This window comes from Cheilinus undulatus, linkage group 2, assembly GCF_018320785.1.
Source record: "Cheilinus undulatus linkage group 2, ASM1832078v1, whole genome shotgun sequence".
NCBI lineage: Eukaryota > Metazoa > Chordata > Actinopteri > Labriformes > Labridae > Cheilinus > Cheilinus undulatus.
This window is the reverse complement of record NC_054866.1, coordinates 38327047-38399135: the sequence shown is the minus strand read 5'-3', so window position 1 is coordinate 38399135 and position 72089 is coordinate 38327047. Positions and strand designations below refer to the sequence as shown.

General features: G+C 39.7%; 2 protein-coding genes across 3 annotated transcripts; both read right to left on the bottom strand.

The window, feature by feature from the left end:
- Positions 1–5579: 5579 nt before the first annotated feature.
- On the bottom strand, positions 5580–17481 carry si:ch211-261a10.5 (potassium channel subfamily K member 13). The gene is made up of 3 exons (XM_041798306.1): positions 17145–17481; positions 5710–6353; positions 5580–5624 (listed from the first exon to the last, which is right to left on the bottom strand). Exons 1-3 carry the CDS (start codon positions 17479–17481, stop codon positions 5580–5582), a joined length of 1026 nt encoding a protein of 341 aa, XP_041654240.1.
- A 4310-nt stretch (positions 17482–21791) lies between these two features.
- si:ch211-195m9.3 lies at positions 21792–63957 on the bottom strand. Of its 2 annotated transcripts, XM_041800281.1 has the most exons (17): positions 63848–63955; positions 63732–63755; positions 54838–54880; positions 54090–54244; positions 48314–48448; positions 47640–47828; positions 46385–46498; positions 46094–46276; positions 43085–43098; positions 39354–39376; positions 35554–35654; positions 32194–32270; positions 31442–31662; positions 28279–28435; positions 25265–25424; positions 23038–23091; positions 21792–22950 (listed from the first exon to the last, which is right to left on the bottom strand). In XM_041800281.1, exons 1-17 carry the CDS (start codon positions 63870–63872, stop codon positions 22694–22696), a joined length of 1932 nt encoding a protein of 643 aa, XP_041656215.1. In that variant the 5' UTR covers positions 63873–63955; the 3' UTR covers positions 21792–22693. The 2 variants fall into 2 exon arrangements, with proteins under 2 accessions (XP_041656215.1, XP_041656223.1); XM_041800289.1 differs by lacking the exon at positions 48314–48448 and having other exon boundaries at positions 63848–63957.
- Positions 63958–72089: the final 8132 nt, after the last annotated feature.

The window sequence follows — 72089 nt, the reverse complement described above, 5'->3', positions numbered from 1 at the left end:
AATTTAAAGGTACAATGTGTAGAATTTGGCTGCATTTTGCCGAACAGAAACGGTGTACATGGGATATAATGTTTATATATCTATGTGAAGTATGTTAAAATAAGTGCACAATCATCCTGTTTAAACTTTCGTTTTCTTTTTACAAAATTAGAAAAAAGCTTTTTAAATTTACATTACTGCGGGTCGCCCTCACGGAGGCTGACATAACGAACCGCCATGTTGTCTACGGCAATGTTTTGGGGACAGAAAGAGCGAAACACGATTTTTAAATACGAACCTGCCTGCCGGTCCTGAAAGCTACCTGGAAAGCAAGTGGAGAAGAAGACTGACCTATAATCTATAAAAATAATGGTTACAAAAATGAATGAATAAACCCTCACCTGGTCACTGCTGTAAATGATGTCCAGCTCACGATCCTTTTTGGTTTTCACAGGCTCTCATCGCTTAGTGATGTGACGTTTTGGTAACAGATCGGCTCATTCTAAAATCTGAACACTAGATGTCGCTAAAATGCCAAATTCTACACATTGTACCTTTAATGTGTATCTGTAATGTCAATACAATGCAATAACTTTATTTATCCTTTTTTTCCTCTATGTTACCATGGAAACATAAAAATCCAAGATGGCGGCATCCATGGAGGAGACCCTCCCTATGTATGAATTAAAGGTTTATTCCGAGTTGTTTTTTCAAAATAGCTATTTTTGAATGTAGATGACTAAACACTTATTTAGATAGACCGTCTTAGAAATGTTTTGCTTTATTTTACCAAGTTTGTTCAGCTAAATGCTACGAGGCTAAATATTACACACTGCACCTTTAAGATCATGTTTAGGTACTTCATGAGTATGGTTTATGAAAGTGTGTTTGTTTTCATCATTACATTGTGGAAAGAGCAATAGTTATAGGAAAGCTGTTAGATTTGATTTCATAACTCATGCACCTGGTCCTCAGTTTGTGTTTGAAAGGTCTAGGCCTAATTGATTTTAATTTCAGCCCTCATATTAGAACATTATAGCAGCCAGTCACCACCTGCTTATTTTTTCAACATGCCATGAGTTGTTGGAATGATGGACAATCATTTAAACATAGCACCACCAATATAAAATATTTGAACTGCAACAGTCTGATATTAGGTAAGTAACTGAACAGCTGGTCCAAGAGCTTTGTTTGATCACTTGAATTGAAAACGCATGTGATAAGGACAATGACGTGACTATAAAAAACATCTTTCTTCTTCCCTGTTTACTCCAGGCTACATCTTTGCAGGTGTCTTTTGAAAGTTAAGTAGAACAAATAGCTATGACTAGATAATAGCATTCCACTAAACTGTTTCCACTTAAAATGTAACCAGTTTTGATCTGCTTCTATGCAGTGTAATATTCCTGTAATGCATTTTCACAGTGTCTGACTTAAGTCTAGTTTTTTCATCGCAGTCATTCAAAGTATTAACATGAATTAGCATGCAACAGAAGGTATAAATGTTACCTTCTAGGAGATCTTTGTTTCATTCAAATTCTTAATTTGCCATTTTTTAAAAAATAAATTTAACAGCCCCAGGTCACCCACTATGTACCAACAATTTTAATTCTCTCTGTATCTTTAGGACACTTCTTTATGCAAAAATTCAACACCAAATCGATGCTGTAGAGACACTTTGATTAGCAGAAAACTTGACTAAGGACCCTTTTTCCATGCCAAAACTTACATTGTCTGTATACATTAGGGACTCTTTAATTCACCTAAATTATTTTGCATGCGTTTTTTTCAGGGACCCTTCATCTGCCAATAATTTACTACAGGATATTAGTGAAGATTTTCACATATGTTTACTTCCAATTACGTTTTTTTAATTACTGCACTACTGCTTTTACTTAAAGCAACTACTGATAACTCCTCTTCTGGGGTTCCTGCAGTCCTAGGGCAAGACACCTAACCCCTATTTGTTCCCACTGCATTGTCTATATGGGTGTGTTTGAATGTTATCAGCTAATACTTAAATAGCAACCTTTGCCATCACACTGTGTGAATTTGTGTGTGACCTGCAGTGTAAAAGCGCTTACTCAAACAGCCAGACAGAGACTATACAAGCTGTAGTCCATTTACTCTTTACCACCTGCTCTCCAGATTGACTGTGCCCCCATTTTGAGTGAAAACAAGCCCCGAAACTGAGTGGTGGTAGATTAGAAAACAGTGGTAGCAATGTCAGAAAATTTACTGCGTTAAATTTTGGGCTTCAGATAATTGAAGAGCCCAAATTTAAGACATATTTTTCTAATGATTAAGTGTAAAAGAAGAGCTCTGTGACTTTGGGCTGAAACTAGCATTGAGTAAAGCTGTCAAATGTGGGATGGGATTGTATTTTTAATAGGTCTGTAGTCAGCCAAAGAAAAACTTTGGCAGACTGAAATTGCAGCCATGTAGCGAACAACTGGTTGGACTTTAAGGTATATATATATAAAAAAACATATAACCATCACTTTATCTCTATATCAGTTTGATCCCCAGGTTCTTCATTGAACCCTTTCTGGTAGCCTAAATGAACAAAACAAGCTTCATTATTCAGCACTAAAATAACAGTTTATTCAGAGATAATCATCACCTGACTATAATCATGGGTTTGATTTCTGGGATCCTGGTGCAGCAGCTATTTAGAATCATAAAGCCAACAAAACTCGGATAAGCGGAAGAAGATGGATGGATGGAAGCCTACAAAACAACCTCAGATAATTGTTTTTTTTTTTTAAATTTATTTAAACGGTAACCATGAACAGGACCACTCGTGTCAGCCTGACTTTGTCATTTATGGGCATAAATCAGACAGCATGCTGCATTTTTTACTGGGATGAAGTGAAAAAGTCAGCAGGTCAAGCCTGAAATGAATGAATAGATCATCTTCACAAAATATTTAAGAAACATTGTCAGGGTCTTGATAAAATAAGGCCAAGCTATTATTCTAATTTTTCTTAACTATTCCAGTTGTTCTCAGCAGGAGTAATAAGCTTAGAAAGCTTGGTGACATGCTCAGCCCTACTAGAACTTTCCATAACATCACACAAATATTAAAACTGAAAAGGAGTTAATGTCTTGAAAATAGATAAAAATTCCTTGGACAGCTTGATGAATGGACAGGCACTGGTTTGTACACCCTGGACTGGGTAGTGCAGTTTTAAGTTTCACTTCAGGTGATACTATGGAAACTCCAGCAGAGGGCAGCATTGCTAAGGTATTGAGTTTGGCAACAGAACTGACGGGAAATGTCGGTGTGTGGGTTTGTTGAGGGCGGTTAAAGGAATGCAACATTCTGGCCATCAACCAAAGATTTTTTTCTCAGCTTTGCGAATTTGTTGGCAGAAACACTCAGCTTTTTGCTTGTCTAAGGTTCCAGATAAAACCACAGACTCATTAACACAACAGTGACATTTAACATCAGTGACACAAAACATTTCTAAGAGCTTGTTTTTAAGCAGCCTGTGAAGATCATTAACTCTAAGCTAGGGCTGCTCAGTTATAGCAAAAGATCATTATCAAGCACAAATATTAAACATAATTCCTCATTTATTTTTTAACATCTGTATTGCCAGCAGTTATTTAGCATAAACACTTTTAACATTTAAAAAAAAAAAAACAGCAGAAAATGAATGTGTGTAAAAAACTGTAGATATGTTAAATAATGGCACACAGTAACAATGAATCAAAATAATTAAGATTAAGGATGAAAGTCACAACATTAAAACATTTACCAAATGACAAAACCTAAAATGAGTGTAGCGTGGCACAGTAACCGTTTAATCGTGATTAACTTGTTTCCATGATCATGGGAAGCCAAAATTGTAATTGGATTGGAATCATGAAATAAATGTTTCATTATTTGGAAATATTAAATGCCTAGCACTATCCTGAAGTGAACACAGAGATGAGAATTCAGTGTTGGAACCTTTATGAGATGGAGCAATGAAATATCTTAATCCAATGATGTGCATTTTTAAAGACAATCTTTACATAGCTGTAGCTGTCACTGCTGTAAATTGTAATTTTCCGATTGGCACAAAAAGGTTGTAGAATAATTTATTCCATAAATTCTAATCTGAACCCTGGAATTTTAAGAAATATCAAATCTTTCAGGGCAAACTTCTGAAAAAGAAAAGAGTAGCTTGTCCTTTTTCTTTTTCTTTCTTTCTTTTTTTTACCATTTTAATTATTTGGAACATCTTCAGATTTTCTTTAGGGATGCACAGCTTATTAACAGTTGTCTAAATATGAATCTGAATCGATATTTCCAATCAGTAATGTGACTGGAACCTTCAGCCTATTTCGGCTATAAATATCGGCCTATATTGTCTGTAAATACTGACTGATATGATATCAATTGAAAATATAGGCCTAAATCTGCTTTAAATATTGGTCTATATTGGCTGTAAATATCAGCCTGTACTGTCGGCAGTTATCAGCCTGTGTTGGCTGTGACTATTGGACTATATCATCCTTTATTGTCAGTAACTATCAGTGTACACTGGCAGAAAATGTTGGCTTATTCCTTCTGTAATAGTTGGCCTATGATGGCTGTGAATATTGACCTTTACCAGCCATATTGGCCATAAATATGAATCTAAATTGGCTGTAATTATCATCCTATAAAGGCTGTAAATATCAGCCAATATTGGCTGTAAATACTGGCCTATGTAGGCTGTGACTATTGGCCTTAATCAGTCTATATTGTCTGTAACTTTTAGTCTATATTGGCAATAAATGTTTGCTTATACCTTCCGTAATTATCGGCCAATGTTGAATGTTAATATTGGCCCATATAAGCCATAAACATGGGTCTATATCGGCTATAGGCCTATACTGTTGGCAGTTATCAGCCTATGTTGGCTGTGACTATTGGCCTTTATCGGCCTATATTGTGAGTAACTATCAGTCTGTATTGTCAGTAAATATTGGCTTATTCCCTCTGTAGTTGTCATCCTCTATTGGCTGTTAATTTTGGCATATGTTGGCTGTGAATATTGGCCTACATCAGCCTATATTGGCCATAAATATGGACCTATATCGGCTGTAATTACCTGTCTATACCTTCTGTAATTATCGGCCTGTGTTGGCTGTAAATATCAGCCTATACGGGCTCTAGTCATCGACTTATGTTAGTTATTAATATCGGCCTATATCAGCACATATTGGCTGTAAATAATGATCTTTATAGTCTGAAAATGCTGGCCTTTATTGGCTTTAAATATCAACCTAGAGTTTTAGGACCAACCGACACACATTAGCTCAAGACTTTACCTTGTTTATTCTCATTCTCTAAACTCTAAAATGTATTTCAAAGACCAGAGTTTGTTTCTTTGTTCATCATCAAACTTTTAAAGTGTGTTAATTGACTTAAATTTTAGGTGAACTCCATTTATATAATAGTATCGAGATTGATATTGGCAAAAATGAATTTGTAGTTATCAGCCTGTAAGACTTTGGCAAAAATTCAAAATCTCTATTTTCAGAAATCTTAACATTCTACCAAGAGGGCAGTGCTCTGGTATAGGTTTGATTGTTTTCATACGAGCTGTTATTCTGGTCTTGTTTCACTGAGGTTCCTCTTTCTCTGTTGCATGCTGTTTCCACTTGTGCTTCACCACAAAGATATTTACCAATAGAAGTAGGCACACAGGAGCGCCACAGCATGCTATGTCCTGAGCTACAGACTGCTGCTACCTGCTGCCTATGCTGAGTATCATTCTCATAATAATATAGTGGTGTGTCTGAAGCAGAAAAGCACATTTTGAACAGAGGTCTGAGCTGCAGCCTATAGCGACAGATACCGCTGTACATCCAGGCCAATGTCCTCAGCATCCAGTTTAGTCCCTGCTTGATTATCACAGAGACGGCGTTAAAGAGAGAGTAAGTGCAGCACACTCCCAAGAGCATCAGGAGACAGTTTGCGACCTGGTAAGTCCGAGACTCCTCATGTTGCTTTCTTTGTCCACTTACAAAGTCACCAAAACCTACTGTGCTAAACGCCACAAAGCAGAAGTAGAGAGACTCGAAGTAAGTCCAGCCCTCCATGGCTGAATAAAGGGAAGCAGCTCCACATGCAACCAGCAAGACGGCAACAAAAAGAATAGATGTGACATGATAAATAGATGGCTTCCATTCCTGATTATTGTCACTGGCTCTGCTGTTAAGTTCGCCATGTCCATTTCTCCTTCTTTGGCACCAGAGTATCAGGAAGCTCAGTAACGTTATGACTCGCTCCAGGAAGAGATTGAAAAAGAGGATGGTGGCAGAGCATCCTAGCAATCCATAGAAAAGAAGCAAGATCTTCCCAGTTACAGTGGATGGTGCCGTCACTCCAAACCCTGTGAAAAAACACCAGAAATTAAAAGTCGCATTAGTCAGAACGATCACAAGTCTAATGGTTTAGGACTCATCCCCACTGTATGGCTCAACTCGACCAACCATACTACCATACATGGACTTTTACGTGCCAACCATCCTAATAAAAATCTGCAAAAAGTAAGGTTTGGGATTTTGTTGAAGTTGCATGTAATAAGCTTTCATTGTGAGTGAGTGGGTGAGGTGATAACAGCATTGAGAGAAGAACTCCAGTAATGTTAGGATTCAACCTCTTGTTAAATTCGATCATGTCTAGTTGATACAACAAAGACAACATAGGAAAGAGGTAAAGATATAACATTAGCAGTCATAATGTCTTAGACTACTGGTTCACCCACATTGTTGACATTACCAAAAAAGGCTCATTCTATTAAATAAGGGGTCAACATTTTAAAACAGTCTACAGTTTACTTAAGCAAAAATAAATAAAGCCTGTATTTTTGTTGCTTGTGAAGGATTTCTGTTGTTAAGGGTTACTGACATTCACAAGCCCCATATGTGGCTATAAATCAGAAAGCTTTCCTCCCTAATGGCTGGTCTTCTTAGTAGAAGCCAATGACTTTTATACTGGGTTGTTTAATTTGGAGCATGACCTAGCATCGCAACACGTTTTCACTTTCTATGGTCTTTTCAGTCCCTCATGGATAAGGATGGACCAAGATATCAATACAGCACTATTTATTGCAGTTCTTTCAATGCTGTTACTGAATCGCTGGAGAAAATATCTATATTTAAATTAATAAAAAAACAGTGCTCTTAACAGATTTCCCTGCAAATTTGACTCATCAGGTCTTTACTTAACAGCGTCAATGTGTCCAACAGAAGGGAGAGGAGGAGTTGCAGAAACTTGGAGGTAAAGGGGGGATGGAGCAAAAAAAAAAAAAAAATGACACCATTGTTTTTTAAGATAACATTTGCCCTTTTAGGCTTTAATTACTCCACATAGAAATCTATGTGCCCATTATCCATACCAGTCTTTAAAAAAAAAACCCTCTTCAAAAGTCATATTAAATGTAATGAACAAATAAATAGAATCACAAAACTTACAGAAATTAAGGAAGCATATTAAGTTGTATGCATTCATTTTTGATATAAATTATTGCAATATACAAGTCATTTATTGGATAAGCACAATGCTATATAAACATCCTTGGCATAGCAACGTTTTAGAAACCCTGCCTTAGGTATCTAGTAGATGGACTATTTAATTGAAGGCCCTGGGGAAGCCCTTTGAGTAGACTGCTAATCCTTGAAAAAGATCCACGCAAGTTTAAAAATAAAATGATGTATGTTTATCATGTCTTCATGCCCCCCCCCCCCAATGATGTTGTAACTACAAGGCTGTCTGAGGCGGCAGACCCACGGCTAAGCAGCGCCGCCGAGGAACTCGTGCCCATTGATTACTGTGGTGTTCAAAATTCAAAGTCCGAGAAAAACAGAACGGATGCGCGGATCATCACCAAAATCTATTCCATTCTTCCCTGTCACTATCCCAATATTCCCTGAAAGTTTGGTGAAGATCCGACTTTCTGTTCTCGAGTTATCTTGTACACATACAAACAAAGAAACAAAGAAAGATACGGAACTCTTTACATAACCCCCTGCAGATTTCATTAGCGTGGGTAGTTATCCGTGTACATGTTCTCTCCGGCACATAAAAAAAAAACAAAAAATATTTATGGCCATATCTGTGCTAGCCTGTAATTCAGTTAGCCAGACAAAACGTCTCCTTTGACTTAAAAAAAAACGACAAAAATGATATGCAGAGAACTGACAGTTCACTGGTGATAGGACAGAGAAGTGTGTGTTTTTGTCTTTTTGTGCAAGCCCTGCATGCTGACTCAGCAGTGCCTGCGTATTGGTTTTTAAGGAATAGAACTTGAGAAGGTATTTCAAAACAACTTTTGCTAACTTTGAGAACAGTTCCCCGCTTGGCTGCAATGTTTGCCACAAGAAGATTTTGTAGCGGATCCATGAGCAAAGACGGCGTACATTTTTCAGACTCCTACAGAACAAGAGCGCTAAATCGGCATTAATACCAGCATGGATTTTAGGAAACTAAAAGGCCATTAACAAATGCAGAGACTGTCAATGTATGTATGTCAGCTGAGAAGGTTGATACAGACGAGAAAATCCAAAACAGTTTGATTGACTAAAGCTATAAAAATTATTACACATATGTCATCTTAGTCAGACCGTTCATTTAGGATCCTTTTTTCAGGAACTGGCCTCCCATTCTCATAGATAACTGTCTTGCAATATACCAATTATTGCAGAACTACTCTATAGTGATATCATCATTATTATTGGCCAGTTAATGTATAGGAAGTTGTGATTCCTTACTAGGGTAGGTTGCAATTTGTCAGATCCCCTATGTTTGTATGACTTAAGACCCCAAACACAGTAGTGCAACACTAAAGTAGAGCCTAAGCTTCCCACCCATGACTTTGGTAGAGAATGCCTTTGGTTTGTTTACTACTTGTTACCTGCCACCCTTCTGATGTACTGAAGGAAAAACACTGAATGGCTGTGTTATCCAGAAAGGAAGAAACAAACAAATGATAAAGGACTCTAGAAGAAAAACTGAGGGATTTAAATGTAGAAATGTGCATGATAATGATCCGCATGAGTTTAAAGCTCAGCACTGGAGTGCAGCCTTGATGATACACCAGTCACATATGAGGACATTGTTAACCAGCTTGTGTTTTGACTAAGTGCTTACACGTTGCATGGGTTTAAACAGCTTAAATGCTGTGGAAGATCATGAGAAGCCTTGTAGCGAAGGGGTGCAAGATCTGCAAATTAAGCTGGGAAACTGCAACAGCAGCTGTACTTTCATAGCTGAGGTGACACTGTGGCTCACAGTGGAAAAAAGACAAAACTTTAGATATCATCTTCATACAGTAAATAGGTGGGTTTGATATTTGGTTTATGTTTTAGAAATTTTAAAAGTACAAGTTTATTTAAGGGAGGATGTTGCAATTTGGACCTTACATAGAATAAACATGACTGAACAAAGAGACAGGACACAACAAACATGTTTGAAAAGTGCATAGCCACGAAAGGGCATGCATACAGTTAAGCCTTAAGCTACACCATTTTCACACATGTTTCACACATCCATCTGGAAAACCACTCATAGACAGCTTTTGGAAAAGAGCAGAGCCTTTGAAAAAAAAAAAAAAATAAACAAAACGGAGTGTGATTGGATAAACATTCTGTCACATCCTTATGGGCCAATCAGAGCGACAAAACACATGGCATAGCCACTACCAAGCTGTGCCCCTACCGAACTCCATATGGAACTGCATCATGCAAACCATCAAGCGGCTGTAGACATGTCAGTACACGACTTTTGCCGTTTTTGAAAAGAAGACAACTCACTGCTATTCTTTGTACTTCTTTTGATGAAGAAATGTCAAGTTCTGATAAAACTGGCGCTTTAGCAGCATCCACGCTGATGTCTTCCACCATAATTCCACCGGCCTCTTGTTGCTGCTTGTTTACGTCACGACTCCGCCGTCGCTGATTGGTTCTGTCACTAACTGAGCCTGAACTGAGCTTCAGATGGGAGCTTTGCAAGATGAATTCGCCAGTGAGAAACACAGAAACAGGTGTATCTGTTGTGCAAGGTTAGGAATTTGGGTAATTTCTCAACGAATTTCCTCATTATCTATGGACAACTAGCTTTGCTTATCAGAGAAAGAAGCTAAATTGGTTGCAGTCTTGTAAAAACAAATGATATGACCTCATTATTACCAGAAAAAGTAAATTAAAAGTCAGCTCAAGGTTTCAGATACGCTGCAGGTCTATTTCAGCGCTGGCCACTGCCAAACGTCGTAAATTCATTGTCGTTCAGAAAGCACCAACCATGGAAGTCACAAGCGTAGAATATCCGGTTCTTTCAAAATTAAACACAATGCACGGACTCCCAATCGTAAAGCATCACTATATCAACATTATGTCTCCGAGAGGTCAGTGGGTCACAGAGCTACAGCGGCACCATTGACAAGGAAAAGTTAACTTTTGGGGATATTTAGCCAAAGAATTTTGCATAAAACCACAGATCCTTTAAGCAAACATGAACCCTTTAACTTCCTAATGTACTCACTCAATGGAGGAAGCAATAATATCATGGACTTGTACCGGAAAGGATGATAAATTAACCCCAAAAGGTAAAATAGTCCACTGTTGACATGCTATTCCTGCGTGAACTCGCAGTTCTCCCTGATCTCTTCCTGCTGATTAGGGCTGCGCGCAGCGCTCTAGACTCACTTCCAGTGGGTGAGGTCGCTCGCCTTTCGGTCGGAGTAAACCGGCTGTGCTTGGTGCGCGGTGCGCACGCTGTATATGGAAATTTGGGGTTAGCCCTTGGACACTGACTATCACTTTGGAATTTCCCCTTGTGGGATTAATAAAGGAATATCTTATCTTCACCCAGGTGACAGATACAGCATTCATCATCATGTCCTGTATGAGAAGGTTCGTTGGTCTTCCCTTTAAGAGAGGTGCAGCAGACATTGTTTTTTTTAAATATATTTTTAAGGCCCTCACTGGAAACTAGCACCTTACATCTCAGACTTGTTGCAGTGGAGTTCAACACTCACATGATCTGCTCTATTGATTGGTTAGTTCTAAAAGTCTAAAAGTTCCAAACTTATATAACGCCCTTCAGCAAACTCTTAAAATTGAAGCCCTGCCCTTTTTTGCAAAGTTTAAGACCTTAGTCACCTTGTTTCCAAAATGTCATTGTTTGATTGATTGTCCTTTTAAGGATAAATGAAGGTTTGAAATGAAATTAAAATTAATAGAAAAGCACTGTGTACGTAAAAACATCTATTTCTGGTATGCAATTTTAATTTCTGAAGTTTTATTGTCTGAAAACACTTACCGACATACATAACACTGTTTCTGTTTATCAAGGCTCCTCTTCACCAGAGTAAACCTATCTTGGCCAATAGCAGCCTGTTGACATTTATCATATCCCCATGTATAAATTAGTGAGAAAAATGTATTGCTCCATCCTTTATCCTTAGCTTATTTATATGATCAACTTTTCAAACTCTTTGTTTTGTTTTTTGTTTTTTTTTTAATTTGTAGCTGAAGAAAACTGGTAGAATTGTGCATAGTCCTTTTAAGATGGTGCACATGGCCCAGTATTCTATGTGGCGTATGTAACGCCACATTTTTTATTGATAAGAGCTGTCTAACAACACTCCCACCTCTCTAAAGTAACCATGCCCCCATTTAGGTGTAAACAAACCTGCTCACGTGAATGCTCCTGCTGCATTTCATTTACCTTGGATGTTGGAGCTGGGAATGACGGGGCCAATGTTGCCAACTTGGCGACTTTCTTGCTAAATCTGGTGACTTTCCAACTCCTCTTTGTGACTTTCTTTCTCAAAAGCGACTAGCGACAAATCTAGCGACTTTTTCTGGTGTTATTGGAGAGTTTTCTGATGTTTTGGAGAGACTGACATGAAAGCACATAACACTCTGCAGCTACTGTCCTCAACAAGTAGCGGGTGCTGCCGTGAGCCCCTCCCCCATCCCAAAGCACTCACAGGTGGTCAGGTTCACAGTAGCCTCCTGCAGCACTCCCAGCTGCAGGTCAGAGCAGAGAGGAGACCCACACCACTCCGAGTCCAGACTGCAAAGCTGCCCCTGTTCCCACCCTGGTTTACAGATCAAGATATAAATGTAAATAAAACACTGAAATAAATCACTGGATAATCCAGTGATTTATTTTAGTGTGAATTAGATTGAATCGCATTTAAAGAAAACCAATAATCAACAGAAGAAAGCTCATTTCTAGTTCTAAAAATATTTAGCGTTTTTTTAAACTCTCTCCCACAACGTTATTCTGCTCTCCTACAGCGTCCATTACAAACAATTATGCAAATTAGGTGATGACATCATTTAGCGACTTTTAGGACAGCCAATAGTTACTTGCCTTACTGAGGAGTTGGCAACACTGGATGTTGCACCTGAGTTGAATGCTCTCCATTTGCTAGGAGTTTGTGACTGGGGATACTGGGGGTTGCTCCCAACTTTCCAAGTCAGAATTCCGAGTTTAGGGTGCATTTTTGAAGACGTATCCAACTGATGGCTTGGTATTTCCAAGTTCTGCAATTAAATGGAACGCACCATTACTCTGCCACAACACCAAAGAGGAGATGGTCTTCACTCTCATAGGCTAAAAGACAGAAACTAGCCCAGGCTGGCTTTATTATTTTTCTCTTTCTAACTAAGAAAGTGAGATAGCTAGAAAACAACTGAACTTTGTTGAAACAAGCCTATTAGGAAATGAATTTGGCAAGCCTGGATGTGATAATACACCTGCTCCAGGAACCCTGATTAAAGTCAGATCAATGCCCATATTAAACAAGATAATACAGGAAATATGTCACACATTGCAGTTAGAAATCACGGTTTATTTGCTGTTATTTGTCGGTTGTAGTTGGCAGTGCTGCATAAACATGTTAGAACGTGTCCGTCACTGTGCAGCCAAATGGTGTGATGCTTTCTTAAAACTCCACAATAAAGTGTGAGCTCTAAAACTGTCAATAAGTCAAAAGGCACAGCTTTAATCCTCCAGTTACTGTGTTGTAAGCTAATCACCACTCATGCATATCAGCAAGTGGAGATGCTGAGCAATTAGGCAGTTATTTGTGGAAAAAAACCTCATTTTTTTGCAAATTGGCCTTATTGCATTAAGCATCTTATGATGAGGATGGTAACAGTACAACATTAACAGAGTAAAGATTAGAATACTGTCTATGAGAGATGATGAAAAGTTTGCTGCAGTTTTTTTGCACAAACTTTCCAGAGATCAGGAAACAGTTCCCTTTCTGTATGACGTAGAAATAAATTATGTGTAAATGATGTGCAAATAAGGTTTGTAAATATTACTTTGGCATTGCTAATACTAAGCCATAACCAGGAGTTAATTCAGCATGTGGCTCCCAGCTGCTCTTTTATCCATGTGTTGCACTGTTTTGCATGACGAGGTTGTGACTGTTGCAGTTTTTTTCTTAGATGTTTTTCATTCAGGTAGGAAACTTTGTCAGGGTTGTGTTGAAGTTAACACATTAATATTACCATTCCTTTAATTAAACACACTGTCTGTTACTCTTAATATTTAACATGGATTGCCAGAATCTGTTCAGGATGCAGGCAGGATTGGAAGGACCTGTTGTGGGTGCAGGCGGGAGTGGATGGCACATGCTGCGGGAGTGGGTGGTAATCGTCAGAAATCCAGCGGGAGCAGCCAGGAGCGGAATTAAGAAGAGTCCTGTGCAAGGCTCCGGTACATGTTAAACCCCAGGGTTCTCATATCTTAATTTACTGCCATTTATTTGATGGCAAAATAACCAAATGGAAGATGCCAGGATTGCTGAAGAATAAGAGGTGCAATCTGCAGTGGTTCACAATAACGAGAACCACTTTTCAAAAGTTGAAAACCTCCAATAAAATTCTGTTGGGAAAGTTAAGAGTTTATCACAAGTAGACATGTGTTTTAAGTTTAGTGCAACTGTTTGCTCTTACAGATGTTTTTTATTCTGTGATATGGAAAGAAAAGCAAAAAGACAGGAACAAAAGTTGGAACAGATTAAACCAAGAGCCTGATCAGACGTCAGAGGAAGTTTTCAAGGCAGGAAAGGAAAGCAGACGTGAATGTGCAATAATTTGTTGGCTGACAGTTTGTGTGGGAAGTTTACAGTATGTGGAGATGATTTCCTTAGGATAGCACTTCCCTCCTTCCCTTGGCTTTTTTTGACACATTAATGACCTTACTGGCCTGTAATTCAGCATGAACATGCCCGGGTGACGGAGATTTTATAACCCATGTGACTCATGACATTTGCTTTTGTATTTTAGCAGCTGCCTACACTGCACTAAAAGCTTTCACATGGAAAGTGAGAGATTTTTTGGATCTCACCATCAGCTTGGCCTTTCCTCTACATTCCCAAATGACTCTCTTGTAATTGACACGGGAGTCTTTTCCTTTCCCTGTCGCCCATACGACCTCACACTATGACCCTGTGGTTCCACCCACTCTGTCCTTCCTGGTTAGCGGAGGTACATTAAAATAGAATCAGTTCAGATGGGACTCATTTGCTTTGTTAGTGGTAGTCTGTCATAAGTTCACCCCTGTAATCAGACGAGTGATTCACTCTGGATATGTAAACACTGAGGTCACAGGCATCAAAAAATGAAGGCAATTGACCACGGGATGTAAGGGAGAAAGCAGAGCACATTATTGTCAGTGAGAAGAAGTTGGAGCCAGCATGAGTCAAAGAAAACAATGATTGTTTCTCATGAAAAATAAATCAGTGAGTAGAATAGAGAATCATAAAATCCAGAGGTGTACTTACATAAGGAAATGATTGCAATCAGCAGATGCGGAAGTTGTCTTAAAAAGGAAATTGATCCAGACAGAGTGCCGTCTGTCCTTCAGTTTCCACAGTGATAGAGTGACTAAAGATAGTGGATACTGCTGGAAAGCTGTAAATTGATTCTAGGAGATGAGACTGACTAATTATTTGTTTTTATCTCTAAAGCATGGTTGTTCCCTATACTTAAAAAAATATAAAAAATTAAGTAAAAAATAAAGTAAAATATTGATTTTGATAAGCTGTATGAGAGTTGTAATTGTCTCCTCTTCAAAGGATCGATATAGCTTCATGTGTTTTTGTTTTTTTATGATATACTGTGAAGCTGTTGAAGATATGTGAGGAAGCATATTGATTGGTTGTCATGAAATCCTCTTTCTATCTTGATATACTGAACATGAGGTCTCCATTTTATTGGTTTTTGTCTTTCCTCAGTATGTACCTTTTGGCTACAGCGGTCAGAATGAAAGAGATGTGAATGTTTAACCTTGAAAAGCCGATGGATTGGCCAGATTCCAAGTCTGTCATCAGGCAGATCCATGTTATAAGCTTCCATCTGAAAAGTTTGTCCTCGGCTGAGAATGACCAGGCCAATCAGCATCATTTGAGGAGAACAAGGTAAAAGCTATGGGTGTGGTTTAATTGCACTGCAAGCCAATTAACCCTGGCTGCAAGTAGGGATGGGCAATAAATTGAGTATACTCAATATATCCCGGCTTTTACCATGTGAGATTTATAAAACTACAATATTGCCGCCCTTAAGTATAAATTAAGTGAGAATTTTGAGCTGTTGGGGTAAAATGATAATGAATGCTTCACAATGCAGAGAGCTCGCTCATCCAGAAAACTCTACTCCAAGCATGCACGTTTTTGTATCAGCAGAGGTGAGAGAAGCACATGAGAGTGGAGGAAGTAAACAAGCCGCCAAAGCGAGTTAGCAGTGTTAGGAGACGGACATGGATGCTACAAGTGGCGAGGGAGAACTGAGCGACGTTTTAGAGCTTGTGGAAGCTTCAGTGACTTTTAAATCCAACGTGTTGAAGCATTTGGGTTTTTCTGGTATCAAGAAATGAGAAAGAAGAAAAAGGTGACGGACGATCAATGATATGCAGATACTGCTAGAATGCCGTGACCGAGCCGATAGGGAATACTCCACTCAGCAAATCATCACTCCAAAAGATTCTCAGAGATGTGAGGAAGAGAATCAAGCCAGGCCAAAAGACTCTTAAGGAAGCGTTCACAATCCCACTCCCCCACAACAGTACCAGGGATATCTGTGAATATATCAACAAGGACCTTCAGCTATTTTCAGTGTTGCACTAGGAAGGTTGTAGAAGGTAAGTAAACATGCTGGCTAGCACATATTGTAGATTTCAAAGTGTAGTTGTTTCATAAATGCCAATGTCACTTTTTTCCAAGTCTTCATTTGTTGTTTAGTTTTTTTAAATATCGTACAGTAGACTTGTTACCGAGGTGTAACTATACCGTGAGATTTTGATACCATTAAATCTCTATTATCTGTGCATCTCTACCTATGGTATATTCTTCTGATGTGGAAACAGAAAGCTCCATTAACAGGTGAAGCTTAGGGCGCACTCCGTACTGGGCCTTATTCTAACCGTGCTGAAGCCCGTTTGACCCCCTCCCCTGTCCCCCCTTTGGCCCGCGCTCACACTGCTCAATGCATCCAGGCCTGAGCTCAGCTACGTTAAATGGCACCTTCATCACACGAAGCATCCACTGTTGATGAACTTATACCTGTTGATGACTCAGTAAACATAAGTGTTGCTTTACAAGCTGTAAAAAAATAGCAACAGATTTATACAACATCTGTTCTGACACCATGGTTATTTCAGCTGACCTGGGATGAGTAGCTACCTTAACTATACAGAGCCCAGTGAGGAGAGAGAGAGAGAATTAAAGCAGTCCATAGCAGAGTGTTATCTCTCACAGCATATAATCTGGAGCCTGCTCAGAGTTCCAAGCACTTCTGCTGAATGAAACCCAGACTTTTTGACTTGTATGCGCCCCTACAGTCATTCCTCCACATGTCCGTGTACTGTCTGAATCCCTCCGGCATTCTTTGATGCACCATGAACTGTGCCATCTCTCTGTGTAATTTTTGATTCTTTGCAGTGCTGCACCAAAAAAGCCCTAATATCACAACACAGCCTGTGTCCAGAGCAGGTTAAAATGTTCAGTTAAAAGTTTTTTTTTTTACCACGACGAGAGCTTAAAGTGAAAATGCCACTGGATTAATAAACACTGTTCCATTCAAATCCCTCCTCTACAATAAAGGCAACAAACCCAAATTGAAAAATTCCACAGTATTTCCAGCACCATTTCTTTGTGACTCACCAATGGTGGAGACTACTGTTCCCACAAAATAGAAAGCACCTGGAATGTCCCAAAGAGCCCTGCCTCGCTCTGTCCTGATTCCCGCAGTCCTCGCCTCCTCGTAGTGGTGTAGCAGAGACTTCAGATCTTCATAGCTGATATTGTGGACCTGACTAAAGTCCTGTAGCCTCCTCTCCCAGAGTTGATGAGCCTGAAGCTCCACTGGCCTCTCCAAAGATGAAAAAATGGCAGCACCAGCTAGCATGTATAGAGCAATGAGCACAAAGAGAAGGTAGAAACTGGCTGTTTCCCTGCTGGGGATCAGGGACGGGCAGCAGCAGGAGAAACCTGTCTTCATTCTTACTTGTCAAGGCTGCAGACAGATTATTCCTGTGTGTGTGCTGTAAAACAACCACTGTGCTAAGCAACAGCAACAAGAGTCATGATATTTGCTCAGATGTCTGACACCATCAGTGTACAGGTGCAACAGGAGGGACTGATTGCTTGCCTTTCCGTTGTTCTGTCTTTATCTTGCTCTTAAAAGTAAATCTTTCGTGTTCACTTCAGGTGTTCAAAACAAAAATCTACTCCTCTCAGCTGGGTTGCTACTAGGTCTGCAGGTGGCTCTGACAGAGGCTTCAATTATGTCTGCTGCTTATCACCAGCTCAATAATCCGTCTTTTATGAACCATAAACAAATACAAACAGGCTGGTTCTCTGTCTCAGTCTATTCAGGCCAACATACAGTAAGCAGACTGATTTGAAACAGTGCATCTAGAAATATGCTTATCTGGTCAACTCCCATCATAATGGGGAGTTATTTCTTTTATTTTCATCTGTTCGGAGAATTTTATCATTCATAAGAATCTGGTGTGGTCAAAACTGTCCAAGTTTCCTATTTATCAGATGTTTAAGTATCCTGTTTCTTTGTTAGGGCATACCCGATTACAAAAAGTGGAACAGCCTGTTGAAATGGTTGCTACAAATGTGGGAGAGTCTTTGAGACGGACGATGATAAATATCACATTTTGAAAATTCCATTGATACAAGTAAAATTATTTTTTAGCCAAGATAAACCACAGAAATGTGTAACACCATAGCTGTTGAGGCTACTTTTTATTCTCCTCCATGATGGCATGTCTGGTATTGTGTGAATTCCATGAGGGTTGTTGTCAAATATGTCTGGCATCTTATTTTTGTTAGTAAATGGCTTCCCAGTATGTCTACAGTTAAGCAGCTTGGAAATTTTTCCCATGAGGAATGTGTGGCTGATGGGAACAGAGCAGAGAGAGCAACAATTTGAATGGAGTTTAAAAAAAAACTTCACACACGTTCAAATATTTGTCTCTTTCTTGTTTCCGACACTTGTAATGTATCACTCCCACTCAGCTAAATATCTGCTAACATCTGTTTATGTCTACAGGGTGGAAGGGGAAACATGTAGATTCATAGATGTGCTAGGAATGTTTGGATTTTACATTCAGTAAATGTTAAGTTTACTTATACAAAGCAAATGGTGTTGTAATAAAAGTGGAGACATCTACCTCTTGTACTCTATTTTGGCCCCCCAAAGTCCCCTCTTATTTACTGTTTACTCTGTTTCACAATACAAATGCAGACTGGAAAAAAAAAATGTTGTAATACTAAACACCAGGGTCATCTACAGTGAGTGACAGTTTGGGATGAAATTTCAGAGTTTCAGCTTTCTAAAGACTCCTTGTTTGTGCTTGTACTACAAATGATTACAGCACAGCGTTCACTTTAACAGGGGTATTACTGGAAGGGCGTTGTCGTGAAAACTAACACCTGGAATACTAAGTTCGGGTCTTTAGACTGCCTCTGTCAGTGCTGCTTCTGAGACACTAGAGAATGCATGGCCTATTTTCTCCACAGGCTGTGTGCATCTCTTGGGTAAAACAAACAAAGAAAAGATAAAGATCCAAATCTAGCTTGTTTTAGCAGTCATGTATGTCCACTTCAGAATACAGTGCCACGAAAAAGTGTTGGCCCCCTTTCATCATTTAGAAACTGCATTTTGTATTTACTTGGGTTGCCTTTGTGAGATATTGAAATTGGTTTGATGATCTGAAACATTTAAGTATGATAAATACGCAAAAAAAAAAAAGAAAATTAAAAAAAAAAATCAGGAATCAGAAAGGGCACAAATACTTTTTCACGGCACTGTATGTTTGCAGATGAACCTGTCTTGATGACCCTGATATAACCCACAAGCTGTTACATGAAAATGTTAAACATTGTGTAGCATCCCCTCTTCTTTTGACAAAGAAGAGGGGGAGACCAGTTGAGGAGGAAATGAGGAGACCAGTTGCTGGAGTTTTAGAAGAGGAAGGTTGTCCCATTCTTATCTGATGTGGGATTCTGGCTACTCACAGTCCTGGGTCTTCTTTGCTGGATATTTATTTAATGATGCACCAAATGTTCGCTATTGGTGAAAGGACTGGACTGCAGGCAGGCCAGTTCAGCACCCAGACCGTTCTATTGTGAAGCCATGCTTTTGTGATGGATGTGGTATGTGGTTTAGCATAATTTGCTGTAATATTCAAGGCCTTCCCTGACAGAGATGTTGTCTCGATGGGAGCATATGTTGCTCTAAATCCTCCATACTTTATACTTGCTAGCACTGATAGTGCCTTTCCAGATGTGTAAGCTGTCCATGCCATTGGCACTGATGTAACCCCATACCATCAGAGATGGAGGCAAGCTAGATGGTTGCTCTCCTCTTTAATCCACAGGACACGGCATCCCTGGTTCCCAAAAGAATTTAAAATTTTGATTCATCTGACCACAGAACAGTTTTCCATTTTGACTCAGTCCATTTTAAATGAACTTTGGCCTCAAGACAGGACAGCACATATGGCTAAAGCTTCAACTTGCATTTATGTATGGCACGGCGAACTGTGTTCTGAGCCCATGCAGTGATTTTCAGTGCAGAATCATGCCTGTTTTTAATGCTGTGCTGCCTGAGAGCCTGACGAGCACAAGCATCCAATATTAACCTTCAGCCTTATCCTTTGCAATTGATGTTCAGGACTTGTACTTCTGAGAAGACCAGTCCTTTATAGCCAGTCATACTTACCGACTTGTTGCCAGTTAACCCAGTTAGTTGCAAAATGATCCACCTGCTGTTTTTCATTAGCACCACTTACTTTACCAGCTTGTTGTCAACCTGTCACTACTTTCTTGAGTTGTGTTGTTGCCATCAAATTAAAAATGTGCTAATGTTTTCCTTGAACTGATATTGTCTGTTTCAGCATATGATATGTTTAAGTTCTATTTTGAATGAAAATATGGGTTCATGAGATTTGCAAATTATTGCTCTATGTTTTTATTTACATTTTACAGATACAAGTCATATAATGTACAGGCCATCTAAAGAGGTATCCACTTTAGTTTATTCACAAAGAATCAAATGAAAAGGATGGCAGTTGGCCAGGATTAAAATTTAGGGCCAATCATATTTGTCTAATCTCAACTGTTTTCTTTTACTCATTGTTGAGTTAAGAAGCACAGTTTATTCTTTATTTTATCCCTGATAACTGATCGCCCTGCCTCACAGAGAATACTGGCAATCTAATTGTTGATGTATCAGTTAGATATCTGTATCAATTGTTATGGTTTTAACATTAGAAAACAGCTGGATTTAAATGCTGAAAGTAAAAAAAAACTAAAATTAATTACGAAAAGCATGTCTACTTGATTGCATACCAGTCATCTTTATTTGTTGGTGCTAGTACAAACAACACATCAGTGAGTCTGCAGTGTGAGGGTAAAATTAACACAATAAAAAGAAAACAAAAAACCCAAGCGTGGCCCATAATGCATATTTATCACTGTTTTATTTTGTCAAAAGAAATCCTGTAATACATAAGAAAATGCATGCATAAATGTATTTCTTAATGTGCAATATCAAAAGAAAGAGTATTTTGAAAATATATTTACCTGAAAATCGGATCACATGTAACATACAGTTTACAGACGAATGTACAGTACTGATAAATTCAAAACAGTCTGTTTCCAAACAGTATGATACACTACAGAGAACACATTCAAAGGAAAAACATCAGCTGCTGAGTGCACTACCTGGTTATAAATAAAGTTAGTCTAATCTGTTTGATTTGGTTACACCAACCTCTAAGCTTACACAGAGTGCACCAAGCTGCAATTAAGCATACAGCCAGTGATAAAACCAAAATCCTCATCATTGGCACCAAATCCACTTTATCCAAAGCTGAAAGTCTCTCCCTCATAATCGATGGCTCCTCACTCTCCCCCTCCCCTCAGGTTAAGAGTCTGGGTGTCATCCTCATCAGCTCTCTATCATTCCAAGCCCACATCAATAATATTACCCAGTCTGTATATTTCCATCTACGCAACATCAATCGCCTCCGCCCCTCCCTCACCCCCCATTCCACTTCTATTCTCATCCACAGCCTTGTTACCTCCCACATTGATTACTGTAATTCTCTCCTCTTTGGTGTCCCTCAAATCTTTCCATAAACTTCAACTGGTTCAGAACTCAGCTGCTCATATCATCATCAAAACAGCAACTACAGCAACTCCTCTGGCTCCTTGTTGAATTCAGAATAGAATTCAAAATCCTCCGGTATGCATTCAAGGCAATGCACAATCCCCATCTCCCACCAGACGTCCTAAACATTGACTCTCTCTCTCTTCAAATCTAGACTCAAAACTCACCTGTTCAGGACAGTCTATTCTTTGTAATCACTTTGTCCCATTTTATACTGTTACCTTTTATCTGTTGTGTTACTGTACTTGTTTTTATCTGTAAAGAGACAACAGAACTTGTAATGTAGGAATTTATTTAAGGCACAGTAAAACCTTTTGGTTATATAGCTTTCATGTGTAGGCCAATATAGCATATATGTAATCCAGATACATGTTGTGTATGTAATAGTTCAGGACTTGTGCAAAAAGTTGCCAAATATATTAAAACACATCAAATATATTAGCTACTTGCTGTTTAGCTTATATAGAAATTGACATTCTTACATGTAACAGCCATAACAAAAAGTCAGCTACATTAAATCTGCAAAGAGAAAAGCTTTCACTTTCTCCTTTTTGTACAGTCATTGGAACTGAATTAAAGCTTAAAAGAGCATCATTTTGACCTTTGGTTTTAGCTTTGGTCCTGCTGGAGTTGGCAGAAATTGTTTCTACCAGTGATTTAGCTATGCACTGAATTTCCTCTGAGTCTGTAAACCTCGTCTCTTTATTAAAAGCATCAAAAGCTACTGGTTTTCATTTACTTGAGGCTTTTCCCGAGTGATCCAAACATCAGTGCTCTACTTTCATTCTTCTAAATGAGATACATTGCATCAGTAACTATGAATCATGGCTGACTCAGAGCTATGGAGTTGTCAAAACACTAAGCATCATAAAGTATTGCAGTTGGTAGTGTAACATCAGAATGTTCCGAATGAGTTATTAGTAAGGCAGTGTTAGTTCATTTGCAGTGAATAACTAGAGAATGAAAGCTTTTTCCTGTTAAATGTCACTGATTCTGCCACGTACAGGTTTACCTGTGAGGCTTAAGGATGATGACACTTAGAAAAAATAAAATGGAGGGACTTGAGAAGGGAGTCATGGTAGAAATCAGTGAAGATATCGGTGTGATTGAAGAAGTAGGTCTGCCCAGGGATCAGTTTAGGGAAGCTGCAGTGATCAGGTGTTCTCATGATGTGTGTGGAGGGGAGAGGCCTCGCAGCAGAATTTCTTCCAGAGATTATCACCACACTGCTGAACACAATGCTGTGCAGAGACACGCTGTCCACGATGCCCACGTTTACTAAACAGGGACATGTAAACATGTTTTATTCTCAAATCCACAAAAATTCACTTACACTTCTCAGTTCATATGAAGGTGACATCTTACTTTCTTCACAGAGATTGTATTCATTCAGGTTGACCAGTGATACAAAGGTGCACCCTGAAAAAGAAAAAATTAACACATTTCTTTTGGATTCATGTTAAGAGTGTGACAAAATATACGGTATATTCAGAAGGTATTCAGACTGTTCATTTTTTTATTATGGTATGTTGCAACCTGATGCTACAGTCAAATAAATTTATTTTAACTCTCATTAATCTACACTTAGTACCCTATCATGACTGTGAAAACAGAATTTAAGACAATTTTGCTAATTAATTTAACATTAAAAAATGATTAATCACATTGACATAAGTATAGAAAAAGTGGGAGGAGCCTGAGCTAAATGTCAAGTGTTTTTGCAGTCTTTTGTCAGTATTGATGATTATTTCAATCATCGATTCATTGGATGATTATTTCCCTGATTTGTCTGAATTTTTTTTTTTTTTTGTTTTTTTTTTTTTCAGAAATCATTTTTTAATCCATATATTAAAAAACAGAACAGATATGCCGAAGCTGTTAAAGTGTTAAGTGGAACATGAGAAATTTTTGCATATGCCCATTCCTCTTTGCAAAAAAGCTCAAGCTCAGTCAGATTTGATAGAGAGCATCTGTGAACAGCAATTTTCAAGTCTCGCCACAGATTTTCAATGGGATTTAGGTCCAGACTTTCACTGGACAATTCTAACACATGAATATGCTTCAATCTAAACCACTTCATTGTAGCTCTGGCTCTATGTTTGGTCAAACTCCAAGTAGTTTCTGACCCGCCATCTCAAAGGCCATCCCTAACACCCTTAGCTGGTCTGAAGACCAAGAATTAAAGGCTGAGGTTATTATTATTATTTAAGTTTATTTATTAGGGACAGATACAATAAATACAGACAACTGAGAACAGGCACCCCATACAAGTATCATAGTGTTTGTAGCGAATGCTAATTTACAACACCAGATTTGAAGACCTTTGAGCAGAGACACATGAGAGCAGACCTCCTGGAACTCTTTTAGCAGTGTTAATTCTGGCAGCTATTTTTAATTTAGTCTTAGTTTTAGTCTTTAAATGAAATGCATTTTAGTTTTAGTCACATTTTAGTCATTCCTACCTTTTTTAGTTTTAGTTTAGTTTCAGTCAACAAAAACTCAAGAACATTTTAGTCTATTTTTAGTCCATAAAAGTCCTCACATTTTAATCCTTACTTTTAGTCCTAACACTTTGTTGTTTTTGTCTAAATCTGGTACCAAGTCATGATAGTGTGTTCTCTGCACCCTGCCAAACCTGGGGTCCCTGCTCTCTGCAGCTGAGAGGCAGAATAGATGTATTGTTTTTTGATAGATTTACCCATAGTGGAGAAATATCACAGATTTATTTAGATTACATTTTAGTCTAGTTTTAGTCATCTTGAAAAAACTGAACTTCTTTTTTGTCAGTTTTAGTCATCACAGATCTATTTTTGTTAGTTTGCGTCTAGTTTTTGTCATGGAACAAAAGGCTGTTGATGAACATGAAAGACACACCCTCTTTATTGGATATCACTCTCTGATTGGACGCTAATAAGACTAATCATGACTTTTAATGACCGTAGCAACCAGCATGCAACATGAAATCTACAAAAGTGAAGGGGGTCTGAATACTTTCTGAGTGCACTGTAGACAGGACAACATATGACCATCCTAGCTTATATGATACAATTGTGACATTCCTGGTGCTAAATATGACAGTTTAATTCAACAATAGAGCACTCCTGCCTGATTTGCCTGCAAATCTGACACACTACATTCCTTTTTCTCTGTCTAACATGAATGAGGCTTATGTGAACATAAGTTACTGGGATAAAGAAGAGGATGACTGCTGGGTTATGTTGGACAAAGTATGCCAAGAGGTGAAAATGACACCAAACTGCAGACAGTAAATACATTAATCAGGTGCTTTACAATACTACTTAACTTTACTTTACATTCTTCAGTTAATCAGATGTTGTGGTGTACCTTCATATGATTATCTTGTGGTCCATCAGTTATTGATGTATTGCTGTATTTTGCTATCAGTGTTAATCTAGACCTTGAATCACCTGTGTTTCCTGTCATGAGTAATCCTGTAATTCCTGCTCCATATTCAAATACTAGTTATGACACTTAAGTAAAATGCTGAACATCTTTGTAGAACAAAGTGGATTGATGGATGTCATCTCTAAGGAAAGGGGGTAGATTAAGTCACAAGAAAAGCCAGACTGACCTTTAATCAACCTGCGCTCATGCTGTCCTTGTTTTTGTTTGTTTGTTTTCTCTGCAGAGCATGACCACAGGGATGTGTTGTAATAGAGGTGGCCGCAGCATCTGAATCCTGTCTTGGCAGAGTATAGCACCTCCTTGTGTTCACTTGAGCAGCAAACATCCTGAATATAGAGCATACCAGTCATGAATAGAACAAAAGGGTTAAGATTGTGCTTCTTTTTCTCAGAGTTTGAAGATACTTTTCTCACAGGTTGTTTACACTGCCCGTTAGGGATGCATCCCGCTAATGTAGCTACACATGGACAGCTCTGACAACAGCTGTTTTAGACGTTAATGTAAGGTTGAATGAGATTCCTGTTTGTTTCATTCTCCTTTGACTCAGCTAAAAAACACTACAGGAGATGTGTTTGTTGAAAAAAAGTGTCAATACCGTCATTTTACTCCTTTATATAGCATCAAATAATAATTACAATGAAACTTCAGCAATTCATTTAAAATACAGTATGTTTTGATTTCAAATCAACTGTATGTTCCATATGTTACCATGGAGGAGCGGGATATTAAGACCTTTACTGCAGCCATTCAGTTGGGGGACCCAAAAAGAGATGGCTCCACTCATGGAGAAAAAAAGGATGATATTTTCTTCATCTTTATGTCAAAGCTGTAGACAATCAAAGAAGTTCTTGTAAACTGAAGTTACATCCATGCAACAACTTATCGATTGGTTGTTGAAAAAAAAGAAAGGAAAAAAATTTGCATGTCACCTTTAGATCAACCTAATTAGTGAGTGTTCTCATTGCATCCTGACTGGTAATCTTAATCAGGGTTCTCAAACTTCACCCCGCGACCCCCAAATAAAGGTGCCAGAGACCGGGGACCCCCACTGTATCTGCAGGTGGTTGAGGCATAGATGAACACAGCTGTGCATATTCAATAGTTGAATGCAAACATGCATTTTGCATTATGAGTTTTTTGTATTATATTGTTATTTAATCTTATGCACATTTTTAAATGTACAATTTGAAATCACTTGAAAATATTCTTTGTTTTCTGGAAGACCTCTGGTGACCCCGTTCCTGAAGAGTTTAGGGGCTAGGCATCTATTCTTTACCCCAGGATCAAATACCTAAGATTTCTGAGGACTTGTGATCACAGCACAACAACTATTTAGAATTACATCCAAAATTACTTCAATCAATTATTTTTGTCCTATTTGATGAAAATTATAATGAACTCTCACTTGTTCCAGGCCATGATGTTTAATTTCAGGAAATAAATACTGTTCAGAAAGCATGATGCGAATGTTTACCAAGGAGAACTGAACGCAAGTTTGCAGGTTGAGATGTAAAGAAGAACCTTTAAGGACCATGAGACATTACTCCCTCTCTTCTCTGCTCTCTATCTGTGTGTAATGGGCTTTAACATTTTTATTTTGTTGGCTGACTTGCAAGCTCTGCCACTGGACAGACTAAAGAGCTGTGATGCAGTGTGGGCCAGATGTCTGTAACAAATGAGCCCCCGTATACTAAATAGCATTGGCCAATCTGGTATACATTAAGAATAATAATAATAATAATAATAATAATAATATTTTCAATTAAAGAAAGCTTTCCTATATAAATAAGTTTTAAGCATAGATTTGAAAATGGGAAGTGAGTGTGTTAGCCTTATATCCTCTGGTAGGGAGTTCAGAGTTTAGGGGCTCTAGTGGCAAATGCCCGGTCACCTTTGGTAGCCAGTCTGGACCTGGGAACAGCAAATGAAAGGGCTCTGAGGGATCTTAAATTACAATTTAGGGTATAGGGAGTTAAGAGCTCAGTGATGTAGGGAGTGGCCAGATGGTGTTGTGCTTTAAATGGTAATAAAAGGATTTTAAAATCAAATCTATATTTTATGGGCAACCGATGGAGAGAAGAAAGGATTGGGGTGATGTGGGACCTACAGTTTGTGTTTGTTAAAATCCGAGCAGCAGCATTCTGAACTTGTTGGAGCCATTGCAGACTGACTAATGCAGGTAAATAAAGAACTGCAGTAGTCAAGCTGTGAAAAAACAAAGGCGTGAATGAGTGTTTGTAGATCGGGGAAAGACAGAGTTAATTGATCTTACTAATGTTTCTTAAGTGGAAATAACAGGATTTAATGAGTCTGCTGATACGTGAATTGAAGTTGAGTTAAGAATTAAAAATAATACCAAGGTTTCTACCTTTTCTGTACTTTCTTGTTTAAAGTAATGGCGGACAAAGCCAGAAGTGAGGGAGCAGTTAAGGATATCTAAAAGGCTGGGGCCAATAGTGCCAATAACCCTTTTCAGGAGTGAGGTGGGTAAATGTCCAGAGGGCTGAAGGTCGAATGCATGTGGGCCACAGTACTTATGAGGTCAGGGAGAGAAAGTGGCTAAATAAATCATATTAGACAGGATAATCATAGGAATGGTGCGTTGCTGTCAGCGGAATAATATTAGAACGGATATTGATGATTTTTCGCTTAAAAAAAAGAATAAAAACATTTCACAGTCAGCATTTAAGGAAGCCTGGAAGGCTCGGGGGGAGGGGGTTGATAAGTCTATTAATGGTATTAAATAGGTATTGTGAGTTGTTCTGGTTGTTTGTGATCAGGTTAGAGAAGTAGTTGGCTCTTGCTTCTTTCACCTGTTTGTTAAAGGAAGTCAGAGGTTCTTTCATGTATAGATAGTGAATGTGTAATTTTTTCTTCTTCCACTTCCTCTCTGCTCTTCTACATAATCTTTTTAAACTTTGTAGGTTATTAAGGACATCTCTCCATGTTTTGTTCTTTTTGGTGCCAGAATCTGTGCCATTCCTCAAAGCTCTTTATATTTGTATAAACTACAGTCTGTACTACTGGTTTGTACTGACGATATGATAAAATCCATTTAGAAGCTTTTAAGAGGTCTTTTGTAACTTTATCCAGCTAGCTGTAGTCCTCCTAGCATACAGTGTAAACTTGCGTTTAAGATTTAGATATGATAAAGATAATGATGTGTATTAGAGAACCTACCGATGGTTTCAGGAGGATGGATCCACAGCATTGAGCTTTTTCTGCAGACCTGTCAGATGCCAGGATGTAGACAGTCCCTCCGCAGCACTTTATCCGCCTGTTCATAATGTTATAGGAGTGAACTCCACAGCAGTGCCAGTTATCTTGTCTGCGATGCCTGAGTGGACACACAGATATATCAGATAATTTCACATTAAGGAAGTGAGATTAAAAGTTACTATTTTTATTAATTTGATAATTTAAAGACAGATGAGACAAGAAGGGGGGCTATGTTGTGAGAATAGGTCAGGAAATAGATTCTTAGGAGTAAAGAAAACTTCAACAAAACAGGAGTGGCCAGCAGTGGCAGTGTTATGGGTGGGCCTTATGGGCCTAGGCCAATCCACTTCTGCAATTTTCCCACCCAAACTGACTGGGGGAAAACAGACTTTCCTTGTGTATACTCTTATTAATCCATATAGAAAACCTAAAATACAGTTTCCAAGAAAAACAAACAGAAAAAAATCAAAATTATACTGTAATGGGTGGAATATTGAACAATAAGTGGGGCTCAAATTTGGCCCATAAACTCCAGTCTGGCACCTCTTGAGCACTGTGCCCGTTCTCTTCCAGCCTGACCCATTAACTGTTTTTATGTGGCTGAGCATGATGTAAACCTGAGTTTATCTGTAACAAGTAGGTTTTTGTCATAGAGGTTTTAACTACATTTTTATGTTGTTTTAACATCAAAAATCTGTTCAGATGAGATTGTGCAACACGGAAGCATGTCTTACAGACATGGCTCATTATTGTTTATGATTAGGGATGCACCGATCCACCTTTTTCCAGTTCCAATCTGATTCCGATAAATATGTGTGTATATATATATTTTTTTTTTTTTTTTTTTTTTTTTACAATTATTATTGTTTTTGGTATAATGTGTGAGGTTACATGAGGCTGTAGTAAACCACCAAGCTCCTCTTATTAAAAAGCAAAAAAAAAAAAAAGAACTGAATTTAAATGTATTCCAAACAAATTTATTTGAACTACTACTAAAAAATATCAATATTATCCAAAAAACAACAACAACTGAGTTTACGTTATAAACAGCAATGCTTACCCTGAATAGCATAACTCAAGTAGGGATTTACTAGTAGGTTAAACTAATTACCTCTCATTTTTTTAATCTTTTTTTTTTTTTTTTTAAATGAGCTCAGGCTTGAAATCCCTGTCTATAATGCTCTTTAATGAACCTCCCGCCACTAGAGACCGCTGTAGCTTCAGTTAATGGCCGTAGCCTTCCCCTCTAACCCTTCACTGGATGTAAACAATAAGAAGCTCAGCAGTGGCTAAGCTGTTAACGTATAGTAGGAAGACTGCGGTATGACAATTTTCCAAAGTAGTAAATGGAAATAAAGTGGTACGTGGGCTGTCGAGGGTTAAGCTCACATATGACTACTCACCCGAAGTGAAAAGAGGCCAAATATCAAAGCATGATATTAATCTGCAAAGAGGAACGATGGCGCTAGCAGTGCTAGCTTTCAATGCTAGCCACGCTATAGAGTATTATCAGGCTAACGTCACACCCACTCTTCTTTGTGTTCGGTCCCATCCCTATTTATGACATTTTCATTGGTACACATGATCCATTAGAAAATATGATGGGCTGTGGTATTTGCTCCTTTTTCCCCCAACTGTGCATAACTGTGTGCCATACTCTCTTTTTCTGTGTGCCTGCGGAGAGAAGCAGCTGGCTGCATCACTTTTTAACAACTTTTCTCCCTCATTACAGTGCCTCAGGTAGGTTGTTCCAAAGTTGAGGGGCCCTGATGGAAAATGTTCGGTCACTTTCAGTGTGAAGTCTCGACTTTGGAATGACCAGGAAGCCCCTACCGGAGAATTTAAGGTTGCGGGCTGGCTCATAAAGAGTTATTAACTCTGTCTCTGCCAGTGTAGAGATGCTAAGATTGGGATGATGTGATGTCGACTGTTTAAACCAGTTGGTAGCTAGTGCGTTTTGTACCAGGTGGCATGTGATCATTTCAGAGGGATGTGCAGTGTAGAATAGAATAGTTAAAACTGCTGATGCTAACAGACCCAGACTGTACTATGTGGGCCCATTTGACATTTTGAACTTGGTACCCTGCCTGGTGGCCGGTTCAGAAAGTTGAAGTGATTAATAAATTGTCTTTTTTAAAGAAGCATGCAGTAGAACTATGGATGAAAAAATTTTGAAAGGGGGGGCGCGTGGATGGCCTAGCACGACCCATGTAGGCGGGCGGCCTGGGTTCGAATCAAGCCTGTGGCCCTTTGCCACATATCCCTCCCCACTCTCTCGTCCCGTTTACAAAATAATGAGACTGCACTTATGAGGATAGAACTACGGGGTTCACAGTTGCACTGAGTGTTGGGTATTCACGCACAACTAGTGTATGCTTCCAATAAGTGACATCTTTAGTCTTTAGGTAAAGCAATTTCTGGTCCAAAAACAAATCACAGTGCTTGATCACCCTCCCTATTCACCTGATCTAGCACCATGTGATGACAGAGGTTCTGAGACAACTGCACTGCTTTCATAAGTGGAAAACATGAATGCAGCGATGCGTCGACACTGAAAAACTTTTCAGTCGTTTTTTTTTTTTTTTTTCAAAACTAAATCTGTGACCTAAGGGTTACAAGCTGAAAAAAGAACAGCTGAATGTGGTACAAATATGTAGTAATACAAAAAGCAAGACCTAAACTTATGACCTTGGATGTCTGGCTCCTGTTGAAAACCAGAAAACATCTGGATGAGGAGACGACGGAACATAAGCCTGTGACAACACACAGTCAGCCAAAGACACGGAAAATAAAAAGAGTACACAGACAAATTAACAGCCGCCTGGTCCAGACAGACATTTCTTGGCTCAGTATCTGAGTGCATGTAAAAGGTTAGCAGGAAAGAATGGCCTGGAAAGCTGCTGGAATGTCTGCCAGTCTCAGAGGCTTTTGTGAAGTTATCTACAAAGAATTTTTCCGCACCACTCCTTGTCTGAGATGGTCTATTCCCTCATGTGCAGGCACAAAAACACTGTAGACTCTCAAACAGCCACTCCTAAATAAAACCACTCCAACATACCAAGCTTATTCACAAATGATGGTTACAGTTACACTGTATTTCATCAGTATTTACAGGCATAATCACCTCTGTCCACTGCAACAGATCTCGTTATGAGGCTGGTAGACCTCTGTCCCACAGCAATGTTGTCCTGGTGAACCATGAAACCTTGAACAACATGTAGTTCCTTTAGCTGGGTGGATAGGACCACAGGTGTCTGAAAAATTCTCTGCATTCTCTCTGTCTGTGAACAAAGTCTGCGAACAGCTCTGATGCTGTGCTAAGCTGGACGGTGTTCCACTGCAGCACTGGAGGAATAAGAGAAAAATCACAATTAAGAGGGCAGCAAAGCAGGCACAGGGAGACAAAGTCCTACACATCCTTTAAAGCAAAGACAGGAACATAAAAATATACATTTAATAAATTTGTGGCTGAAAACAGGAGGAAAAAAAAACAAAAAACAAACACAAATTCTAACTTCTACAAAAATTTGAAGTTGTTGTCTTACCAGTGCATTTTTGCATCATTCTTATCTAAATGCAGTTAGCGTATACGACGCTAACATTAGCAGAACTTTTGTCCTTTAGACTCTGAACATCCTCACTTGCTCTATAAAAGGCGCTGGGTGGAGCTTTGAGCTCCTTCTTCAGCGTAGCTACCCGAAAGCAGCAAGTGTTTTTTTCAGCTTGAATTTATATCAGGCCCTTTGCAAATGAAAACGGTCCTCTTAACAATGTTTTTGCTGAAAAAACATATTCATTTTACAGCCTGCATAAAGACAAAAAATAAGTTTCCGCTCACCTGAGCAGATAAAGGAGAAAAAGTCAGTATTACATTACTTGATATGAGGGCTTCCACTCAGCACAGGAGACATGTGTATCAGGGCCAGGCACTGAGGGGGCAGCGTTACCTGGATCTAAACAGAGAGGTGATGATATAAGATGGTTTAGTTCATGCAGACCAGGGAGAAAGGTTTGGTTTAGAAATGTGCAGAGGGTGTAGACATGAATGATGTGTGAAGGAAATGATGCAGCGTCTGGCCAAGACAGTCAGATTAATGGGGATGATGTTTTGTACGTGCTCAAAGATTGGCCCACTTACTGTACAAAAACCCCTCAAGACAACACCCTCTTTGATACAAAAGATTTTCTTGTCTTCCCAGAGTGCAAAGGGTGGGAAACAGTGTGCACACAGCTGCTGCTGCTGTGTGAGAACATCACAGAGATAGGAGCTGACCTGCAGCCCACAGAGCCTCAGGGAGGGGCTCAGGCCTTCTTGGTAGATCTCATTACCATGTCACACAGTAATAATAACACTTGTCCTGGGCAACAGCCTTGTGATAAGAGTTAATTTCCATGACCTGCAGCCCAGGGATTTGACATTTATAAAGCACTTTTCTGTTGTTGTCAGTAGACAGTAAAGGCGTCAGACAGTAGCAGGCATGTCCTTTACTTTCCATTCAAACCTCAAAGATTTAAGTTAGAAAATGTTCACACACTTAAACCTTGCCAAGCCAAAGGACTGGCCAGACTCCATGTTTGTCTTCAGACAGACCCATTTTGCAAAGCTTCAGTACCCAGGGAGAACCCACACATGCACAAGGACAACATACAAGCTCCACAGAGAAAGGCCCTGTCTTATTGGGATTCAAACCAGGAACATCTCTCTGATACTGATATTAAGGCAAAAACTACCCTCATAGCTTCTATAGCTTCTTTGCAGATGATGTCACAACACAGCAGAAAACTCCAGCTGGGCAGCAGGACGCGATTTCTGCATAGAAGATTGCAATCAAAATGCCAGTTTTGTTCAGTTGATGACTGTACCAACTGTTCAAATTTTTAAAAAATATGGAGCAATTTTTGAGTCCCAACTGTAATGATGCATTTAAATTATGAGCATAATATTGTAAGATTTCAGGTGCAGGCAGCACTGAAATTTTCTTGAAATTTTCAGAATAACATCCGGACATGTGGCAGCTGTTTGTGGGGAGGAAAATAAGTGCAAGCATATCTATACAGACAATTAACATTGTTTTCTTTTACCCTTCTCCATCACCTACCTGGTTTTAAAATTAGTTTTAACCAAAGCAGCTTTAGATACATTTGTAACGGTGAAATGCATTTTTTTCCCCATGAGACTGATGATGTTGTCCTGTGAATTCAGGCACTAACACTGTGATTAATAAAATAAACACAGGAGTGTCTTTTTGGAAGAAGCTTTCATTCGGGATATCAGCCAAAAGTGAGTTCACTGTGGCAGAACACTACTTGGGGGCAGATAGGAAATGAAAACAAGGCACAGATGAATCCGGGAATTAATTCAATCAGACAGTCAGACTTCGCGTGAAATAAAATAATAAGTTCATTGTTTTTTCACTATAATCCATAAATGATTTAGTGTGCTTTGACTGTATGCACACGGTCTTGGAGTTTCTGTTTACTTCGACTGCAGGAATAAAGTTGTTGTCTGTAATCATTATCAGGAGTATCTGGAGTATTCAGATTACCAGTGGAAGTTACCCACAGCTGTGTTAGTGTGCTTGTTTTGGACATAATTTGGAAAGGCACACACCTCTCTATAAGGGGTCTCACAGAAACAAAGCATATCAGAGAAAAAAACAAGCTATGAGGTCAGAGGAGCTCCCTCAGAGCTCAGAGACAGGATCTTTGCAAGGCAGAGATCTGGGAAAGGCTACAAAAAATCTGCTGCACTGAAGGTTCTCAAGAGCACAGTGGCCTTTATAATTCTCAAACAGAAGAAGTTTGACACAACCGTGACTCTTCAGAAAGCTGGTCGTCTGGCCAAACTAAGCAATCGGGGGGGAGGGCCTTGGTAATAGAGATGACCGAGAACCTGATCATCACTCTGATTGAGCTCCAGAGATCCTGTGTGAAGATGGGACAAGACAGAAGAACAACCATCACCACAGCCCTCCACCAATCTGGGAAGAGTGGCGAGACAGAATCCTCTTCTCAGTGTACATGAAAGCCCATATGGAGTTTGCAAAAAAGCACCTAAAGGACTTGTAGCCTATGAGAAACAAGATCCTCTGGTCTGATGACAACCAAGATTGAACTGTTAGGCCTCAATTCTAAACGTTATGTCTGGAGGAAACCAGGCACCAATCATCTCCAACAGTAAAGCATGGTGGTGGCAGCCTGCTGTGGGGGTGTCTTTCAGCAGCAGGGACTGGGAAACTGGTCAGAACTTAGGGAAAGCTGAATAGAGCAAAGTAGAGCGATATCCTCAATGAAAATCTCTTTGGCAACGCTTAGGACCTCAGACTGGGCCGAAGGTTCACCTTCCAACAAGACAATGGTCCTTAGTAACCAGCCAAGACAACACATGAGTGGCTTACGAACAATTCTTGAACTCTACTGAACATCAGTAGAGAGACCTGAAAGTGGCTGTCCACAGACAGTCTCCTTCCAACCTGACCTAGCTTGAAAGGATTTACAAAGAAGAGTGGCAGAAAATCCCCAAATCCAGGTGTGCAAAGCTTGTTGTGTCTTTGTATTCAATAACACTTGAGGCTGTAATTGCTGCCCAAGGTGCTTCAACTAAGTACTGAGTAAAGGGTTTAATACTAAAGTCTATCTTATATCATAAGAGCTGTAAAGACTATGAATTCTGTTATTCTGTTATGAAACTGCATTATGGAGAGTTATACAGTGAATCACATTTGAGTTTTAAACCAGACTTGTGTTAAGTTACTTAACAGTTGAACTGGATTACTAAAAATAAATATTGTTTAACCTCAGAGGTCTCCAATAACTAGCTATTTGAATGGTGCTTACTGTTACTTATGGGAGATTTTACCTAAAATATATGGTAAAGATTCAGGACATTGGGAAATCTTTATATGTACAAGTGGATGTGGCATAGAGTTAACACTGCACTGTGCAGTTGGACTTCTCTTAAATCAGACTCTTCTGAGAAGGTCTGAACAAAAACATGATTATTCCTTTATCTCAAGGCCGTTGTCCCTCCAGGTCTTCTTCAATGAGTTAATGTCTACACTGGATAGTCTGCCTGCTCGCACATTTTCCAGACATGAAAAAAGACCTCCTTCAATGCTTGATGTTTTATCTTCATTGCAGTCGAAAACAATGTAATTGGTGAGCTCCACTTTGATACCAGATAACAATTTTCATATGTAAGCAGCACACACACACAAAACCGCCCGCTTGTCATACCTGCAGTGCTCAAAGGCAGCTCAATCTGTTGTCGCTTGCAACAGATATAATCAGTCAGGTTGAAACATGATGACCCATTCAGAGCTGCATGTGCTTGAGTGCTGTGGATGTGCAAAGACAAGCAAAGATAAAGATCAGTTAGTTACAACGAAGCCATTGGAAAAATGTTTTTCTCTATGTCCAAATCACACTCATCTTTCTCCAGCTCAATGATTAATGGGAGTAAATAAATTGGGGTGCCTTTCAATCATGTGACCGCAATGGAGGGCAAAAAAGGCTTAGCCAATGCCAAACAGCTTATTCTGCAATTGACTCTTGTTTGGTGTTGTTTAGTAGACTGGATGATTGAAGTCTGAAACAAAACATGTTGGCAATTTAACATTTTTTCATTTAATGAACAGGAGCTTCAGTAGCGTGTGGGAGAACTATACACAGTCACAACAGCCTGACACCTCCTCCTTACACTGCTGGTCACACTGCCGTGGGATGGCACCCCATTCTTCAACCAGCTTTTGTCAAAAGTCAGCCAATGTGGTTGTGCTGGTCACTCTGATATGAATAGTACATCCATCCTCTCCACTCCCAAATTGTGGCTGTAGTCCCTGATAAACCCCACACTGTGGGGCTGTCTGTTGTCATCTTGGAGGATACAGTGCAGTCCCATACTGTAGAGATATGGATTTGCCACTGGTTGCAGAATCTCATCTCGATATCTCTCTGCATTAAGATTCCTCCAGTGATGACAAGTCTGTTGCAGTCTGGTAAGGAATGTCCGGGCAGAAACTTTGACTGCAAATCTGTAAAAGACAGCCAACACTTCCAAGTGCTGAAAGGGTGAGGAAACAGTCATCTTGGGGTGTTTATCTTCTTGGGACGCCCGCGTCGCAGCCTGTCTCTGACAGCCCCCATTATATGGAACATGGCCTTCAGTTTGGAGACGGTGTTATAGGTCCCTATGATTTCCACGTTAACGGAATTGTGGACGGAATTGCGGAATTGGCCAATAAAAACAGAATCAACTACTTAACGTGGATATTGCAGAAATTGAATGAATTTGACTAAAATGTGTTTTTTTAGAAAGAGTAACGTATATCTGGAGAATATGTTCCAGGGGAACAACAAACACTCACCCCGCTCCCTCCTAAACAATACAAAGCATGTAAAAGCAGCTGCACGAAACACCGGCAAACATCACGTAGCTCAACATGGGACAGTACAGGGCGACATAATGTTGCATCTACAAGAAAACTCACTGTGCTTCGAATTATTTTACCTCACCACACCAGAGAGTCACGGAGAGAGAGAGGTGTGTCTGTGCGCGAGGCACACAGCTGAAGTCACAACTTGAGGGCCTACTCACCCCTCAGAGGCTTCAAATTCGAGTCGGACAGACTCGAGATTTTACGAAGTCCCATAGTGTAAATGATGTTAGATTTGAGTAACAATTAGCTTAATAATTCCTCCTGTAAATTCTGTAGTTCCCTTTGGTTGCTTAATGAGCCAATGCGTGTCTGCGTTATCGTAGCGGTCTGATATGAGGTAGACGGACAAACAGCAATGTATGGAGAGAGATGAGGAGAGAACTGTTAGGAGTAAAACACAGTGCAGCATCAAACTGCATGGACTGTTACAGACTGTGAGAGTAAAGAAAAGTTTAAGTAACAGGTTTACTTTTAACCATTTAACTTTGTTACTTCTTATTAAGTTACTATCACTCTGTGTTTGAGAGAGCAGAAGGATTTCTTCATTTACATTATAAACAACAGTTAGGACCCAGTGTGATTATACATGTGGATGTGTCTTAAAATGTTGAAAATATCTGACTGTTACACTGGTTATAATTATTTTATATCAGGGTTATCAAAACAACAGCTCCTGGGCCAACTGTGGCCCTTTTTCAATAAATTTAACGTTATTTCTATTTAATTAGTGAACATTTTATTCATTTACATAAACAGGACACTCTTTTTATGATAAAATTAGTGGAAAGGTTAAAAAACAGAACAGAAATTAAAACATTAAAAATGGAAAAAAAACAAAATTCATCGGGTCCTAGTATTACGTAGGGCTCACTCCAAAAAATGATACAACTTTGTTTTGGTTTGGTTTGGCACCTACCACTGTAGCAGGGCCCATGCTCAATGATGCAGACAATCAGGTGATAATTGGGCACCCCATTGTCAGCACCTGGGGTTACCAGCAGCTTAAAACAAGAGTCAACAGCAAAGTAAGCTGTTTAGCTTTGGCAGGGAAGAGCTGTCAAATTTTTATGGGGGCAACCCACATACCTTTTGCTGCTCATCCCACAGATGTGTTTCTTACAAATGTGGCACCATTTAAAGGGGAAATAGGCTTTTCAACAGTATAAGATTTATTGCCAAGAAGCATTGTAACAACAAAGAAATAATCTACTAAACACACATTGCCTTACTTTCTGTGCCATGTTTAACACTGGTTGCCGGTACATAGGTGGTGGTAACTGAGACTCTCAACTAAAGCGGCACGATTTGGTGATGATGTGCAATTATACTGGACAATATTACATTTTAAGATTGCATTATATATAACATAAATGGTATCATGAGTCTACTTCTTTGGTAATAAATATGTATAGTATAATGAGAGTTTTGAAGTGTGTATTCCTCACTCAAAACATACAAATATTGAGTAAAAAATCCAACCAAAAGTTTTTTTTACAGTACTGCTTTCAAATTAATGATATTTTCCAGAAAAGTTTATTCTTTTTTGGAAAGAAAGGTCGATAAAGGTCAATAGCGGCACTATTGTAAACTTAACTGCAGCCTTTTATGCAATTACGTTATTGCACTGCCTGACATTATAATCGCAGTTGTGTTTAGATTAACTGTACAGCACTACCCTCAACCTCTCGGATGTGTACAGCAGCAGGGGGTGGTCCCATAAGTGTGTGACATCATGTGAAAGCTATAAATAGAAACTAGTCAATCATCTTAAATGTGTGGACACAGGATACAACATAGCAAGAACACAGGAAAGGTTACCCATCACAGTCCATAAGAACTAAAGTTGTTGAAATATGAAATAAAAAATGAGCTTTGTGATTGTTTCAGGAGTTATAAAGAATGCAAACATGACTGTAAAGAAATCTGTAAAAGGTATTAAACACTTCAAATTGTGGCTGTCAAAAGATTACTCTTTTGTATCCTTTTGAATTTGCCTGCTGTCTTAATCTAAAGGTACTCAACTTCCTGTTTGGATACTGGCCTGCTTTAACAGGTAGAGGATTATGGCATGAACTTAACTACGGAAAAAGGAACATGTTATGGATTGAAAAGGATATGAGGCTACGGTAAAGAGTAAATGTTCGATAACACAAGGTCCAGATTACTTTTGGCTGTCAGAATCTTTCACAGTGAAATGGGGCATTAAGGTGCAGTCGTGGACTTATTTTACATCGCTGTGGCTGACATGGCTTAACCAGAGTGTGTTTTAAGGAACAATAACTCATGTGATTAATCCAGTTTTTTTTAATTAATCTGCTAATTGTAGACCTTGATTAATCACAATTAACTCAATCAATCTTGACAGCCCTATTTAAAATACAACAGTAAGCAAAGTTCAGATCTACAGCTAGCTTTATTTTTGTGAGAATACCCAATGGTATACTAACAATGTTAAATGAATAGGTAGTTCTTAAGTTAAACTATTACCTTATTGTGTCAGACACTTCATCAGATGTATTTATTATTATTATTTTTATTGTTGTGATTATGATTGTAAAAGTTTTGTTTGTCTCAAAGCATAAACCTTTAGAGACTTACCAGTCAAGTTGAGTTCCTGGTTTCTATAAAAATAGATGATAAAAACATAAAACTCTGTCCTTGTTCTTCATTGATCAAAACAAAGCAAACATTAAAAACATTTCCAGCACTCAACATCATTGAGTATGAAGTAGCTAAATCAGCACACACAACAAAGGAGAATAAAAGAGTCTCTGAATGTGTTGGATAGTGTAGCAGATACAGTGTTAGTATCATTAACAACAAGTTATAATGATAAATGTTCCTGAATGACAATGAAAATTAGATCAAGGTGAACTTTATCTTGATTTCATTAATGAGTCAACAGGACACTAAAGCTGCACTGGAAAGCTGTCTATGTCTACCTCATTTGGGGATGATCTTCAAGAGAAAGAAAGACGAGAGAAGTGAGTTCTCTGCCAACAGAGAGCTGAAGGATTGTGTGAGTTATTGAAGCAGCAACAGACAAAGCAAGAGCTGAGGAGATAATGAGCATTAATGAGCCGAAGGATCACCTGACCACACAGTTTTAAAATATCGGTAAACTCACAAGGCTAAGGTTAAAGCTGTTTAGAAGGCTGTTTAATAGGTTGAATTTGTAGCTCTCCTTTGTTCAAATGTAAGGCAGGAGTCTAAGTTTAACTTCTCAGGGTACTCAGATAATAGGGGTATAGACACTTGGCTCATGAGATGACATTTCAATCTATTTTTTAATTGGTAAGAAAATACATGAGTGGAAAATGTGTCTTATATAACTGAGAGTCAAAAATGCTAAGTCATGTAGGTCTATTCGTAAATGTTTGAACTAATCCTCTTGTACTGAATAGGTTATCAGTGCTAGAATAGAGTTTGTCTAACTCTTACTCAACAGCTCTTTCAATTAAATCTCCATTCATGTTAGAAGTCCATCTATTTCTGACCCTCTTTAAGTACCCATATTGGTGCACAGATGGCCTAGATGTCTAAAGCACTACCCATGTATGCGGGCGGCCCGGGTTCGAATCCGGTCTGTAGTCCTTTGCCGCATGTCTCATCCCATTTCCAACTCTATCCACTGTCCTCCTCTAGCCAATAAAGGCACTAAAAAGCCCAAAAATATATATTTAAAAAAGGAAATCCATTTTTAAAACAATCACGTGTCAGTAACACGTTTGCTGTCATTTACAAACGTAGGTTATTTACTGTTCTGCTGTCTTTTCTCTCATATGGGCACTGACAATGCTGGACAAGACAGACAGATGAGCAAGTTATTATGGCTTGTTCTGCATTCTTTTGTCGCAGCTGATGTGCTAGGATCTTTCCTGTCTGTTCCCTATGTCTTGATTTATTTATTCAGCATGTTTAGTGGACAAAAGATTAACTTCAGTTTGAACAAGTACTCGCTGTTTAAATAGGTCCGGTGATGAAGAGTGGGCAAATGTTCTATCCATTTTTAGGATGTCTTTGGTTCGTATTTTTGCAGCATTCATTTTTGGGATTTTTTTATTTTGGGCACTGTATGATATGATCTATCCCCAAAGGTAAGCTTTCATTGATTCCCAAATTATTGCAGAAGACATTCCTGGGGTTTGGTTACATGCTAAATATTCTCTAATATTTCAGCTGAAATAAATTTGACAAACTTTATATCAGAGAGGAGTAGTGTATTGAAGCGCCAAGTTAGAATATTTAGTTGGTATGCATAAAGTAGTCAATAATGGAGCATGATCTGAAATTACTATTGCTTGATATTCACATTCTGTAACTATTGGAAGCAGATTACTGTCTAGAAAAAAATAATCTATGCGAGAATATGTTTTGTGGACAGGTGAGTAAAAGGAATAGTTACTGCTCTTAGGATTTCTAAAACGCCAGGGATCAACCATCCCATAAGTGTCAAGGAACATCTGAATTGTCGTTGCTGCCCTGGATGGAGCCACAGTTTTAGGCGAGCTATGGTCCAAAGAGGGTGACAACACGCAGTTCATATCTCCTGCTAGTTTAAGATGGTGTGTATCTATATTGGATATAGGAGCAAAAAAGTTTGTGAAAAATGTGCTGTCATCCCAGTTTGAGGGTAAGCAGACAAACACAGTCAGTTTGACTCTGATGAGGACGCAGTGCGCGTCAAAACATTAGTCTTCTGCACCTGATTAAACTGCACTAAGTGATTTGTGTGCTCCAGTTTCTTCCTTGGATTTCCATTGAAACCCCTTTATACATAACTAGTCCCTTCTGTGTGCACCGACCTCCAGCTGTGGAAGGGCTGAAGCGCTAGAGACTCCCTTTTCTAGGTGTAATATTTCCTGCAGCTCTTCCATTATGCATCAAGGTTGCATTAGTCACCTATCTACAGCTGATCAGACAGAGGAAGAGAGTGAGAGCCGAGCATCTCTCCTGTTAATGTATAGAAAGGTAGACGTCTAATGTTAAATATGAGCCTCTCCTGTTACTTTTAACAGTTTTTATGTAGCTGATGTTGATGTTATTCTGCTCTCTATAAATTTGGGATTGTTAGCCTCCTAGTGCAGATCAGCAGTTACAGCCTAACCACGTTTCAAACAGTAAATTGTGTCATACATGAAAGGCATGGAAATTAATACTAATAAAAGATCACACACTTGCAAAGAGCAACAGTAGGAAGCAGATAAGAAGGCCTGTGCGTATGAAGAGAGCAGCAGTGTGCACATGTACATTTGGAAAGCAGGGTTTAAAAAATGAGTACAATAAATCAATTTATACACATAAGCTGAATTAACTAAAAGAGAATCGCTGTTTATAACATATGTGTCAAAACACTGATAATCTCCAATGCAGCCTCTAATTGAGCATACAACCTTAGTTCAGACAGGCCATGGAGTCGAGTGCTGCCATTTAATTAAAATCAGCTAACCTCATGCAAGCCCTCATCAGCTGACGGCTGCTTCGCAACAAGCACACTATCCTCTAATTGCCCTCATGCTGCCATATTTAAACTGCTGTAGCCTGACCATGCTTTGCTTCTCCCTCTGAGCTGCTTTTTGCCACCCTCCTCCACCCCAGCTCCTCCTCTATGCTTTATCTGACATAACCAATGTCATTCTGTTGTCACTGATGCCTGCTCTGCTTTGGGTTTTTGCTGCTTCTCTCTATGCCTCAGGCTTTCCTTGTAAGCACAGGAAGAACAGGAGCGTGTGCTGTTCCCGCTTAATGCTCTCCACATAGGCAGCCACACCGCCAAATTTAAATGACAGCAATGAGAGCAAATTAATAGCTGATAATACAGAGAAGATGTATAAAGCGCAAATCATGTGTGTTTCTTCACAAAGTGGTCCTGACTGAATTATTATTATTTTTATTAAGAAAAAGGCCGAACAAAAACAGTAAGGACCATAAAATAAATATAATTACCACCCTAAATTACAGACATGGTCGATTTGCACAAGATTAAAAACACAGACATCCTGCGCAACTATTACAAATTACCAGAGGTCCCAAGGTAAAACTATTGTCATGCAAATAGGACATTAGTCTCCATTTACAGAGGAAACTCTGCATGGTCATGACAATTGTCATGACAATGGCCTGAAATTATATGAGTGTTAGCCATATAAATCAAAAGACTGAGATTAAATCAACATTAGCTGTCAAACATAACACTGTACAGACAGAAGACTTCTTTTTAGGGTCAGTATTAATGTTCATGCCATTAGGGTAGCTTTAACACAGCTGATTAGTGGCCAGGACTCATGACACAGAGATGAATCACAAACTGAGGAAATTATGTTTCTTACCTCCGGTAGTAAACCTGTGAACACACAAAAAAAAATATGTTTTACAAGTAGAAAACAACACTGACATGATTTAGAAATTTATTGAAGTTACTCTAGAGTCCCTGTACAATCTGAAAACTCAAAAAAAGCTGACTAACATGAATGAATCTAACATTTAATGTCCTCTCTCTCAGTTAGTCTGCAGCTGTTTATTTTTCAGATGTCTTTGACAGACATTATGATGTTGATGTGATGGTGGGAAATATGTCTCAATATGAACTTTAGAAAAATTTAGTTTTGAGCAAATGTGTTGCATTGTGCCAATAGTAATATACAAGATATGACTATTAAAAAACAAGACTAATGCTGTAATACAATTAAACATAAACATTTTTTAGTGTCAAAGCAGTGCAGTAGGTCTTCTTCTGTCTCAGAACCTCCGTGGTCCTTTCCTAACTTCTGACACAGACTAAACGTGTTCTTCTGAGAACAGATTTGGTCTCAGGAAAAAGTCCTACAGGTCTAGATCATGATCAAGTACTGTGATTTGTTTTTGGGTCAGACACTGCTTTAACGAGAGCGCAGTGAGTTGGCATGTTGCCTTAATGAAGAATAAAACCATTCTTCCACAACTGATGATTTACTGCTCCACAACAGTGTTGATTCACTATCAACCTTTCTGGAACCACTCCTGCAAAATTATACAATTACTGTCAAAGAAAACAACCCACATGGACTTGCTGTGCCTGGCTTTCTTCATCTCTGGCGAAGGTGGTGCTTTCAAATGCACTACTTTGGTTTTATCTCAGGATTGTATTGGAAGTTTCATAGCATGTTATCACTACTTTTAAAATATGTGGTGTCTTTCAGTTTGTTCCAAAATGTCTCTACAAATGTGCTTGTATTTTTACCTTTGATCAGGTGTCAGACGTTTTGAAAAAATTCGGTAAACACTTTTGTCATGTTCAAACTTTCATGCAAAATATGCCGTACTGTCTCTTTATCAATGGAGACTATTTCTGCTATCATTCTTAAACCGAGTCGTCAATCGTTTTGAATGATTTGTGCAATTTGTGGAATGTTTTCAGAAGTTTTTGATGTGCATAGGCGCCCAGAATGTTCATTGTCTTAGACTTCCTCATGTGACATGCAGTGTTCCCCGTACACATCAGTTAATGTACCACAAGATTCAGCTGCTTTTGTGTTCAATTTTATGTTAATGCATTGCTCAACTTTTAAGCTTCTCTTCCTCAGCACAAACACACGACTTCAATCAGCAGCAAGTGGTGAACTAAAGACGTCACTTATGGGAAACTTACGGGAGTTATGTGTGAATACCCAGCCTTTAACAAATAACAGACTGTGAACCACATGGTTTTATCCTCATAAGCACAGTTTCATTTCTAAATAGCCATACCTCATAGATCTGTTGTGGTTAATGCGCTGATTTTATTGAACATACTACATACATGTGGTGCATCAAACAATATGGGGGACCCAATGACCTTGTAATCAAATAAAACTGCAATAATTCATCTCCATTATGAAAAAGAATAGGATTCCTAATCCAGTTTAGTCTGCACGAAGGCAGGAATTAATCCAAACTGAGTTTTTCTTTTTTTTTTTTTTTTTGTGCATTTTGGCCATTTTGAAAAGTATTTATGAGTAGACGGGGAAACCAGTTTGGCTTACACAAGTAGTCTAGTTGTTCTTAGACTGTGCTAATGAACAAAGATGCCTGAACGAACTATGGAGGTCCACTTTGAAAATGAAATGGTCATTGTAGTCACCTCTGAGTGAGCTGCCTCACCCACACAGTGAAGGACAGTCGACTGTGGACATGGCATGCTATTTACAGCATGTAAAAGTGCATTTTATGTTTTTTCATGTCTACAAAGATGTTTTTTGAGAATGTAAAGTGGGTAGATGGAATTGTCTATGAAAACTTTGGTTTTCAAAAATTCCCACTTACATGTGGTCTAAGTCCCAATTCCAATCTGGTGAGCCCTTCTTTCATCAAGTTTTTAATTCAGTAATTAAAAGAATTCATTTCCATGATGCACACTCTAATGGACAGATGTGCTTCAAAATGTGAAAACGTGAATCTGAGAGGCTATTAGGTATTATAAAGATAATATTTAAAAATGTCTGTGTCTGATGGCACATTGATTAAAAGGGTGTTCTCCTACAAATATTTAGGAATATGGATTGATGAAAGCTTTCATTTAATGTACGTATTTCTAATCTAATTGAGAAACTCAAATTGAAGATTGGCTTTTACTTTAGGAACAAATCATGCTTCACATTCTCTGCAAAGAAAAAACTTGTGGAAGCCACTTTTCTATCTGTGATTGATTATGGTGATATACTTTATATGCATGCAGCCTCCTCCTCCTTATTCAGTGTATCATGCTTCTCTACGTTTCATTTTAAATGCAAAATCTCTCACTCACCACTGCATTCTTTATGATCTGGTTGGTTGGACATCACTAAGCATTCGTAGACAACAACACTGGTATATGTTCATCTATATAGCTCTGTTAGGTAAACTCCCAGAATACCTCAGCAACCTTCTCTCGATCAGCTCTAGTAGTTACTATCTGCGAGCCTCCAAGTGGTTGCTTCTGAATGTTCCCCGGTTTTTGATGGATCTGGGCAAAACAGCGTTCTCCTATCATGCACCATGGTCATGGAATAGCCTTCAAAAATCTCTCAAATTAAAAACACTCATATCCTTTAATGATTTTAAGAGTATCATAAAGAATGCAGTAAAGGAGGAATGTCACTGTTTTTCTTGAGAGGCCACTTTCTCTGAATAGCTGTTACTCTGTTTTATTGTTTTAATGTTTTAATGTTTTTACTGTTTTATTGATCATTTATGTATCATGAATCTGTACCTGTTTTATATCACTTTTGACTTTGTATGGCTGTTACCTTGGCCAGGTCTCTCTTACAAAAGAGATTTCTAATCTCAATGGAACTTCCTGGTTAAATAAAGGTTAAATAAAAAAAAAATGTATCTGTACAAACCTAGCTCCTCCTTACAGCATTCAGAGTTAATAGGTTGTTTCTGAAGGGAGTCGTCCAACCAACAGCAGCACTCAGTCAAAGTGTTGTACTGATCATGTCCACAGCACTCATGGTGATGAGAGATTTTCTCGAGGATGATTTCATCAAGTCCACAACACAACTGTTTGTCTTTTTCAAATGTTCCTGTGGAAAAAAAACAGTATCATTCTGTGTTACTTCTACCAGAGATAAAAACACAACTGACCTGAATGAGAGACTTATCTAAAACACTTCGCTTGTATTTCTACTCACCTTTACCACAACACTGGGTTTCTGGTGTCGTCTTGGTTACTACACTTGATCCACAGCATAGTTCGTTGAGAGTGTTGTAGGACTTGTCACCACAGAGAGCCGGCACTGCTTGACCTGTAAGAGCAGGTCAACATACAGGAATAGCACAGTTTACTAATCTATCATAACAGTAACATTTTAAAGATGGGAATAGGAAACGTGTGAAGCCATGTTTTAGTCTCAGATGAAAATATACAAGTGTGAGAAAAACTCAGGCATGACATTTATTGTGAATCAAATAAAAGAAATGATCAGCTGTCTAAAGACCAACCAATCAGAATTACGGGTAAAACAATATAGTTCAAGACATAATGCACCTGAATATTTGCAGAATGATTGCAAGTAACATATTCATATACATACAAACATGATGCTAGTGTGACTGAGGACCATTTTATATCCCTATAATTGACAGCAATATTCGAGCCAGGATACCCATGGCATGCATAGAAGGAGGGCTGCTGGATCCACAGAACTGACAGTGTCCTTACATGCTTACCAAAGCAAGTATTTAACTTACTCGCAGAAAAGCCAAAGCAGGCTTTTACTTTGAAAAGCACAAACTAGAAGTGTAACTGTACTGGCTACCTTACTTGTGACCTATTCTACAGGTGTGGACATGCATATCTGCTAAAACAAGATCAATACAGCTCTGTCTTCGTCATTTTCCTGTCTGTTTTGGACAAGACCCATAAAAAATAATTGAGCCCTCCATTCTTCAGATTCTTGTCATGTAAGATGTGGTGTGCTTGCACTTGTAGTCTGAAGTCCTGGCTTGTAAACATAGAAACTTAATTGCAAAATCAAGTGAGAGGGTTCTGGCTCAGATAGTACATTTTTGATGGCCACATTCACAAACCATTCATCTGTGAGGCCATCTATATCTCAGAAAGGAAGTGTCACTATTTGCCAATACAATGTATTTTTATTTTTGTTTTTGTTTTAATTAAACTTTATTCATAAATAAAGCCTGGCAGTTACATTAAAGTTATAACCACATGGCAAAGATTTCAGGATAAGCAACATGCACTGCACCCAGTCTGAAACAGTTGTTATTTTTTAAATCTCCTTGCAAGGTGGAGGATACAATCGTGATTCAACCTTGTTAGCAATCATCACTCAACATTTGCAATCAAAGAGAAACGCCTGTCAAATTTTAAACAGGATGTGAAAGTTTTGCATGAAATTGTTATTAAAAGGGTAAGGTAGGACACACCTGACGTCTCCACGCAGCAACTGGAGCCACTGGGTTGTATGTCAAAGGAGTCATTTACCCAACAGCAGCACTCTCTCTCCTTGTCATACTGGTCCTGTCCACAGCACACGTGATAACTGGAATTTTTCCTGAGCATGATCTCCTTATCTTGCGGGCCGCAGCACAGCTGTGTGTCTTCATCGTAAGGAGCTGTTGAGAAGACCATTTTCATTCTGTATCACAATAATATAGTCATTTGTATCTAAACATGCATCATATCTACATGTAGTCCAATCAGGGTGAACTCTGTTGGGTGAAAGTACATCAACCAAACAGCTGAAAAACGAGTCTTTCGGTGAAATGCTGAATCAGCACACGCTCCCATTCCTGACCTGACCTTTAGGTTTTTTCTTCAAATCTAGATTGACTCAAAGTGTACTGATAGAAATGGTAGTGTTACCTTCTATCATTTAATTTTCAAATGCCGTATATCTTTAAGACTCGATACTGCCCAGTCCTGCTCGATATGTGTCTGATAACTGTCTGGTGAAAACATTAATGCATATTTGCCAGCGATCTAAACCAACAAAGATGTGATGGCTTAATTAAAAGCTATAAATCGTGTTCATGGCACCAGTATTGATCATAATCTACATGTTGTATGGTGTTAACTGTCTTTAAATAGCCCCACTCACCTTTACCGCAGCATTGGGCATTTGCTGCAGGCTTTTCTGAGACAGTCAACTGGCAGCAGATTTCATTGAGCGAGTCATACGCTTTCAGGCCACAGCAAGAAGACACACTTTGGCTCAGTCCTTGTGTAACATGAGCTGCAGAATCAAGAGGTTACATCAAGTTAAGCAACATGCAGAGCTGAGGGTGTAAAAGTGCCAGTCAGCACATGGAAGTTCCCAGTTCAGAGAAGTGTCAGATGAAGCTCATTTCAGGCACAAAAACAACTCATAGAGGGCTGTGGTGTCACTGGTTGTAGAAGAACCTCTTTAAACAGTTCATGATTCAAGAAAATCATTTATGTATGAACACAATTTTAAAAAGTTACTTAAATGACATCTTGTTAAAACACTCGTGTATGGTCTGTTCCTACAAAGTGGTCCGGTTTGGCTCAGCATAGTTTTGTAGTTTAATCAATTAATCATGATCAATATAATTGGGCATTTTTTGAAAAAAAAAAACAAAAAAACAAAAACATTGCCTCTTACGTCAAAGTGAAATCACATTTCTATTAAATTATGTCAATTAAATGAAAATATTTAATGTAAAATAAGTCACTACATACACTCCAAGCAACTCAGAAAAAAGGTTACTGAAAAATGAAAGTCACGTGATGATACAAATAAATCCAAGGCACTGAACACCCCTTGAGTTCAGGCTACGGACGAAAATTGAGAAATTGAGATCTTATCATCAGGCAAGATGCTATGTTTGGCAGACACCAAAGACTGCACATCACCACAAACACACCATCCCTACTGTGAAGCATGCAGGTGGCAGCATGCTGTGGGGTTACTTCTGAGCTGACAGGCCTGGAAGGCTTGTAAAGGTAGAGGGTAAAATGAAAGTGGCAGGACAATCTTATTCAGTCAGCAAGAGAACTATAGCTTGGGAGAAGATTTATTTTTCCAGCAAGACAATGACACGAAGTATACAGCAAAAGCTACACAGAAATGATTTAAAGACAACAAGGTGAATGTTCTGGAGTGGCCAAGTCAAAGACCAGCTCTCAAACTAATTGAGAATTCGGCTGGACTTGAAAAGGGTTGTTCATGCCTGACCCCCGTGCAACCTGGCAGAGCCTGAGCAGTTTTGCAAAGAAGAATGGAGTGCTAGCCTGACTGAGACCTATCCACACAGACTAAGTGCTGTGATTGCAGCAAAAGATGCATCTACTAAAGACTGACTTGAAGGGGGTTAATATTTATTCACTCATTTTACATTACATGTTTTTTAAGTTAACATTGCCTTTGTGTTTTTTTGTCTAAAAAGCCAAATCATTTTGACCATGATTGAGTAATAAAATCAATAAAAGGGTTAAAGATCCAAGGGGGTGATTACTTTTTATAAGCACTGTAGTGTCAGCTGTGAACATAATCTAGATTACAAGTGCAAGCTTTTGCTCTTTCTCTTCCATGTTTTCCCCTTTGTCAGACATCCTGTTAAAAGCCCTACAATAGCTCACAGCTGCTGCTCTCATGCGAAGGATAAGATTTAAGAGTGAGTGGGTGAGAATTTGAGACCACCCTTGAAAACACGATCGTATTTCTTCTGATAAATCTGCAGTTGGCTAAACATCAGGAACCTGTGCATCTGTGCTGGAACAGAAAACGTCCTTCCCAAAAATCATGGCCAGCAAGAGCCAAAAAAGATGACAACTTTCAAACCTAACCCTGCCTCCAAAGACAAACATGTTTACTTGAAGTAAGGCAGTGATGCAACAGTTGATCAACACACAGCTCTACAGTGCAGCAGGTTCATCAACAGCATTTCAACATGATGGCATTTGTGGTTTACTGGGGTATGAATAAGTAAGGAGGAAATCTATCTGATATATTGTGGCAAAGCAAGGCTTTAACCTTAGCTCTTCAATCTGATTTTAAATTTCAAGTGCCTGTTGTAAGAGTAGAGCTGAAAAACCTGGGAAAAAGTAATGAAACAGAAAGTGAAGTTCATTCTGCATTGGCTATTTTGCTCCTGTTGTCTTTATTCAGAACAATTCATCAGAATTGTATGTGTCATAGGGTGTAACCTGGGGCATAACACTTGAAGAATACAGCTCTACTGATGGCCCATACAGTTAGGTCTGCACGAATATGAACTGTTATCATTTTGCTCCTATTTACTACCCAAATTAAACAATTAAGGTGATACTGTCATAGAATCACAGCCATTTGATTCAGAATACCTCCATTATCAGGGGCTCAAACGTATTTGGACAACGGGGATTACCAAATTCATAGTTTCCTGCCTGAAGATCCTTTGCCAGACCTTTACTGCAGCTGCCTTCAGTTTCTGCCTGTTTGTGGCTCTCTCTGCTTTCAGTTTCGTCTTCAAGCGTCTGAAAAGCATGCCATACCCCTGCCCACACTATGTATGGTCGATTTTGTGATGTTCTTTGGATCATGAGCTGTTCCTTCCCTTCTCCATACTTTTCTCTTCCAAACATTCTGGTACCTGTTTTTCTTGGTTTCATTTGAATTAAGAATTTGATTCTAGACTTGGGAGGCTTTTTAGATGTTTTCTGCTGAAGTTTAATCTAGCCTCCCTGCTCTCGAATGTCACTGCTGGTTTGCACCTTGTTGTAACGCCTCTGTATTTACATTCTTGAAGGCATCTCTCGACTGCAGACTTTGACAATGACTATGTTTACATGGACTTCTGGGTTTTTTAAGAGGCTGACATATAGAGACAGACAACCAGGCACACTCACACCTACCGCCAATTTAGAGTCATCAATTAACTTAATGAGCATGTTTTTTTGGTGGTGGGAGGAAGCCAGAGTACCCGAGAAAGTGTTGGAAAATGATTAGGTTAAAATTTGAGCAACACATCAACTTAAATTTTTGATTAATTTGAACAAAACAGCAGCTGAATCTTTTCATACATTAACTGAGGTGAACACTAGATGTCACGTGTGCTTAAATGGCTTAAAGATTTTGAGAAGGCAGAGAGGAGGTCTAAGACACAGAACATTCTGGGTGCCTATGCACATCAAAAACTTCTGACAACATTCAACAAATTGAACAAAGGAATATCAGTGATAAGGAGACAGTTCGGCAAATTTTGCATTAAAGTTTGAACATGACAAAAGTGTGCGCCAAAGTCATCCTAAAACTTCTGACTACTGATCAAAAGGAAAAATTCTAGCAAATTTGTGGAGAGTTTTAAGATGGAGTGATACGACAACACTTGAATTTTCCAATGCAATCCTGAGACAAACATCAGTTATGTATTGGAAAACACCATCATCACCAAGGATGAGGAAAGCGTGGGAAAGAAAGTCCAAATTCAAGGCTATGTTGACTGTTTTCTTTGACATTAGGAGTTTAATTTTGGAGGAGTGGGTTCACCAGATAATCATCACTATTACAACGAGGCTGTAGAAAAGCTGAGAGAACAAGTCTGAAAAGGGAGAGACCACAGTTGTGGAAAAATGGTTTCATTCTTCATTAAGACAACGCACCTGCTCACACTTTGCTCTCAGGAAAGCAGGTTCTGGCCCAAAAACAAATCGCAGTGCTTAATCATCCTCCATATTGACCTGATCTAGACCTGTGTGACTTTTTCCTTTTTCCTGAGATCAATCTGTGCTCAAGTGTACACAGAGTCTGTGTGAGAAATTAGGAAAAGAACCACAGAGGTTCTGTGACAGAAGAAGACCTACTGCACTACTTTGATCAGTGGAAGACCTGAATGCAGCAAAAGGTACTGAAAAATGTTTATGTTCAATTGTATTATAGCATTACTCTCGTTTTTGAATAGCCATACCTCGGCACGTAAATGTTGTATCCTGTTTTCTGACAGCTGTAGACTACCTGCGCAGGGGCTACTTTGATTAGACTGCTCATGTAACTTCAGATACTTTGAAATATGTTGGATGTGTGGCGAGAATGGCTGGTCAGCTCTGTGCTTAAATACGCTAATATTCGGAGAAACGGTGGACTGAACGGTTAAAATTTTTCACCATAAATGAAACATGAGTTTAGTTTACTGTAGAGACAGAGAATGAAGGCTTACACTGAGGGCTGGATAGCTCAGTGGGTTACACCACCAACCTAGGTCCACTGCTTTGAATCCCTGTCAGTACAGACTCAATATCCAGTTTGGGCCCTTGGGCAAGGTCCTTAACTCCTGGGACACCTGTCTACCTGTATGTATCTTGCTGTGGATAAAAGCATCTGTTAAATGACATTGTAACATTGTACACTACAAGTTATTGAGCATTTAGAGTTCTGTGAACCAAAGATGGAAAGACTGCACTTGGTAGCATCCTGCCAGAGTAAAAGCTCACGTGTTCTCACTTTCAGCTTTTATTCTGAAGTTGTTTCCGGGACAGTTATTCCACTCAGGAGGGCTAGTTGCTCTTTCTTTGAATCTCTGCTCAACTTTCTTCCTGATTAATAACTATTATTATCGCCTCATATTCATAAGAATTTGAAACATGAAGTCTTGTGAGCTGATTTATAAGATTTCCCTTTCACTCTTTGCCATCTTCTGTCTCTTCTCTGTAGTTGTTTGTTACCTATTCTTCAGTTGAGCACACGTTTTTAATCTTGATAAGATCATTTTTAAAAGGCAGTTCCAGTATAATGTTAATGACCTCTTAAGAAGTATTACTCACAGCCTGAAAAATGAAGCAGAATTGTCTATTTTGAAAGTTCCTGGTTCACTTCCCCATCAGGGTCTTTCTGTACGGAGTTTGCTTGTTCTCCCCATGTATGCGTGGGCGCTTTCCTCCCACCACCAAAGACATGCTTGTCAGGTTACCTGGTGACTCTAAATTGTCCATAGGTGTGAGTGGGAGAGTGCCTGGTTGTCTCTATATGTCAGGCCTGTGATTGGCTGGCAACCAGTCCAGGGTGCCAGGGTGTACCCTGCCTCTTGCCTAATGACAGCTGGAATAGGCTCCAGCCCCAGCAATCCCAAACGGGATAAGTGGTGTAGAAATGGATACTGGATGGATATCTATTTTATGGATGTGTAGTAGGTTGGACCTTTTCATGCAAGAAAAACATAAAATTCTTGGATGAACTTTTGCAGATATGATGCAGTCATCAGAAACCAGATATACAAGGTAACCAGGTATTTCTCAAGTTTATAGGGATATAAATAACCAGGTTTCTATGTGTGCATGTAAAAGCAGTATCCTAAGTATGATCAAAACAGGGACAAGACTTATAACGGGATATTCAAGTCCATGTAAACATACTCAGTAAAACACAGACTGCCTCTAAAGTACTGCTAACTTCTCTAAGTGTTGTGGAGGGGTTTTTCTTTACCTAGGAGAGGATTCTGGGACAATCCATTTAAGTTTTCTGCTGTATTCGTCCAAATCTTTTCTTGTCACTGAGTGTCCGGCACACTCACTGAACCAAATTGTTGATTTTGTCTCCGTTAATGTTTTTGCTATCTCTATGATAGCTTTATTTTTTACCCACCTTATTATGGTCTCCGTCGCTTGCATTGATACATCCTTGGACCTCATATTGATAACTCCAGTCAAATAGAAACAAAAATGCTAATTCAACACTTGAAATCATCACCAGGCTTTTTATCTGCCTCATATGTCCTGAAATAAGGAGGAGGCGGACCACAACTTGCCATTAAACTGCTCCTCAGCCTCTTTTCCATGCATTTCTAAGCACCTTATCGTGGAGGTACTCTAAATATGCTTCTGATGCCTGTATCTAAAACCAGCCATCATACCAGGTTGTGACAAAAATGTGCAACAGTTACCTGTTACTTTATTTCCTTGTTCTACTTTACAGCAGGTGGCCTCTGCTGGGTTGAAGGGGAATTTCCCACAGCATAACAGCCCTGGTCCCGGGTGCAGACGGTTCTCACAGCAAACAGCTTCACGGGTGTCATACTCTGTGTCCAGACAGGTTTTTCTGCAACAAGGAAAGAATATGACAGTATATGTTTACTAACAATTAAAATACACCATTGTATTCATATAGAAAATAATTTTTATCACACCATCTTATAGATTCCATCTATGTCAGTACACAGTTTTATCTTATCCTTTGCAACACTGCCCTCTTATGGCAAATTGTAAAAACAGTCTTAAAAGTTCTGCCATTCTCAGTATAATCTGCTAGAAATGTTTCATCAGCCATTTTAACCTGATCCCAAACTTTATTGTATATCAGTTTGAACCCTTTAGAGAGGAATCAGAGAGACTTTATAAAACTGGGGCTCAGGGCCAGTCGTCACCAAGATCATTCAGTCATCTAGAGATCATAAATATTGTGACAGGAGTTCACAGAGAATGGAGAGTTAAGAAGCAATGAGCTTGTCAGATCATCTGATAGCGTGCTATCACATATAAAAGACATCAGCACATAACCTCTTAACAGCAAATCAGTGCCTCTTAGACACGGCTCTTCATCTCTACCCTCCTGTGTCTACAGGTATGCACCTCCCAAGACATGCTGGTTCTCACACAACACACCCACATGGGGAAGAAAGGGGAATACCTTACCTGTGACAGTCTTTTTTGAATCCATAGGTTTCCTGGTTGGATTCTGTCAGAGAACACACAAATTCGTAGGCGTGAGTCACTGGCATGAGGATAGGGATAAGTGGCAAAACCAGTCAGACCATGCAGAAAAACCACAATGAAGTCATGGTAACATGCAAGGACAATGGAACAACTTTCTTATTAGCTTACAGCCCAACTTTTGCTTAAAATGGCAAGACAAGTGGTCTTTTTATTCAGGGATGCACATGATTACCCAGCCAAACAGTTAAAGTAGGATCACCAGATTTATGAGACAGTTAAACTAATAACTGACATTTCTAAAATAATTTTAACCCCACAACCCAAACCAACTTGCTCTGTATAAACTGTCGTTCAGCTGCTCACCACTATTAGCCACAGTAGTTTTTTTTTACTGGCTACTTCCTTGCTGCCACAATGCTCTTAAATTATCTCTCTGCTTCCTTCCCTCATCACCCAGGACTGCAAGTGGGTGCTCAACATCAGCTCCCTCATCAAAGAAGCCCAAGAGAGGATGTACTTCCTGTGGCAGCGGAAGAAACTCAACCTGCAAAAGACGATAATGGTACACTTCTACATCGTCATCATCAAGTCCATTCTAACTTCATCAGTAACCATTTGGTACACTGCAGCCCCGGTGAGGAACAAAAACAGGCTGCAGCGTATCATTGGCTCTGCAGAAAGGGTGATTGGCTGCAATCTACCATCTCTCCAAGACCTGTACACCTCCAGGACTCTGAGGCATGCACGTAAGATTGCAGCCGACCCCTTTCCACACATGACAAAATGTGGATTTATGAATATAATAACCTAGCTTTATAACTTATTGCAGATCTGCAAGCTATGTCACAAAGTATTTGCATTCATGGTGCAAATGTGTCTGTCAAATGTGTACTGGTGCCACTACAACATCTATTTGAGCACTTCTCACCTGTGTTTACCGTTGTTTAGTTGAAATACACAACAAAGGATTGCAATGCATCCTTACAGAACAGAACAATGCTAACCCAGAGATGCACAAGCAGATACACATGTTGCAGGTTGATGATGCAGATTGTGGTAGTGGATGGGAATGCCAGGGGCAGCGAGTAATAGTGGGATTTAACATCGGTGCTTTTAATAGGATAAGTGCCTTTGTTTGGTAAGATTTTGTCCTCTTGGTGTAGAATTATTGGAGGTTTTAATTCAAAAGAGGAAAACATTTATTTATTTACAAAAACTATATCCTAAATTCTGTGTGGTTTGTAAATCTGAAACTATTTTAAAAATGTGGCAGATCACAGGCTTAAGGACAATATATCCAAAGATCCAGTGAAGATTCCCCACACAAAGAATCTCACATAATCAAACCTGATTTCAGAATAAGAATGGATGACTTTTGATATCCTCCATTGACTGTCCCTTTACCACAGGCTGCCCAGGCATGTGTTATAGTTGCAGAAAAATGATAAAACAAGGAAAGAGTATGGCTGAAGTTCAGCCTGGAATTAAGGTACAGTTGTGTTCATGTTTTAAAGCAGCCAAAGGAAGTAACGTCTAACTGGTGACTCTACCCGGTCTGCTCGCTCTCATTGGTTGTTGTGGGATTTTTGTCAGAAGCACTACAACCTAGAATCATAAATATCAAGATTATTCAGACAGATAATCATTTGCGACTAGCCTTCCCTCGAGATACACCCCCACGATCATCCAGGGATGTAAATAAGGCGTCGATCCAGGATTAAAATCCTGTAGTGTGTGACCAGCCTCAGTAGGTGCTTTATGCAGTTGCATTGTAAAATTAATAGGTTATCCAGATCTTTGTCAAGGGGGCAACTGGACTTGATCAAGGTTCTTGAAGACGTTTAATTATTAGCCCCTTTTGGAACTGACCTTTTTGTTGGGCCATAACACAACCCACTGTGATTCAGTGATGTGATTGGACTTTGTAATGTTCAAGGCTTGTAAAATCAAGTTAAAACTGAGGATTATCTCCAATTTACACACAGCATAAACACTTAAGTAAGGGTTTGAGCTGCCACCTCAGAAAGCATGATGGTAAAACAAAGGAAATCAGTTTAGCTTGAGAAAGGAATTGTTGATGCTCAAAAAGTAGGTGTCAAAGTTATAACAGCATTTCCAAGAGTCAAGAGCTGGAGTGAGAAGTATCATCAAGAAATTCAAAGAAAGCCACACAGTTCAGAACAAGCCTGGTAGCAGTAGGAAGTGAAGGATTTCAAAGACTCTGGGGAAAAAAAATACAGCGAGAGATGTGTCTAAAGACCCCAGAACATCTGACTAGACACTAGTAAAAGACCTAGCCAAGTCAGGAATAGTAGTCTGAAAGAAGATCATCACTAGAGCCCTGCACAGGAATGGACTGTGAGGTTGCAAATCAAGAAAAACTCAACTTCTGTAGAAGAGACACCTTCAAACCAAACTGAAGTGTGCTAAGGACAACCTGAGAAAGACTATGCATACTGGAAGCATGTCCTTTGGTCAGATGGACCAAACTACAGTAGAGCTCTTTGCCATAGAGACGTTGCTGAAGTTTAGAGAAAGAAGGGAGAAGTGTATCACCCAGAGAACATCATCCTTACAGTGAAGCATGGTGGTGGGAGGATTATGCTGTGGGGATGCTTCAGTGCATCTGGAACTGGTAATCTCGTAAAGATGGAAGGAATAATTAGGGAAGAAGGATATATAAAGATTATAAAAGAAAACCTAAAGCAGTCAGCGGCAAAACTGGATTTGTCTCCAAAAATATACATCACTTCTGGTGAAGAACACCCTCCAGAGAACCAAAGCCAACATTAGTGACTAGCCTGCTCAAAGCCCTGACTTGAATCCCTTTGGGGTAAACTGAAGACAAAGATCCATGGAAACCATCAAATCTGGAGTTGCTTAAGAGATTCACCAAAGAAGAATAGGCTGGGGTCCTTCAGAAGACGTGTCGGAGACTTGAAGACAACTATAGCAAACAGCTACAGGCTGTTATATAGCACAAAGGAGACACAACTGACTATTAGAGTCAGAGGGGTTCATAATTTTGGGTTTTGTGATATTATTTTGTTTCTTAGTGCAAAGCTCTGTTTAACAGCATTTGGGAGATACTTGGGAAATTTTAAAATTTTCATAGGGGGGCTAAAAATTTGGTCCTTATCTGTATAGATTTAGATAAAAGTATTAAAGGAGGTGAACAGAGTTGCCATCTTGATAGCCATTTTGTTTTCAGGACGCTTTACAAAAATACACAAGACAACACACTTAGACAAACAATAAGTTGAAAGTGTTTGGTTTAAATGTTTCACTGGTTTCATGTTTGCACAAAAAAGAGGGGTAATAGTTACTGAATTACATTTTGTGTATGACTTTTGTCAAAAATAATTATCAGATCATACACTGTTCTCTGCTTTTACTCTTGCCTTTACTAACACCAAATGAATATTTCTAGACAGAATAAAATCCGGGTCTATACTATTAACAATGAATAAGCTCAAGTCCCTTTATAGCTTTTTGGTGTGGTCACAGTGCCAGAATAGTTCGGGGGTTTCTAGGAGTACATTACAGAGAGAAAACACTCCAAAAGCGTATATGAGTGTTTATTTTGCATAAAACTAACTTTTTTTTGTGCTTTTGTGGTGGTTGTGTACTTTTGTGGGCTATTTCAAATGGAAAAATGCGAGCTGGTCCTTTAACGTGGAACTATGAGCTATGGTTGCCTGGGTGTTTGCTTAATCTTCAGAGTTTTCCCAGAATGCCTTTGGACATTAGACACCATGAGTGAAGTTATTGACTCAGTAAGGAAATTCCCACCTGTGGGGACCAACTAAACATTATGAGGAATATAAACTAAACTCTCTGGAAGTGTACTTGATCAAATGCATCTTTAAATAAGGTGAGTCAGTGAACAGTTGGGAGTTGTTGAAAAACATTGAATTGTGTTTACAGAAATCCAAACTGCCATTTCAGCTCTGTTTTTCAGAGTGAATGGAACAGTACTCGATCACTTTGTCTTTCTTATGATTACACTCTAATTGTTTGACAATCAGCCTATGACTGCAGAATTTTCCTAGAATGCCTATGAGCATTAGAAAATTTTGCACTGTGAATGAAGTTATTGACTCAGTCCAAAAAGTCCCACCTGTGGGGAGCAACAAAAATACACCAAGAAGGGTATACTGAGCTAAGTGGAGGAGGATTTCCTTCTTCAGGGTAACCCTTCCAGTCAGATTCACTTGTTGTCACGTTAGCCCCCTACCTTGAGTGGTATAAATATTCAAGATTAAATTATTTGATAGAAATAAGAGGAAATTGCAGTGGATAAAGGACATGTAGCTTTATGAAAATACTGAAACATGTTTTTTCGAGTTGGATTTAAACATCGTTTTTTGGTGTAGGAAAGCTTCCACAGTGTACTTTAACTTCAAAGGGAAGTTAACCCAACATAAATATACCAGTAGAACTGAGTTGATATTACTTTAAAGGAATACATCTGACTAAAAGGGACTGTGTTCATACAATTTTTCAGTTTCAGTTGGGAAAAAATATTTCAATTATGTGTTACCACTTGAAGCAGTGTTTTTAAGTTTATCCAAATACTCTTTTTTTTACAGTGCAGTTTACCTTGATGTCTGAATTCTGGATAGCCTATCTGTGCTGGATTTGCCCTCCTTTGTAAGATAGCCTACTTGTTGGTTAGTGTAGATATGTTTTACTAATTTTGTCTTTTACAAGATTTTTCTAATTATTACAATGTCATTTAGCAGACGCGTCTTTCTACGGCCACGTACACTCACCGGCCACTTATAAGGTACATCTGTTAAATACTTTATTAACACAAATAGCTAATGGCAGCCACTCAATGCATTTAGGCATGCAGACGTGGTCAAGATGACTTTTTGAAGTTCCCACGGAGCATCAGAATGGGGAAGAAAGGGGATTTAAAGCGCGAGTATGTAACATGCAATTGGAACCGTGTTGAATCAACTCTACTCCCCCTCTCTTCCTGTTCTTCTTCGTGTTTGGGCTCCGTAGCTCCGCCCCTCTTCTCACATACCTCCTCGCGAATGTGCACGTCTGCTGAATCGAATACTGACAGTGACAAAGCTCTTGTGGAGTGATTTTGCACCGCTTTTCCACTGAAATCAATGGCTGAGTTACAGGTTAGAAAACATTTCCTCTCAGGATGAACAAATTCTACATAGGACCGAACACCGCTGGTTACTCCGCCATTGTATCAACTTCTCACTGAGCTCAGGTGCAAGCACACCTACTACAACGGCCAATAGGAACGCTCCCTCCGTCCTGAGCCGTGATTGGCTGCAAGTACTAGCCTCCTCATTGGCTAGAGCATTGTCCCTTGCTGGTTTTCCTCAAGTGGGAGTGCTGCATGAGGAGGCGTTGTAGAAGTGTGTAATTCTTTTAGATGGCTTCAATAACAAGACCCTGACTGGTTGTGTGGTTTTTGTGGGCATACGACACTAAAAATAAATAGCTTACTGCAGCTTTAAGAGACTTTAAATGTGGTCTGGCTGTTACTATCAGACAGGCTGGTCTGAGTATTTCAGAAACTGCTGATCTACTGGGATTGTTAACCTCAACCATCTCTAGGGTTTACAGAGAATGGTCTGATAAGGGATAATATCCAGTGAGCAGCAGCTGTATAAATGGAAATTCCTTGCTGATGTCAGAGGAGAATGGGCAGACTGGTGATAAAAAGGCAACAGTAACTCAAATAGTCAGTCATTACAACCAAGCAGTGCTGTAGTACTTGAATCCGGGACTCGGACTCAAGTCTGACTTGAGTTCTGATTTGGAGGACTCATGATCGACTTGGACTCGCGCACTTATGATTTAGTCTTGGACTCGGACTCGAGCTTTAACTGCATCAGGACTCGAGGATGAAGAGGAGGACTAAAACCTTTTCTTAAGACTGTTTTACTCTGTGATATTTGTTGTTTTTGTGTGAGAAAACCCCTGATAACTGATCAGTGTTCATGCAGCACCTGGTGTGCGCGTTCAGCTGCATGCGCGTTCATGTGTGTCTAACCTAAAAATAAGGAGACCAGAGGAGAGACAGCAGGAGGAGCGGGCGTGTCTGGGTGTGCTAAGCAGCATGAATGAGAGAGGAGCTGATAGCTGTTATGTTTCTGAAGTAATCTTTACAAGAAATTAAACTAAAATGCAGTTGGCCTACCTTTGAATCGCTGAAACTCTCCATCAGCTGCTGAATAGTTAAGACTCGTCATATAAGCTGCTGTTGCTGCTGTACAGTAATTCTCCTCGGTCTTGGACAGAGTGATAAAAAGTCTTAAACCATGTAGTGAGTCCTAGTACTTAAAAATATCAATCCAATGTTGAAATCTGGGTTAACAGCAGTAAGGTAGTGAGCTAAACAAGGTGGCATATGGTAAAATGATGTGTTTCATGACAGCTCAGACTTTAGAGCATTAAAGGGGGAATGAGGTTAAGACCTTTTTATGATGTATTCATAAATATCACACCTTAATTAGCAGTATAAGATAGATGTAAAGGACGAGTTCAGTTAAAAACATGTCATTTTTCTGAAGATTGGTGACTCAGCTACAAAACTGCAACCACTAGGGGTGGGAGAAAAAAAACGATACAGCATACTATCGTGGTATTTTGTCTGGTGATATATCGTATCGCCTCGTCCACCAAGTATTGATTTTTTTCAAGTTAATAGCTATTATGAACTGCAGTCTATGATAATGGAAAAATAAAATCAATTGTTTGGACAATTGTTTGTCCAGTGAGGTCAAGAGAGGTGACGGTCATAGAGCAGGAGAAAGTTAGTAAAACTAACATGTCAGCACCTAGGAAAGGATATTAGGAATGCAAGCAGGGCACAAATGAGATGAACACGACACATGAGGTTTGCAAGAAGTGCAACATGAAAATAAAATACTGTGGAAATATGACAAACATGAGGGCAAGACTAATGCTAAATCAGCTAAACAGTTGAAAAAAACTGTATAGATTGCAATATGTGGTATCACAATACTCACTGTATTGCAGAATCGCAATAATATCGAATCATGATAATACTGTATTGTGGGGCCACTCGTGATTCCCACCCCTAGCAGCCAAAGTATGCTGAATACCATCTCTGAACACACAACATGAGGAGCCTTGAAGCAGAAGGAGACCACACCCGGTGCCACTCCTGTCCATCCTGGATCCATCCTGCCTGGTATCAGCGGTTCAGGTTGGTGTTTGTGGTGTAATGGTGTGGGGGATATTTACTTGGCACACTCTGGGCCCCTTGGTACCAGGTGGGCATCGTTTAAACACCACAGCCTACCTGAGTATTGTTGCTGACCATATCTATGTCTGTCTACCTTATACCCATCCTCTGATGGCTACTTCCAACAGGACCATGCACCACCTCAAATCATCTCAAACTGGTTTCTTGAACATGACGATGAGTTCACTGTACTCCAGTGGCCTCCACAACCACAAGATCTCAATCCAAGAGAGAACCTTCGGGATGAGGTGGAATGGGAGATTCACATCATGGATGTACAGCCGGCATATCTGCAGCAACTGTGTGATGCTATGAAGTTACTCTGGATCAAAATGTCTGGATTAAATTAAGGTAATTCTGAAGGCAAAAGGGGGTGCAACCTGGTACTAGCAAGGTGTGCCCAATAAAGTGAGTGAGTCTACATCTTAGAGTAAGTACACAAGCAAAGACCAAGACAGGAAGAAACAGCAAAAGAAAGGCCACAAAGCAGGCTACTTTGAGTCCAATCTGACGCAGGTGCTGTCATGCAATGCAAGACAATGCACATTTTGTACAGTAGACAACATGAATTTGACACAAATGACTGTACCTTCAGTGGAAAGTGCGCAATTTGCTCATGTCAGAGCCCTTACAGATCTTTCACAGTGAAACACAACTGTGCACTCGCGCTGTCACTTCTGAGTGTGGAGTTTGGGGTCAACTAAAGGTTTCCGCTGACTCACGATACCGGAGTCCCCACACATTCAAGCACTAAGCCTGAATTCCTCCTAGTCCTCGAGTGTGGAGTTGAGGGTTCACCCAATGAGGTAACGGAGTATTTCAGCTGACTCACAGAAAGAATAAATATCAGAGTCCCCACACATTCCTTTACAGCACTATCAACCGCGAGTTTGGAGTTTGCGAGGTCGGCCAAGTAGACGCTTTGAAAAGAGCTCGTGATGCAAACCAAACAATAGCTCGGTCCCAGCTGCACGTAGGTTAGAGATGCTGGGTCCTGGAGGATGAGAGGATGGGTGGGTCTCCTCAGAAAGACTTCGTTTAGGAATGCAAACAACAATATGTAAACAGTTTTACTTGAACGTTTCAACGGGAATTTCCGTGGGTGTTAAAAACCACAGTGACCGACGCCCTGACATCTTTTAATCACCCTTCCACTTTAACACCTGAATCAGGTGACACCCATAAAACGGAGTAATAATTAGCCTAACAGGCATTCTTGAGCTCCTCTTTTTTTCAAGTAAGAAAATGGAAAAGTGCCACCTTGCATGTCATTAACACAGAGATACAGGAGGGAGAGGAAACACTCTCATCTTTTTTTTTTTTTTCGTCATTGAAGCGTCAAAATTCATACCATGACTCCAGTTTGAACACTGTTTAAAATATCATAACAAAATAACTTTAAGGACTACATGGAAAGTGGATTTAAAGTTGTTAAAAACCTGCTACACAAGGCTACCCACACTCTCTATATCAACTGCAATCTGTTAAACAAACAGAGGCTCACATCAGCCTCAAAGCATCCCACTGGTCCAGTAACATGCCTAGAACATGCTAAAACACAACTTGACAAACAAATATCCCTGCGCCATGTAAAAGAGAACCAGCCAAATGAAAGAGGTGTACTCACCGATGGGGGCACAGGTAAGCCAAACTGAAAGAATGCACACATAAAAAAATAATTAGAGTCCCTTAAAAGTTCAAAGTGTCAGAGATTAAATCAAAGAGTGTTAAAATTTCTCCTACCGAGAACAATTGTCAGAGAAGTCATCTCAGCTTGCCTGAAGCATGTGGCAGTGACAACTGCGCAATGTGATGCTCACAAAAGATGCAGACAAGGCCTTGTTAAAATTAGCCACTCCTACAAACTGATAATATTCCACCCCCCCCCCCCCCCCCAAAAAAAATACAAAATATGACACCCATAAACCTGCAAAGTCAATGTTTGCTCAACACATGCACCTACAGCCACATCAAACAGAAAAACCTCGGCAGTTTAACGGCATGCTCTAAACTTCAAATGGGTGTGAAGGTAGAGCTCAAACATGCGTAACGCCCACTAAGTCTACCTGTCAGCGTCATAAGATGGTTCATTAAATGCTTTGCCCCGAATAAACTCCAGAATTTAACACAACGTTCAGAGAATGAAAGAAAAAGAAAATGATGATCTTTGATGTTGGACAGTTGAGCAGAAATCCCAGCTGTGAGAGCTTAAGCCTCCGACAAACAGCCAGCAGTCACTTTCTCTGAGTGTGACAAATACAGCCTACATGTTTTTAAATACCCCACTGATTTATACCCCACTTAGTCTCTAATCTTGAGATCTACCGTGTATCCGGATCTTTTTCCGCAGATTCGCGCTGTCAAATAAATACACAGAGGTGTGTTTGCAGATTTATCTCCACCCACAAGAGAAGAATGGCAGAAAACAGACAGAGCATCATTAATCACCCAGAGAGCCTAAAAAAAAAAGCTATAAATGAGCTATGATCGTGAATATTGTAATCTTACCCTTTAACATTCCCACAGGTCCTTTTCCTAGTCCTGACTGACTGATGAAATCAATGCATGCGTATTGGATCATTTGTGCCAGCGTCCTGGCTAACTTCATGTCTGAGCTGAAGAGTGTGTAATGATATTATTGTTTGTGCCACTTTTAACTCATTTCACCACTTTTTCCACCCAGAATTGTTATTCTTCCCCACTTATAACTCGGGTTGGAGAGTAAATAATCCCATTTACTCAAATTACTGTAATTGAGTTGCTTTTTTGTGTAGCACTTGTACTTCTTGAGTAGTTTTATAAAATCACTACTTTTACTCTTCCTTAAGTATATTTTTGGGTGAAGTATTTTACTTGATTAAATTTTAAAAAGCATCAAGTACTGAGTGAAAAAATAAACACTAAAATTCATGACAAGGAGGTCCAAGCTTTTTGCCAGTAACATGACAATGACCAGTAGTTTGGCTTTTTCAACAAATGACTGTCAGACAAGCACATAGCAAGAGAATGATTCCATATTTCCTCCCAAACAGCTGCCATATTGTATGTAAGTTTGGTCACACCTTAACCGTTGCTGAATGTATGTCTTTTTACATTTGTATAAACAACAAGCTCTGATCTTTGAGATAGGAAGGGAGAAGCTACCTGGTAAGAGGAATCTGCTTTTGGTTGTTTCAGTTGGAAGTAGGTTGTTGGCAGTTTTGCTTAGGCTGAACGTGTTAGTTTCACTCTCTCTGCAACAATAGGTGAGGCAGTTGACGCGTGCGGCTCCCTCTATTGATTGCTAAAAGTGTAAACTGCCGGGGCGGAGTTTCACTGTAGTCCAAGCTTTAAGAGAGTTTGAATCTAAATTTGCCAGCAGAACAAGCTCTGATCTTTGAGATAGGAAGGGAGAAGCTACTTGGTAAGAGGAATCTGCTTTTGGTTGTTTCAGTTGGAAGTAGGTTGTTGGCAGTTTTGCTTAGGCTGAACGTGTTAGTTTCACTCTCTCTGCAACAATAGGTGAGGCAGTTGACGCGTGTGGCTCCCTCTATTGATTGCTAAAAGTGTAAACTGCCGGGGCGGAGTTTCACTGTAGTCCAAGCTTTAAGAGAGTTTGAATCTAAATTTGCCAGCTGGGGCGGTTAGCGGCTGTGCACAATCAACTCAATTGTGCACATCTGTGGCATATCTCTCTATATAAGTACACAGACTGCGCTGAAGGGTCAGCGTAAGCGTAAGCGTCAGCCCTTGTGGAAGCCCAATTGTGTGAAGACCACATTGGGTAAAGACCAGCGAGTCTACCTGTGCGAGTCCACCGAGCAAGGCCACAGACAGGCAACACTGCCTCATAACAGTCTAACGCACCCCAGCAGTCTAACGCAACATGTGCAACCAAAAAATACAAGTCATATATGGGAACAGAAAGAAGCACAATAGTTACAGAAAACGAAACCTGCATAATCTATCCACTTTGCAGAATGCCTCTTTTCCACAACCTTTTATCACAGTTGGCCTCTGGAACTGCCAGTCTGCAGTTACCAAAGCAGAATTCATCAATTCCTCACTAAACTGTCTAACATTCAGGTCCTAGCCCTGACAGAAACTTGTCCGTCCCTGAGAACACTGTAACACCAACTGCTCTATCAGTTGATGCAGTGTTCTCTCACACCTCGCTCTTCTGGCCGAGGAGGTGGCACAGGCATTATTCTTTCTCATAGCTGGAACTTCAGCCAGTTCAAACCCTTGGACAATAACACCTCATTTGAATATCATGCAGTACAGGTCACTGCCCCAATAAAGGCTTACATGGTTGTGGTATACCGCCCACCTGGGGGTCACCTGGACAACTTTATTGTGGAACTGGACATGTTACTCTCAGAGATCCCTGATGATGGCACACCATTGGTTGTCATGGGTGACATGAACATCCACTTGGATAGAGCCCAGGCTACTGATTTTATTTCACTACTGTCCTCCTTTGACTTGAAACTGGTTCAAACGCCTCCTACACACAAGGCTGGTAATACACTGGATTTGATTCTAACTCGCAATTGCTCCACGGCTAATTTGAGTGTAACACCACTTCACCTCTCTGACCACTACTTCATTCAGTTCTCACTTGGCTTACCTGAACTTCAACAATCTACTACTCAATTAAGATCATACCGCAGAAACCTTCAGTCACTTGACCCAGCACAGCTGTCTGACGAGGTCTCAGCTGCACTAGCCTCATGTAACGAGTCCTTCACACTCACTGTTAACGAGGCCACAGACACATTCTGCTCCTCACTGACCTCCTCTCTGGACAAACTCTGCCCTCTGGTGTCTAAGCCTATTCGTAATACTCCACCTTGTCCCTGGCTCACTGAGGTCATCAGAACCCAAAGGGCAGGGCTCAGAGCGGCAGAGAGAAAATGGCGTAAATCCAAACAAACCACTGACTTGAGTGCTTATCAGCAAAAACTGTCCTGTTTTACCTCTGCTCTAAAATCTGCTAAGAAGGCGTTCTATCAATCAAAGATCTGTGCTGCCACTGATGCACGCAAACTCTTCTCTGCTTTTAACTCGCTCCTCTCTCCTTCAAACCCACAACCCTCCAGTATGTTGACTCCAGACATGTTCGCCTCCTACTTCACTGACAAGGTTTGTGCCATCAGCAACCAATTCTCTGAGCCTGTCCAACTCAGTTTTCTGCCACCAGCTAGTGATGCATCACTTAGCTCATTCTCTCCACTAAGTGAGAGCGAGGTCACCAGGCTTCTGCTTGACTCTAAGCCCACAACCTGTCCCCTCGATCCGATACCATCACATCTCTTGCAGGCGATTGAGCCCACAATCAGCCCTGCTGTGAGTTGTATCATTAACTCCTCTCTGTCCACAGGTGTTTTCCCAGCTGCTTTCAAGCAAGCGCGGGTTACACCACTGCTCAAAAAACCCACTCTCAACCCAGCCCTGGTTGAAAATTACAGGCCGGTCTCACTTCTCCCATTCCTATCAAAAATACTGGAGCGCACAGTCTTCAACCAGCTCTCAGAACACTTGCAGAACAATGATCTACTTGATCAGAATCAGTCTGGCTTTAGGCGGGCCACTCTACTGAAACTGCACTTTTGTCGGTAACGGAATCACTGCTTGGCCAGAGCAGCTGGTCAGTCCTCAGTTCTCTTACTGCTGGATCTGTCTGCTGCCTTTGACACAGTAAACCACCAAATCCTCCTCTCCACACTCTCTTCACTTGGTATCTCAGGATCTGCCCTACAGTGGTTTAAGTCCTACCTCACAGGGAGATCTTTTAGAGTATCATGGAAGGGAGGAGTGTCTAAACTGCATGGCTTATCAACAGGGGTGCCTCAAGGGTCTGTGCTTGGTCCCCTACTTTTCTCAATATACACCACCTCACTTGGTACAATCATCCGCTCCCATGGCTTTTCTTATCACTGCTATGCAGACGACACACAGCTATTCCTGTCCTTTCCACCTGATGACACAACTGTCTCAGCTCGGATCTCATCCTGCCTTGCTGATATTTCTAAATGGATGAGGGAACGTCACCTTCAGCTCAACCTGCCCAAAACTGAGCTCATTATCATCCCAGCCAGTCCCACTATGGAACCGCAGATCAATATCCAGCTTGGATCAAATAATCTCTTGCCCACTAAGACAGCCTGGAATCTGGGTGTCATGATTGATGACCAGCTAACCTTCAAGTTCCATGTGGCCTCGATTGCTCGGTCCTGCCGTTTCGCCCTCTACAACATCAAGAGGATCAGACCCTACTTGACAGAGCATGCTACACAACTCCTAGTACAGGCTCTTATAATATCACGTATTGACTACTGTAACTCATTACTGGCAGGCCTACCTGCATGCACAGTTATACCTCTGCAGTTGATCCAGAACGCAGCAGCACGTCTGGTCTTCAACCAACCCAAGAGAGCTCATGTCACGCCTCTTTTAATCTCTCTACACTGGCTTCCAGTTGCAGCTCGCATTAAATTCAAAACTCTAATCATTGCTTACAAAGCAGTAACTAAAACTGCTCCTGTTTACCTGGAGTCCCTCATCCAGGTCTACACCCCTTCTCGCCCACTACGCTCAGCCAGCGAAAGGCGCCTGGTACTTCCAGCACATCATGCTCCTAAGTCACTAGCTCGACTCTTCTCCTCTGTTGTCCCTAAATGGTGGAATGAATTACCCAACTCCATTCGATCTACAGACTCCCTGTCTACTTTCAAGAGAAGGCTAAAGACCCAGCTCTTCAGAGAACACTTTGCACTTAGCTAGGCAATTCTCTACTGTTGTCCCCAGTAGTAGATTGAGTCTCAGCCAGACTATTCTCCACTGCTGTCCCCAGTGGTTGAATGAGTTTCCCAACTATAGTTAGCTCGCACTGTCCTGCTCTACTTCTGGGATTTCTTTGCCCAGCTCTTTGGGAATGATCCAGCACTTGGTACTTGGTAAATAGTTGTTGTGAAGCTTAATGAATGGCGATTAGTGATCCCACATTTTCCTTGATTCATTGTTGATGTCTAAAAACAAACAAACAAAAAAAAAAAAAAAAAAAAAACATAAAAACAAAACAAAAAAAAACTACATAAACAACGTATATTTTAGGTACTCTGCCTTAAACTCTACACGGCAGCACTTGCGTCCAATTGAACCTGAAGCACTTGATGGCACTTACTGATGTTGTTTCTTCTTGTCTAGATCATTGCTTGTGTTGTTCTTGCTCTCAAATGTACGTCGCTTTGGAGAAAAGCGTCTGCTAAATGACATTGTAACATTGTAAATGTATATGCCTTTATATGTTATGGAGATGTATGTATAGATACACATCATACGTGAATATATGTATGTCTTTGCTTAAGTGTTTATTAATATCAGAGTCCCCACACATTCCTAAAAAACAAATGTAAATCTGACGTCTCCCCCAGAGAGATATGAGAATACAGACTCTCTGCACTTAAATTATTTTAATGCACAAACTTGTGGCTTTTCTTCATCATTTTCTGAAGTTCATGTACTCTCCTGTTCTTAGGGTTTCATGTTTTCAGGTACAATATCTTAATAATTGTATCTGGCCCAAGGTTCCATCAAGAACTTAATGCAGTTAATTTGTATTTCTGCATCAAATTAGCTGTATTACATGGGTTTTTATTATGTTATTAAGATTAAAAAAAATACAATAGGCTCTATTTTCAGTTATTTTTTAATTGAATCATACTCTACTGTAGGAAAACAGGGGTGTCATACCCATTTTGGGTTGGGGGCTGGATTTGCTCCAATGAGACGTCCTGCTGGCTGGGGAATTTTTTAGCAGCATCTATACGACTAAAGCTGATGTAAAGGCTGCTGTAATGTTTATAAAGAGAAATGCTCCAATATTAGATGCAGCCACCATTTAATGAGTGTTGCATGTTTGCACACTAAGGGGTTAATTAGCTACTTTAGAGAGAGAATTTACCTGCAGGTAATCTAAACAGGTCAGGCAAAAAAAATGCTGCCCTTGTAACGTATGACAGTTTTTACAGGTTTTAATGTTTTCAGGACCCACTGATGATGAATTTACAATACTGTAATATTCATTATAAATATACATTCAACATGACTGTTTATGGATTTAAAACAGCAACCTGTCATCCAGCATGCCTGATCTGACCCTTATTTTACTTGGACTGGGATCACTGCACAAATTCCAGAGAGAGAGGATGAGAGAGAGAGAGATGGGGAGGCATGGAGAGAAGGAGACAGAGACGAGGATCTTGCGGAGCTTCATCCCACTTCGGCGCTATTACTGCTTTTAAATCTTTCTTTCTGACCCATCAATTCATTCATGGCGTGGTTCTGAGTGACCCTCCACCTCCCCATCACTGCCAAGTCTACAAGTCCATCAACTATGGACTAAGATGACTTCTTCAGCCATCGCCGCCACCACCAGTGTCTGGACTCCAGGGGGGATAGATCTTTCAGGGCAGGGCAGACACCCTTCGATCACGCTATGTCCTTGAGGAGTTCAAGCGCCAAAGAGCTTCTGACAATAATTCAATATCACATCTATGTTAATAACTATTATTCATTATCTCACATGTAAAATAAAATGTCATCTTGAAATCAGTCACTGGTCTCTCCTGATTGAAATATGCCCCAGGATTTATAAACGACGTCCTGTTTAAACTTAAGTGATCAAGACCACAAGTTCACTTCTTTATGACATAAAATAAGATTTTATGAACATAGAATTAGGTTATATTAGTCTGGCATTTCAGATTTGCTTTAATGTAGGATTAAATCAGGCTGAACGTTGAACTGAGTCGCTCACCAAAGAGAGATACCATGTCTGCGTTTGTGGTTGAGGGACAGTTACGCAGAGAAAGTTTGTGTTATCCTTAGAGCAGCTGTTTTAATCCCACTCAGGGGAAGAACTTTGGTACTACGAGCCAAAATCCTCTGGCTTTGAAATTTGTTAAGACTTGTGCAAGAAACCTGTCAGAGGTGTGGACAGGACAAGACTCACTGAGAGAGGTGCTGTAGCTGCGCTCTGCCGTGTGTCTTTTTATGATGTTCCTCACGGCTCTAAATGTTAAACTATGAATAATTTTCTTTGACCTGAGGAGTGGCAAAAACATAAGTGAGCTATAATTCTGGGAAAACAAACTTAGGTAAATTCTTGAGCCCCCCCCACTTACCTTTGCCTAGGGGAGAGTGGGGGGATTTGTGCCATAGGGGAAGTAGTGGCACCCCTTGTTTCTAGAAAACCACAAAATAAATTGGTCATGTGACCACATATTTTTGAAGAGCCATCCATTTTACTTATCCTGCATAAAAGAGAGACACATGGCATGAAAAATAAGCACATTTTAGCTCAAAAAACTGTTTTTTTCCTTTCAAAGTAAAATTTCTATGATCAAGGTTTTTTGATTCTTGTGTCTGAACAATTATAGACAAGTTTGAAAACATTTCACACATGTTTCAGTGCTTTAGTAGGCTACACAATGAGTCTATACAGTTAGCATGATGTTAGCTCTAAACTACTGGATCATGCTAGTTTGTCAAAATAGTGGGGCTGGCTGGGGTGATTTGTGCCAAAGGGCCTGGGTTAAGTTGTGCCAGTGGCACACCCACAAACCCAGACCCACAGACACACCCCAACCCTGGCACCCCCACAACCAGACCCAAATACCCACAAATCCAGACCCACACACCCAGAGACACAAATCCCAGACCAACAGACCTAGACACTAACCTACACACCCTCTGACCCAGACCCACACACCGACACACCCACCCTAACATATCCACACAACCACACCGAGACCTACACACCTAGAACCCAACAAAGAAGGCCCAAGAACAGCTGGAGAAGTGAGGAGATGGGCATGCCTCATCAGTTTTTGATTTACCTGCCATTTGTTTAATTCAGCTAACACTGATTTCAGTTTTGAGTTCGCACTGTTATTAAAGAACAGTTTTATTCAGTTTTTAATTGGCCTAAATCAATGTATAT

Excerpts from the sequence above, each read along its gene's own strand:
- si:ch211-261a10.5 (XM_041798306.1), bottom strand. The coding sequence starts at position 17,481 with ATGAAGACAGGTTTCTCCTGCTGCTGCCCGTCCCTGATCCCCAGCAGG. Across the intron at positions 6,354-17,144 it reads AACAGTAGTCTCCACCATTG|GGTTTGGAGTGACGGCACCA; the intron begins GTGAGTCACAAA and ends GTTTTTTCACAG. Across the intron at positions 5,625-5,709 it reads ATACTCAGCATAGGCAGCAG|CACAAGTGGAAACAGCATGC; the intron begins GTAGCAGCAGTC and ends TTTGTGGTGAAG.
- si:ch211-195m9.3 (XM_041800281.1), bottom strand. The coding sequence starts at position 63,872 with ATGACTTCTCTGACAATTGTTCTCG. Across the intron at positions 54,881-63,731 it reads GCTTACCTGTGCCCCCATCG|AATCCAACCAGGAAACCTAT; the intron begins GTGAGTACACCT and ends GTTCTCTGACAG. Across the intron at positions 25,425-28,278 it reads CCATCCTCCTGAAACCATCG|GATGTTTGCTGCTCAAGTGA; the intron begins GTAGGTTCTCTA and ends CTCTATATTCAG.